Source organism: Durio zibethinus, chromosome 6, assembly GCF_047325235.1.
Source record: "Durio zibethinus cultivar Kanyao isolate XHJ-2024 chromosome 6, ASM4732523v1, whole genome shotgun sequence".
NCBI classification, from domain to species: Eukaryota; Viridiplantae; Streptophyta; class Magnoliopsida; order Malvales; family Malvaceae; genus Durio; species Durio zibethinus.
This window is the reverse complement of record NC_143167.1, coordinates 7651937-7723067: the sequence shown is the minus strand read 5'-3', so window position 1 is coordinate 7723067 and position 71131 is coordinate 7651937. Positions and strand designations below refer to the sequence as shown.

The 71131-nt window shown below is 29.0% G+C and overlaps 8 protein-coding genes and 1 long non-coding RNA gene across 20 annotated transcripts; 4 read left to right on the top strand and 5 right to left on the bottom strand.

Moving 5' to 3' along the window:
- Positions 1-2102: 2102 nt before the first annotated feature.
- LOC111284291 (uncharacterized) lies at positions 2103-4226 on the bottom strand. The gene has a single exon (XM_089763337.1). The coding sequence runs from the start codon at positions 4145-4147 to the stop codon at positions 3536-3538; it is 612 nt and encodes a 203-aa protein (XP_089619463.1). The 5' UTR covers positions 4148-4226; the 3' UTR covers positions 2103-3535.
- Positions 4227-11396: 7170 nt separating this feature from the next.
- Positions 11397-14970, bottom strand: LOC111286733 (Tetratricopeptide repeat (TPR)-like superfamily protein). Of its 2 annotated transcripts, XR_002689869.2 has the most exons (3): positions 14637-14970; positions 11793-14099; positions 11397-11663 (listed from the first exon to the last, which is right to left on the bottom strand). XR_002689869.2 is itself a non-coding variant. In XM_022876900.2 (2 exons), exon 2 carries the CDS (start codon positions 14043-14045, stop codon positions 11859-11861), a length of 2187 nt encoding a protein of 728 aa, XP_022732635.2. In that variant the 5' UTR covers positions 14046-14099; positions 14637-14969; the 3' UTR covers positions 11397-11858. The 2 variants fall into 2 exon arrangements, 1 of the variants encoding a protein (XP_022732635.2); XM_022876900.2 differs by having other exon boundaries at positions 11397-14099; positions 14637-14969.
- A 351-nt stretch (positions 14971-15321) lies between these two features.
- LOC111286734 (signal peptide peptidase-like) lies at positions 15322-22042 on the top strand. Of its 3 annotated transcripts, XM_089762047.1 has the most exons (13): positions 15357-15556; positions 15655-15748; positions 16353-16497; positions 16697-16812; positions 16912-17063; positions 17180-17265; positions 18126-18253; positions 18788-18838; positions 19286-19372; positions 19509-19578; positions 20332-20468; positions 20600-20677; positions 21736-22042. In XM_089762047.1, exons 3-13 carry the CDS (start codon positions 16488-16490, stop codon positions 21814-21816), a joined length of 996 nt encoding a protein of 331 aa, XP_089618173.1. In that variant the 5' UTR covers positions 15357-15556; positions 15655-15748; positions 16353-16487; the 3' UTR covers positions 21817-22042. The 3 variants fall into 3 exon arrangements, with proteins under 3 accessions (XP_022732636.1, XP_089618173.1, XP_089618174.1); XM_022876901.2 differs by lacking the exon at positions 16353-16497 and having other exon boundaries at positions 15322-15556; XM_089762048.1 differs by lacking the exon at positions 15357-15556 and having other exon boundaries at positions 16350-16497.
- A 1067-nt stretch (positions 22043-23109) lies between these two features.
- On the top strand, positions 23110-30769 carry LOC111286764 (homeobox-DDT domain protein RLT1-like). 8 transcript variants are annotated; one of them, XM_022876948.2, is made up of 9 exons: positions 23110-23202; positions 23935-24034; positions 25351-25458; positions 25535-26188; positions 28135-28214; positions 28940-29398; positions 29500-29580; positions 29675-29769; positions 30429-30769. In XM_022876948.2, the coding sequence occupies exons 2-9, from the start codon at positions 23989-23991 to the stop codon at positions 30496-30498; spliced, it is 1593 nt and encodes a 530-aa protein (XP_022732683.1). In that variant the 5' UTR covers positions 23110-23202; positions 23935-23988; the 3' UTR covers positions 30499-30769. The 8 variants fall into 8 exon arrangements, with proteins under 8 accessions (XP_022732683.1, XP_089618168.1, XP_089618169.1 ...); XM_089762042.1 differs by having other exon boundaries at positions 28132-28214; XM_089762043.1 differs by lacking the exon at positions 23935-24034.
- An 860-nt stretch (positions 30770-31629) lies between these two features.
- On the bottom strand, positions 31630-32481 carry LOC111284290 (E3 ubiquitin-protein ligase ATL9-like). The gene has a single exon (XM_022873004.2). It carries the CDS (start codon positions 32333-32335, stop codon positions 31838-31840), a length of 498 nt encoding a protein of 165 aa, XP_022728739.2. The 5' UTR covers positions 32336-32481; the 3' UTR covers positions 31630-31837.
- Positions 32482-39809: 7328 nt separating this feature from the next.
- LOC111286765 (uncharacterized) lies at positions 39810-41882 on the top strand. 2 transcript variants are annotated; one of them, XM_089762041.1, is made up of 3 exons: positions 39810-40483; positions 40578-40671; positions 41534-41882. In XM_089762041.1, the coding sequence occupies exons 1-3, from the start codon at positions 39869-39871 to the stop codon at positions 41617-41619; spliced, it is 795 nt and encodes a 264-aa protein (XP_089618167.1). In that variant the 5' UTR covers positions 39810-39868; the 3' UTR covers positions 41620-41882. The 2 variants fall into 2 exon arrangements, with proteins under 2 accessions (XP_089618167.1, XP_022732687.1); XM_022876952.2 differs by lacking the exon at positions 41534-41882 and having other exon boundaries at positions 40578-40874.
- Positions 41883-42761: 879 nt separating this feature from the next.
- LOC111284289 (E3 ubiquitin-protein ligase ATL9-like) lies at positions 42762-43464 on the bottom strand. The gene has a single exon (XM_022873003.2). It carries the CDS (start codon positions 43336-43338, stop codon positions 42841-42843), a length of 498 nt encoding a protein of 165 aa, XP_022728738.1. The 5' UTR covers positions 43339-43464; the 3' UTR covers positions 42762-42840.
- Positions 43465-63195: 19731 nt separating this feature from the next.
- Positions 63196-65173, top strand: LOC149518401 (uncharacterized). The gene is made up of 4 exons (XR_016343319.1): positions 63196-63497; positions 63599-63679; positions 63773-63867; positions 64735-65173. It is a non-coding gene; the product is annotated as an uncharacterized LOC149518401 (long non-coding RNA).
- Positions 65174-66060: 887 nt separating this feature from the next.
- On the bottom strand, positions 66061-66748 carry LOC111286302 (E3 ubiquitin-protein ligase ATL9-like). The gene has a single exon (XM_022876203.2). It carries the CDS (start codon positions 66621-66623, stop codon positions 66126-66128), a length of 498 nt encoding a protein of 165 aa, XP_022731938.2. The 5' UTR covers positions 66624-66748; the 3' UTR covers positions 66061-66125.
- Positions 66749-71131: the final 4383 nt, after the last annotated feature.

The following is a 71131-nucleotide window of genomic DNA, read 5'->3' as shown; positions in this document are numbered from 1 at the left end:
ATTACTTGGTAAAATTATAAAAATATTTCAAGGCTTGGGTAATTTAAAATCAAATCGATACCATCTTTTGAATAAGCACTGTGAGAGTGCAATAACTTTCCTTACATATAATTGTACTTTAAAATCTAAAATTTGGTTTTGTGAATTTTAGAATATACTATTTAAAGATACTTAAATCTATCTTGAGATTCTTTTTTAAATAGAACAAATTCAATTAAGTAGTCAATAATATTTTAACAAAAAAGATTGTTGACGACTTTTAAAATTTATGTTTAACGGTAAATCTACGGATCTATGCGTAATGACACTAAAATTTTTTTGATTGAAAAAAATATTATTATGCATACAAATTCTTTCGAACCTATAATATTTTACCACAAATTTTAATAACATGTTAACTAATAAAAATCAGTCTACAATTAAATCCTTCTTAATTAAGTACAAACGAGTTAACATTAATATTAATTCGAAACACAAACAACAATTTAATCCACCTAATGACACCACTCATTAATTTTACTACCAGAAGCATTTCATTTGCTTAATTTTGGGCAAATTCTTTGTCTTTGTCATATAGATAGTTTGATTTAGATTTTCCTAGCTATTACATGAATCAACATAGTAGGGCTTATTAAAAACCCTGGTAAAAATTGCTGCAAAAAGGTACACTATATATGTAACTATTTCAATTTGGCCAATATCCCTTATTTTCAGCACTCCAATTCCATCCCTGTATATATATGTATCTATATATACAAATTGATGTTTATATTAGATTAATGAAAAATTGAAGAATTAATTTAATGAAATAATTATAGGCAAAACGTTGACCTCAAGAACAATATCTCTAAATTCAATAATGTCTCTCTATGAACAGTTAATTAGAAGGGCACAAATCTTTCAACAAATGCTATATAATTATGTTTTGTACAAGTCCAAGTGGAATCCATTATACGTTAGGTCGTTTGATCTACTGAATTTAAGATTCTTTTAGGAATCCAGCATTTTATAGCATGATTTTTATGTTTAGTTTGAAAATTTTAAGATTGTCCCCTTGTGTTCGAAAATTAATATTTTTAACAGTATCAAAACAAAGAAAACAGTAAGGAATCAGACATTATCAACTTCCTGAGGTTTTTTTTAAATTTCTAATGGAATACAAAATTTATTGTATTTTTGTCCCAAATAATTGATATTTAGGATTCATCGTACTCTTGAATATTACCACAATTGCATAATAATTTAAGGTCCCATCTAGCACGCACAAATGCATTAAAAGGCCCAATATTTGACACCTAATATCGCACATTAAAAGTGTCATGAATGGGATCAAGATTATATTTAGTATTAATAATTTATATATTTATTTGGGTTCGATTGGATTTAAAATTTCATATATCAAAATTTTTACAAATCCAACTCAAATTAAAAAGTAAATCTCAAACCCACAAATTAAGCTTATTTTATATAATAAAAAATTTTAAAAAATGTGATAAAATTAAATTTAATGAAATTTATTCAATTCATATCTATAGATAAATTAAAAATAAAAATCATATATATAAAAATAACATTTAAATTTAATAAAACATATATAATTTTTTTATTTTGAATTGTTATATATATGTGAATTAATTTATATATAATTCACACACATATATATATATATATATATATTGAAATTCAGATTGGGCCGAGCTTAAATTTTAAATATTTTATCTAAGATTTTATTCAAAATTTAAATAGATTTAAAAATTATGCTCAAGCTTATTTAATAATTTTAATTTTTTATTCAAACTCTCTCAAAACTTGAACGAATCTTAAAGTTTAGACAAATAACTCGACTCTTAAACAAGTTTATCGCATATGGGAAAGTATATTTTTTATAAAATAAACATTAATTCAGTTATTTTAATTAAATTTTTTACAATTAATTAAATTTAATTTAATAAAGATATAATAATAAAAATTGTTAATACATGTATATTATATCAATAATAATTTAATTATTTGACATGAAACAAACATTTATAATAAAATATTTATTTTTAATTGAAAAAAAATTTGTCCAATAAACAATATTTCTTATAATAAATACTGTATTTAATTATAAAATAAATGATATATAAAAAAAGTAAATATCATCTTTTACAATAATTATTACAATAATAGATGATGTTTACATGATATAAACGTTATCTATAACCATAACAGGCGATGTTTACTATTTTTAAACACCATCTATTACCTTCAGTTAATTACAAAATAAATACGTAGGACTCACAGTAAATTATTCTCTCCTTCGTCCTCACAGCTGACCCGTCATCTCATAACGACCTTATCTGGTTCGATATCAATCAACTTCTCCACGCATTCCACGGCTTCTTTAGTCATCCCTCTCCTCACCTTCCCAAAAAAAACCACCTTCAGAGCCTCAACATTTCTATACTATTTCTCCAAAACCTTCTCATACCTCTCTTCGTCCTCACTTTTCCTTGTTTCCCTCTAAATTTACTCTAGAGCTGGTGAGCAGGAAGAGCCAAACATGGTATAGCATTGAAACACTCCAAAAAAATGAAAGACCCAACAAGGAAAACGACATTTTTTCCAATAAAGATTTGAAAAACTGTGTCTTGGAGAGATAGCCGAGGTTTTGGTTAAGAGAATTGAAGTGGGGTTGTGGGAAGTGTGAAGTTTGGTTGCTTGGAGAGGGAGGGAATTTGGTTTGTGGAAAAGGAATGGATTGGTGAATAGTGGGATGAGGGTTTTCGAGGGTTTATGTTTGGGAAATTGTATTTGAGAGAAGAAAAGCTTTGATTGAACACATTCTGGAGAGACAATTGGAATGGAAGAAGTGAAGTGATTATAACACTAGACAAGATTTGACAATTGTCTACCGAAAACCAGAGGCATTTTATATAATTTATCAGGCAAATAAACTTACCAAATACATATAGTTTAAGAAAGTAAATATTGTCTATTATGATAATAAATGACATTTATATAATATAGATCTCATTTATTATCTTCTTTAATTATTTAATTTTATTCTTTAATATTACTTTTGAAACTTTCAGTTGGCATTTTTTTTTATGTTAAATAAATAAAAATATAAAATCTTCATGTTAAATTATATATAAATAATTTTAAAATAAAAAAATAAATTACACGTTATATAAATATATTATTTAATTTAATTAAGTCATTACAAGTTCAATAAATAAATATATCATCAAAATATTAAAAATTAATTATTCATATGTTAAATAAATATATTATAAAAATGTTAAATAAATAATTTTATAAATGTCATGCATTAATAATGTGCGATGCAGTATAATAAAAGAATTTATTAGGTAATTTAACACTTCACCAACTAAATATAAAAATCTTATATTTTTTAAAATCAACAAAGTACAAGAATCATTACTTTCTTTTGAATATCTCTTTTCCTAAAATCACTTACTGTTATGAAATTTAAAATTCCGCTATGTATGTATATGTACGTATGTATAGGTAATGATTAGAAATCATACTATTGCTTCTCCTTTTGTTTCCACTGCAACCCTATGAACCTGCAAGGTGAAAACCTGATCTTATACTCTGAAATCGTCTCAAGTTTAGGTGACCAAACTTGTTCTTTAGACCCAACAAGCATCTCGTAATGTTTCTTCAACTCCGGTGTGCTGCAAAGAAAACTATTCCCAGGACTCCCAATTGATCCTTCTTCTTTGCTTCCATGACTAATCAACCTTGTTATAAACTCAGGCATCACCTTGATCAAAACCCTACCATTGGAACCTTTGATATACTCAAAAGGGCACTGGCCGAAGTTGATTGGAGCAGGTTTAGGGCTAGAGTTTAAGGCAGCAAGAGAAGAAGCTGAGAAGACATTGCATGCAAAGCGATCGAGAGGGAGAACAAAATAAGTTTGGCCTGGCATGAGGTAATCGTCTATGGCTAAAGCTGGGATGGGGTGACCAATGAAGAAAGAGTCCGCATGGCAAACCATCCTGTCTGGAAACTCAAACATGACCTCGCCGGCCATATGTTTTCCCGTTAGGATTCTTGTATTTCCTTCCCAGAAGATCAGCTTCACTAGAGACCTTGGATTTCGTTGGAAACATGGAGATATTGAATTGCCCATTATATATATAATATGATCTGATGATCTGAAAGAGAAATGATGAATCAAAGAGAGAAGATTGTGTACATACTTATAATTAGAGAAACCAAACAAGAGGAAGGGTTATGTTTATATAGAAGAGAAGGTGAAGGATTGACTTGGAGAAAGTCCATATTTGTTTTCTTGTAGAGTTTGATGGGGTCGGTCGTCGGTGGTCAGCAATGCCGGCTTTGAAAAACTCTCTCCCACACTCTTTTTATATCCCAAAATCAAGTGGGGGTTCGGGTCTCCTTAACATTTATTGTTCCAACTAATCCAAAAGCAACCTTTACCTTACCCCAAAATGAGCAAAACCTCAATATGAAAAATATTGTTTTAGATTGTCCGCGGCAATGAAACTCTTAATGCCAAATTGCATAGAACACATAATTAAGGAATTAGTTTATTCTCATTTAAAACACTGCATGTAAACTTAGATAATATCAAAACTATATATAATAATTAGATAAACATATAGTAAAAATATAATAACCGTCATTAATGTAATTAAAGTTTATATTTAGTTAAATATTTCCGATTGGCTTATAGAATAGGAAGCCCATAATTTCACATTTCAACACACTTTTATTTTGATAAAGTAAAGCAAAGTGTAATGATGCATCTATCTTTTTAAATTAGTGTAAGACAAGATCAAAATTCCAGTATGAAGTATATATAATATTTGATACTATAAAATCTAGACAAGAAAAAATGGAGATCAGTTCGATTATTAAGAGATCTGGCGTTATAGTTGATGTGTAATACTATGAAAGTAGGTCAAAGCGCAATTATATACTTCAAAATCAGTTGTGTTAGTAATATAGGTATAACTTGCACAATTATATGATGTATTCCCTAATCTAATCTATCAATTAACGATTTTTTTTACAAGTAAGATCATAGCATAATGATAGAGGGAAGAGATATGCAATGCTAGAAACCAGGGGTTTTAGGTAGGGGGACCAAGTTAAATATATGTATACATATGAATGTAAATACATACATGTACATGCACATATATATATTTATTTAATAACACCATAAGTAAATTATTTTATAGAAAAAAATCTTCACATTTTACAAATATATTCAATTATATTACTCTTTTTATTAAGAGAAGACAAAGTTTAAATTTTTAAATAAACTTGAAAAGTAAATAATGCTCTTAAAATAAAAAAAAAAAGGGTTAGAAATTTACAAATAAAATTTAGAAATAATTATATTTTTCAATAATTAATATTAGTAGGATTTGATTATTGTAATTAAGAGATCAATACTAATAGACCACATGACATTCGTTTATTTTGAGGGGTATATTTCTAAAATTAATTCATAATATCATATAAATTCAATTAACTTTTAAAATTCTTAGGGATGGCCCCTCATACACCTACGTGGCATTATCAATGGTTACACTGTGATTTAAATTTTAAATTTATTGAAATTCATATCATAAAGCAATTATAGAAATCAATAGGATTGAATTTTGAGTTCATTAATTAACATGTTAGTAATCCATGACGCAAACTTTGCGGACAAAAATGAAAAAAAAATCTTTTAAATGTATATAACCCGATTAATGTGTTTTAGAATAATTGACTTGATCCATTTTCGAAACAACCTTACATTTCTATAAATGAACGACGACCATGAACTAGGGATCATATAACTATCTATATGTATTCAAAACCCATGCGATTTATTGAATTGTTTAATGTTTTAAATTTGCTGGAAATTAAGTTCCATATATACAATTCCACGTAATGCATAGCCAGATTAATTATCCTAAAACTCAACAAAACTAATAAATTTGACCCAGCTGAGCTGCACCTCCAACGTACGAAATACGAATGATTGAAAATTTGAACTCAAATTAACCTAAAAAAGAAAATGGAAAATTCGAACTCAAGGGCTTGTCTAGCTCAGGATCGATCAACCATCGTCTTAATTTGCACTATTAATTTTTTTTTGACCATTCTAATTATCGTACTTTTTCTATCAATTAATTTGACTTTACCAATTAATGTTTTGACTTCAAAGTTCAAACTCTTTGATGGGAACTCCGTTTATTAACTTCACATGCATGTTGGATCATTGAATTGTAGCTACTACAGTTCGTTGGGAAATAACACAAACTTGTTAATCATTTTGCCAATATATGCAGGATTTGAGGATTTGAGACCCTTTTTGTCATTTGAATTAAGAGTTTATCATTCTATTAACAATTTATATAATTGTTGTTTTTATTAATTTTTTTTATAATTAAAAAAAATTATCTTAACACTATTAATGGAGTTTAAAAACTTTACCAGCATAATTAATAATGTCTGTAAGATATATTTAAAAATTAATATAACAAAAAAAAAATCTTTCGGTTTCTTAATTCCATTTCTAAAGTTTAAACACTCTACTAACGAGTTATAGAAGATAAACTCTTTGAAAAAAAATATAGCATATTGTGCTTATAAAGTGTTAAAACTTTTCTATCAAAAAAAAAAAAAAACTATTACAACTTTAATGTTAAAAACCTCCCTTTCTCGAATTAAGTTCTGATAATTACATATGGTTTAATAGTAAAAAAAGCTGTTTATTAGGGAATTAGGATGGAGAGATCTCCCATTTTAATTTGACTTGGTATGAATGAGTTACATGGAAATTTTATTCTCAATCTTTCAAATTAGGTACTATATATGTATAATTCTTAGACTGAGGATTACTTGCATTTGGAGTTAAAATATATAAATCAGTACTGATTTTCTTGAAGGATGACCTTTTTACCAACCCCCTTGGTCGGTAGTAAAATAATTTGAATTCAAACTCCATAATTTCAACTGTCAATTAGCTATAATTCTTGATTTCTTTGTAATTCCCTACTTGACCTTGGGCTTGCATGCCTTGCCGCATCCAAATATAAAAATTTTGAAATAAAAATAAAAATAACAAAATGCATGTACCGTTGGTCAACTGAACTAAATGTATGGAAACATAATTCTTTTGCTTCTAAAACGAATCATATTCAATTTTGGTCAAATCCTATGGCCAATAAAAAAAAAACATCAAATGCTTCTAATACTGCCTCCTAAGCATTTCAAAAAGATAAAATTTGAATATGATTTTTAGTGGTTAGCAAGAGTTTAAAATCATTAAGTCATAGATTCGAGTTCCATATTCAATGTTAATTAGCATTATTTTAACTTAAAGTTGAATACATGCATTTTCGACCCTTATACTTCTATATGTATTATAATTTTTTATATTTAAAACTGTCAATGATTGAATTTAATGGCAGAAACTAAAAGTTTAACATTCTAATAAAATAAAAAATATTATTTTAAAGGGGTTTCGAGGTAGGTGGAGAAAACATTGCAAACTAATAAAATTAAATATTATGAGAGATGACGAAAAGGAAGATTGAAGCAAACCCTATTGAGCAATGGTAGTAAGAAAGGAAGAAGGAGGTCGAGAAAGGTGAAAAATATGGTGACTTAACAATTTTAGAAAAAAGAAAAACAAAAAGAAAATTGTACCCAAAATTCATCAATTGTCCAAAAAAAAAAAGTATATTCATAAAAGCGACTTAAATTAAAATCGCATTATTAATTAGATTTATGTATCCTATACAATAACATATGTGCTATATTGATTTTTTTTAGTAATAATTTCAATTAGAATATATATTACTACCATAAACAATGGGCAATAATTAAATAGGAAGCAAGTGTCCCAAAAAGTAAAAAATTTGGAGGGTGATTATGATTTTAGTAGCTATACTAATTCTAATTAATGTTATTTAATTAATATGGGCTCATCTTAGTTGTACTTTTAGATATGTGACAAATTCAAACAGCTTATAATACAAGCCAAGGGCAGTTGCCAAATTGATAATTAATTATCTTAAGTAGTGGGTAGTTTTTTTTAATTGATAGCATTGATTATTAAATACAAATTTATATTTGAAAAATTGATATCTTTTTGACTTTATGAAAAATTGGGATGAAACAATGTATATTTGAAAAACCTTCCAAAAGTCAATATTATGCTATAAAAATGCCATTTGGCAACTCAAAGTTAAAGTATCACGAGTTTTAAATAAGTGGGAAAAAAAATTAATATATGCACGAGTAACATGTGATTATTATTTTTCAGTATTCGGGAAAATAATTACTAATATCGATTTTCACTGAAGGGAACATGGCTACACCAAATTTTTTTTTTTTTTTTACAATCTTTTCATTTTTCAAAATGTTTGCTTTTATTAGTGAGGTTTTAACTAAACGGTAAAGAAGATGTCTTCTAATTTAGAAGTTTTAGACTTAAGTTGAATTATATGAGTTTAATTGTTTAATTATGTTCTAATTTATTGATTGATTATTTAGATATTGTAACTTAATTCTGATATAATAATTGATTATTTAATTAATTATAATTTTAAAATTTTTTTATTTTTATTTTATATTTTTATATTTAAAGATTAAAAACTCTGATTATTGAAATTAAAAATCTATGATTGTATTAATAATATATGATATATTGATAAATTACTAAACTCTTAATTTTAATAATTAAAATTTGATGCTACAATTTCAAGTATTAAAAAAAAATTTTACAACTCTAACATAAAAATATTGTTCAAACTATTCCTTTTTAAAAAATAATTATTATTTTATTTTATTTCCAAAAAGAAAAGAAAAACTTGCTACAAAAGAAACCATAAAGAGTAAAAATCTTAAGAAAGTGATTAAAATGAGTACAACAAAATCAAGAAGAAAATATCAAAGGAAAGTTGTAAGATAAAATTAGGTGACTTTAACCATTCCGAAACTCAAAGTAAAAATATCTTTAGACATAATTTTATATATATATAAATTTTAAAAACGTAATATTACGTAGGCTAAAACATTAAAAAATTTTATGAATTATTTTATTTTTTAAAATAAATTTTTATATTTTTATGATATTTAAATAATTTTTTATTTTTTTAATTTGTATCTAAATTAACTCTTATTTTAAATAAAAAATTAATTTATATTAAGAATTTATTTAGATACAAATTAAAAACTAAAATTTATTTTGAGATAAATTAAAATTTACAAATTTATTTGAATGTAAATTAAAAGTCATTAATTTATTTAAGTATAATACAAATATAAATACTTATCTAAATAAAAAAATAAATTAGAGAGTTTTTTGGTTATTTTACCTTATTATGTACAATTAATCGTGAAATAATATTTTATCATTAATAATTCTTGATCATTGTTTCGCTTAACTGGAAATATAGAATCCGGTCAAAATTTTGCAAGCTTTTCTGCTTGATTATTGTTCTATGTTTTACGAAATATAAGCTGTAAAATGGCATTGAAATACAAAGAATTTTGAGTTCCCCCGCAAATCTCCATTACCATTACAAATCTTTGTTTATCCACTTTGCAATCATTTTTTTTTTTTTGAAAGTGATGTTCTTATATTTGTTAATTTTTTTTTTATTGATTGATTAGTTGATTTATTTGTGAGGCCATCTGCTCACGAATTTCACATGATATTTTTCAACAACTTTAAATAATCAAAGCAATTTGGAAACGCAAATGTAAGGGGAAGAGAGAAAAAGTCCAATAAAATCTAACCAAGAGGAGTTAAAGGTGTAAACGAGTCGAGTCGAGTCGAATAGTGAGAAGCTCGAGTTCGAACTCAACTCATAATTTGGGATTCGATATTCGATTCGAGCTTAATCGAATTTTATTTTTTAAGCTCGAGTTCAATTCGTGATCAAATTCGAGCTACTCGAGTTCGCTCGATTAAATTTGATTAATATGTAAAAATAAGCTCGATTCGTATACTCGATAAGAGTTCGATTATTTATGTTCGAATTCGAACTCGAATTTAGATTCGAAATATTTTATTAATTAAAATAATAAAAATATATTTAAATATAAAAGCTCGATTAAGCTCGCGAGCTACTCGAATCAAATATAAGAATATTCGAATTCGATTCGATCGATAAGTCGAGCTACTTGAGATCGAACTCGACTCGACAATAATCGAATCAAATTCGAATAACTTACGAGTATTAATGTATCATTTACACCCCTAAAAAAAATGTTTAACTTGATGTGTAATGTCATTTTTTTTTTTTGGGAGGGAATGTCTCATGTCATTTTTTAAAAGAAATGTGAGCTGCCAATATCAGACCAAAACTTATGCCCTCATTACAATGTTATTAATTTTTCAAACAAATCCACTCCAAGGCATTCACACACACACATATATATATTATCTAATCATTACTAATCACCAAGACTTGAAAGAAGTCGATCGGCTCATGTATCAAATTCTTTTGCTAGTGAGAGATGAAATTATTATTTTATAAAGAAAATTGTAATTTAAAAATAAAAAATTATAAATATTAAAATTTAAAATTATTAAATATCAATTTTTAATAATTATATGAAATAATAAAACTAAACTCAGATTCAGAATGATTGTTGTTAGTCCGCCAAAAGCGGCCGAAGAATGAAAATAAAATATTAAGTCTGACATTAATGATAGGATTTCGGAACCACCATATGTGATATATGTCATGTATGAAGTAGCAACAAATGATCTGTCATGCAAAATAATTAAAAAAAAAAAAAGGCTAACTCGTAATAGAAAGGGAAAAAAAAAAAAGCCAATATTAGCATTCACTTTTCTTGAAAACTATTTATTATTATTTTAATACAAGTATCTCCCGTTTGTTTTAAATAAATCTAATAATTTAAAATATGATATAATAATATGATACAAATATAATTTAAATTTTTAGTAATAATTATATATGAGTAATAAAATTAAAAAAATATATTTTATTTTTTCATGTTAATATAAATTAAACACATAATTTTAATATAAAATATAATATAAATATACAAATTACTAAATCTTTAATCCAATGATTTGTATGTTTGACAAATAATTTTCAGTTAAAATAAAAGTTATGCTTATTTCATAACTCTTTTTTGTCTTGACAGAAGTGGTCTCAGACTGGGATCCCAAATATTGTTGGACAAAGAGGGCAAGATTTTGCTGAAATGACAATAGAAATTACTCGTACTAGTTCATGTAACTGGATACATCAACAAGTAGAAACAGTCAAAACATTGTTCCTTCTTGTCCTCGTATTTGTTCACCTGACAGTGTAGGTTTCAATTTCTTTCAGCCAAAAAATTAAAGGGCAAAGCAGCATGAACTGATCTACGAAAACCTCAAATGTATTAAGACATTAGCTGTGAGACCATATATAAAATTTTTTTCTGGGCACTATTACTCCAAAAGATGTAAAAGTATTTATAGAGATATGTACAACAATGACACAACTCTTACTTTAACAATGAATGGTAATATATGGTTGAGCTTGAAAAGAATAAAAGGCTCAAACACACTGGCTCACTCCCTTGATCTGATGTCTCCTGCATGCTGAATAAATGCATTAACTTCACTATCTCAGTTCTCAAACTCTCACCTGAATAAAATAAACATCACCACTAGTGTGACAAATTCCAATATCTGCTTCACTATATTCTTGACCACTTCTGAGTAATGCTTAAACCATAGACTTTAAAATCAATTATGTGAAGACAAGGAAACTAACCTTTGGTACATATTTGGCACAGACAAATTTAACTCATTTCAGCAAGATATCTGCAACCAAGAATGATTAAAATTTATCATCAGGCACAAATCCCCTTTGCACCATTTCATCATGAAACCGAAAGGCCTCCTTTAAGTTGTCCTGGGTGACATGTCCATTTATGAGTGATGTGTATGTAGACCTATCAGGATCTATGCCCTTCTCAATCATCTTCCTTAATACCATTTCAGCTTCTTGCATTCTACCCTGTCTACAAAACCCGTTGAGGATTATGTTGTATGTAATAACATCAGCCAAAAGTCCTTGATTCTCCATCTTCTTAATCCAAACAAAAGCTTTGTCCATATTATCTTCTTTGACAAATCCATTGATAAGGGTGTTGTATGTGATGCTATTGGGAACAATTCCTTCTGAGGTCATCTTGCATAGAAACTCATCAGCTCTTGATGCATCACCTGAACGACAATAGCCCTTTATGATACTGTTACAAGTCACCACAGTTGGCTTAATACCATTCCCAACCATTTCATCCCATAACCTGAATGCCTCGGGAACATGACCTATGCTGCAAAATCCATTTATCAAAGTTCCATAAGAAATGTGATTAGGAAGAATCTTTCTAGGGATCATACCAGCCCAGAGCTGCTTGGCTTTCTCCATTTCACCTACCTTGCAAAACCCGTCAATTAAGGTGTTGTATGTCACAATGTCAGGCTTAATATTCCTTTGAGTCATTACATCAAACAAGCTTAGAGCTTTATTCATATTTCCATCCTTACAATGTCCATGAATAAGCGTTGTGAAAGTGTAAAAATCAGGTAAAACGCCCCTTTCTGCCATTTCATGCAATAGATTGTCTGCTTCAGTGAGCATCTTCTCCCTGCACAGCCCATTCAAAATGGTATTGTAAGTAACAACATCCATATTACATCCTTGCTCTAGCATTTCATCCCTGATCTTCAAGGCCTCCGACATGACACCATTTCTGCAATACCCATCTATAAGAATAGTATAAATCACATTATCTGGAACCAGGCCAGCTCTCTTCATATTAGTAAAATACACTAATGCCTGATTAAGAGGTCCATTTCTACAAAATACCCCAATAAGTGAACTAAAGCTGACCAAATCAGGAACAACACCTCGATGCAACATTTCATTGAAAATGTCGTCAGCTTCTGATATATTATTTTTTCTACAGTTCTCAACAAGCAATGTGTTATATGTAGCAGTATCAGGAGTCAACCCTATCTGCAGCATCTCGTCTAGAACTTCTTTTGCTCTTTCAAAATTTCCTCTCTTACACAATCCATACATGATTGCATTATAAGTAAAAAGACCTGGTTTCAACCCTTTACTTGACATCGAGTTCATCAATTCAAAAGCTTCTTCCAAATGCCCTTCACGACAATATGCATTAATTATCGTATTGTAGGTCACAATATCAGAATGAACCCCCTTCTCTTTCATTTCTGATAAAAACGACTCAACGCTACTGACCTTGCTATCTTTACATAAAGCATTAACCATAATATTTAATGTATACACATTTAATTTAACCCCAGCTCTAACAACTTCATTATACACTTCCCAAGCCAAATCAACCCATCCAATCTTCACTAACCCACCAAGAAGACTATTACAAGCATTAATAGAAACACAAAAACCTTTACTTCTCAAAATCCTAAACGCCTCAGATCCTTCTCTTAACTTCCTAGCTTGCACATAAGTCCTAATTAACAAATCAAAAACTGAAGCATTTGACCCAAAATTCCCACATGTCGAAACCAAAGACTCCACAATTTCAACACGTGAAACCCCACTTTTCCTAACCATCCTAAGAACCAGAGCTTGTGCATCAGATAACCTTCTACATTTCACAAGAACATGAATCATTGCACTTAAGGACATCGAAGAATGCTTAAAATTTGAGCAATTAAGCACAAGAAAATCAACAAATCTTTGACCCAATTGCAAATTGTCACGGCAATGCGAAAGAACCTGAACTACAATCAAGGGGTTTAATCGAAATCGATAATTACGCAAAGAATTCATATTACCTTGCTTTAAACTGAACAGAATCTTCTCCACCATGAAAGAATGTGGTGCCCCATTTGATGGGGTTTCTAGTGTTTGGAGAGTTCTAAAATCAAAATGAGGTTTGGGAATTTGATTAGGAAGGGAAGAGAGGGGAAGAAATTTATGGTGCGGTACAGTTTTGGGAGGGAGATTTTGAAAGAGTAGCCGTGACATGAGTAAGTTGGCATAGGTTCAAACCCTTTGTATCAATTTTGAAAGTTGTTCAATCTGCCATTGCAAAAATTAAAGTTACATTAGCAAAAGCAGCAAACATATTAAGAAATCTTATCAATTATATTACAGCACAACGCCAGCAGAGTAATTATTCAATCCATACCGAATGATTATGAATCTACATTGCAATTAAACTATGCAATGAATGTTTAAAACATTCATAAATGCCTAAACAAACAACTCCACAAAATCAAACCTATGCATGAAAACATTTAAGGAGCTACGCACTCTACCTGAGTCATTAAGTGCCCTTCTTTGGCTTACAAAACATAATTCACCCCTATAATCATGTTCAGCCCTAGCACACATGGTAATCAACATTGGTCCAAATAATATACTTTAATTTCCACTTAAGTATTAAAATCCAATCCAATCATAATAAGAAGTACAAGCTAACAAATTTCAGATCAAATCCAATCTTGCTACCCGTAACGCCAATATTTTGATGGCAAAATCATTCAAAAACACCATCTTTACAACAGTACAGCATACTTTCAAGAAAAAAAAAATCTAAGTTGTGCTGGATCTTACTTGCTGGGACTTGCCATTTTCTGCGCGGGGCTGCACCCGTGTGGACATCACTTGACATTGACAATGATATGGGATTTGCGTCAGATTGATGGGATACTGTTGGAGAAGTTCGCCGCTGATTAAGCCCAAGTCGATGCCCACTTTCTTCGATTAGCCAGTAATTTCTTCTTCGAATTTGTATAACTTTCCCCGTAACTAAACACACAAATTTCTCCGAAATGAAGAAATTTCCTGTTTTTCTAACAGACGGCGTTTTTTAAGTGAGAAATTGTAAATGGTACTTGGGCTTTGGGCTTTGGGTGGGAAATTCCAGGTTAAAAATTAAGAAAGTGTAGAATTTATCAAATTTTCTCTTGGATAAAAAAATACAACCTGTAAAGGACGCAGATAATTTTAGAATGACGTGGCAAAAACTGATTGGAGGTGGCACCTCATCGGACGTGTCTCAATTAAAAACAAAAATTCTTTATGACCTGATGCGGTGCATTTTCATCGTATTAATTATAAAAACCCTCGGGTAACAGCATCTTACCAATTACATTCAAACTCCCAATAATATCACGCCACGTGTCATACCAATAGTGCATTTTTTGCAAAATTTTCAACAGCTCCTCCGCATTTGCAAAATTTTCAACCACATCTCCTTCCCTATTGGCAGTCACAATATTAAAAATGACAGTACCCTCTATATAAACAACAAAATTAACTCCAGCTTTGACCTCCGCAAGTAAAAACCCTATCTCTGAAAAAAAAAAAAAAATCAAATTCTATAAAATTTCCTCTCAATCTGAGAAAAAGAATAAAATTATAAATCTTTAAGATTTTTTTTTTCTTTTTCTCTTTTCATTGCTCTCATTTCCGGCATCTCCGATCCGTAAAACTCCATCGACAGAAAGAAAGAGAGGAAGATAAGATCAAAGGTTCTAATCTTGGATGTTCATTTAAATCTTGATTTTGTTTTGTTTTTGTTTTTTTTCTCTACTAATTCATTTAATTGCTTCTATCTATTTTTTTTTAGCTAAAAAAGAGGCTCGAGTTTTTGTCGCTGTTATATTAGAAATAAACGACGACGATGAAGAACACTGAAAGACTCGCCAATTTGGCTTTAGCAGGTTTGCCTTTTTTGATACTTTCTTGATTAATTTTAGTTCATTATTTACATTTTGGTTTGTTTTGAACGAATTCTGTTTAATTTGATTTTTTGTTCTATTTCTTTATTCAGTTATTGAATTTAGTTGAGTAGGAGCGGAGAGAATTCAGTTAGTTAAAGTGATTTTGGCAGTTTTAAATGACAAAAACAAAAGAAGAGAACTGATATTCTAGAAGTGATTTGGGAAGTGAAATTTGACTTTTTTTAAAGATTTTGGAAATGTATAATTTGGGTAGAAATGGGGTATCTTTGTTTTCTTTTATGGTATGAATGATCTATGTTTTATTTATGAAGTTATGGATTATATGTGGAAAGTTTAAATGAATCACGTTTCATTGGTCTCTGAATCTTTGCGCTTTTGAAAGAACTTAAAAAGGTATGGAAATCTAGGTCCTGTTTGGTTGTTCCTTTGGACATAAAACCAATAGTTTTGAAGAATGAAGAAGTAACACAATGCATGAGTTTAGTTTTATATGAAACAATTATGTTAGAATTTGTGTTATATTTTAACCATTTGCTTATTTTAATAAAATATGATTTTGTTCTCTATTCTTTCTTTTTAGCAGCTTTTTATGAACCAAACTAACTACCAAAATCAACAAGCAAATGGATGCACTTTGCAGTTTGATCCACATATCCCCACCTTTCTCAGCCCAAATGCATTACTATTGTATCTTTGGAAGTATTAGATTTCATACCTCATGAATCTTGGTCAGTATACTGGTGATAAAAAATAGATATCATCCTTGTGGCTTATTCTTTTAGAGTATGTATGTAACCAAGAGCCTTTCATATTATAAGTCACTGTAGGATATGAGATCTTTAAGGAGGTACACACATATTCTCTTTACATGTGGTTGAGAAGCTTGACTCTTTTTAACATAGCGTACATGATTTGCTATAAATACAGGGTTGACATTGGCACCACTTGTTATGAAGGTAGACCCTAACTTGAATGTTATTTTGACTGCATGCCTCACTGTATATGTTGGATGCTATCGTTCTGTCAAGCCAACTCCACCATCGGTGAGTATGGTAGCATTTAAATTAATTTCTCCACTTTATTGTTTTGTCATTAAGGACTTTAGGTCAAAATTGGCTAACAATGTCATGTCTATCATACAGGAGACAATGTCTAACGAGCATGCTATGCGCTTTCCGTTCGTTGGGAGTGCAATGCTGTTATCACTTTTCTTACTGTTCAAATTCTTATCAAAAGACTTGGTTAATGCTGTATTGACATGCTATTTCTTTGTGCTTGGAATCATCGCTCTTTCGTATGTTCTTTCCATATGGATTTGCTATTGTTATTTTGCTTTTATACAACTAATTCACCTGAAGGTATATTCATTTGTATCATTATCTCATTTATTCTTTCTGCCATTGTTCTCAGGGCAACAATATTGCCTGCCATAAAACGCATCTTGCCAGAGCAATGGAATAAGGACCTTATCGTTTGGCGTTTTCCGTACTTCCGCTGTATGCCCCTTCTTTTATTGTTCTTTTGAAGTATATATTAAGTTTTATTTATTTTGTGATTTGTTTAGTTTTTGAATTGGATATAACTCTTTTTTTTTTTCTTATTTATACTATGTTATAACTGTTGCTTCTACCTTATTTCTTTATGAAATATTCTGCTTTATTTTGTCTTTATTGCATCTTTTATTGAGGCAAGCGTCATTGATATTTGATTGGAAGATTCGGAATGTACTTGTATTCTTGAGTGTTTCTTCCTGATTCAGTCCTATTATGGTATTTGCCAATTTTTTTTCTGGATATTACTTTGGATTAGTTTCTTATGTGGGGAAAAAAGTAATGGATGGAGATAGGAGGAACTTTCTTTTTCTTTTTTTTTTTCCTCATAAAAGGATAGTAGGTGCATTTAAGTTTTCTGTCTTTTTTTTTTTTTATATAATTTGGTAGTTTCTTCAAAGCTGCGCCTCAACTTTGTTTCCTGGATTTGCTCTTGGAATTTCCATGAATCCAAAATTGAGTTAATTCTTTGATTGTCATGATACCTTTTGGATTTGACATTACTTTGGCAGTTCACGAGCACTCTGGTTTTTGTTCTATATTAATTTGCGAAGTCTGCCCACTGGAATAGGCTGAATGCAATTTGTGTGGATGATTTCTTAGTCTTAGGTGTTAATTTTTTTGCTGGAGTGCTGTAACATTTTCCTGTTTAATGTTGAGTATATCTATATTCAGTTATGTCCGTCATTCACTCCATAGAATTCTTATTTGATCTAGTTGACATTACCTTGCTTGTATTATGCAGAATGATGTTTTTCCTTACACTTTTTGAGATGGAGTGCTGTAACATTTTCCTGTTTAAACAGCTTTTGAGATTGAGTTCACAAGATCTCAGATCATAGCTGCAGTCCCTGGAACCTTTTTCTGTGCATGGTATGCTTCGCAGAAGCATTGGCTGGCTAACAACATTCTGGGCCTTGCATTCTGCATTCAGGTTTGGCCAAAATATGTGTTTTGTTGATCTTGCTATTTGAACAGTGATATATGATTAATGAGTTATTTGCTGCTTGGGAAATTATCTACTCCTTTTTCTATGATTTTGCAATGAGACCTAGGCAAAAACAATATTTGTTAGGTGTACTTCTTGTCAGTGTTCAAACAAATAATTTGGAAGTTTGTATTTCGCGCCCGTGTTTCAAATTGTCTAAAAAAATTGAATTCATTATTTGTTAGAGTCTTTTAAATCACTTTAGTTTTGACTATGAAATAATTTATGTCAGCATATAGTTGGTCCTGTCAAATTTGTGTCTAGGGTTAAATCAAGCAAGTCAAAGATTATGAGAGCATTCTTTTTCCTTGTCTTTTAATAATTTCCTGAAGATATTTATGATTTATCTATATTTCATCACCTTGTTTGCTTTCTCCTTCTATCTATTGAAGTTTATGGCTTTTTTTTTTTTTTGTCAAGCAGAGTACATATGTTAACTAGGCTCTGTGGTTTGAAGGTTTCCATTGTTGGTTTTTTCAGGGAATTGAAATGCTTTCTCTTGGATCATTTAAGACTGGTGCCATTCTCCTGGTAAGAAGTGGATTAGTGGTTTTTGTTAGTGTTTATTCATGGGAAGTATTATTCCTTGTTACTGAGACAAGTTAACCTCCTAATTTGATTCTTTTCTAAATGTAGCAATGTTTTGCATGTTTTTTAGCTGATCATAATCTATGAATTATACAACTTTTTTATAGTTGCTTATTCTTAAGATTTTGATCCATAGTTGATTAGCGATCTGCTTTGACAGAGACTTGAATTGGTAATTGTAGCTTCTATCTTACATTGTATGCCAACATGCTTTCATGTTTTGAGTTTTTGAGGTTATTATTAGTTTGCTCTGGTTAGCCAAATTCAAGGCTATGTTTTTGTTGCTGATTAGCCAAATTGCAAAGCTATGTTTGACCACTACATTTACTTGCCTTTTCATGTTCAGCTATTTTTTAATTCCTATGATATTGCCTTCCTTATGCATTGCAGGCTGGGCTTTTTGTATACGATATTTTCTGGGTTTTTTTCACTCCTGTGATGGTTAGTGTTGCGAAGTCTTTCGATGCTCCTATAAAGGTCAGTTCTTTATTGTTTTCTTCATTTGAAATAGTTAGCCTGTTTAGCTTTTGTTTCTAATATATACTTTCTATTTTCAATATTTTATTAAATTTGCTACCTGTGGTGACCTAATTGCTTTAATATATTTCTGCAGCTTTTGTTCCCAACGGCAGACTCTGCACGACCATTCTCCATGCTTGGACTTGGTGACATTGTAATTCCTGGTATGTTTGAAATCCGTTTTTAATTGGTAGGTCTGTTGAATGCTGTTTTTATGACCTGAGCTGTTAGTTTTAGTTCCTTTTTTATTTATTATGTAGTCATTCTAAGATTTTGAATGTTGAAACAGGAGATATCTAAATGACCGTTTCCTTTCTTAATTGTATTTGGTTTTGTAACTAGAGGTCTTTTTTTTTGTCTTGACAACTGTCTTGCTTCTATTTATATGCATTGAAATTCAAGGCTTACACAATAATTCAATCTCACACAGCGCATGTTAAATGGCTTCAAAAAATTCATAGGTTATATGCTTGACTGCTTCTATTTAACACTAAGGCGTTCTGTTTCTAGAGTATGATCTAATTTACTTTTGTAGCCCATTTGACTTGTGTTGTTTGATTAGGGAAGTGGTTATATAATTTTTCCTTTTCTTTTTTAACCAATGGCTTTATCATAATTGTTCTTAGGATAGATGGCAAAGATTCCTGGGTAGTGATATCATCAGCTGCTGGTGTTTTCCTAATGCCATTTATTATGTGATGAACATTTTTCTTTAGGGCTCTTTATTTAGTTATTAGTATACTCAATTATGGTGATAAATTTACCTTGGTTATACAAAATTGTTTCTCCTTTTAATTTCCATTTTGATTGACCATTATTCCTTTTAATGTTAAAAACTTTCTTCTCAAAGAGTTATGTATAGAATAAGGTATGATCAATATTTTCTGTTTTCATATTGGTTTTTTTCTCCATTGCAGGTATTTTTGTAGCACTAGCATTAAGATTTGATGTATCTAGGGGGAAAGAGAGCCAGTATTTTAAGAGTGCATTTATGGGATACACAGTGGGGTTGGTCCTTACTATTGTTGTCATGAACTGGTTTCAAGCTGCTCAGGTTAACTATTCATGACCCTCTGTTTATCTTCTCTTGCTGTTAATGCATGTGCAGCTAGTTGTATCCAGTGAAAATTTTATTTTGTGGATTATACACTCACCTGATATCTGCTATGCTCATTGTGGTTTCAGCCTGCACTTCTGTATATTGTACCGGCTGTTATTGGATTCTTGGCTGCTCACTGTATGTGGAATGGAGAAGTCAAACCGGTTTGTTCTCATCCCTTGTTTATTCTCTCTGGCATCGTGTTCTGGGCATGGACTTTTTATTTTAATATCTCTTCAAATTGGCTTTTTGACCATAAAAAAGAACAAAGAAAAAGAAAAAAAAAAACCCATGTAGGAGTTGGATTCTTATTGTAAAAATTTGTGTAATTACCTCTGTTTTTCAAGGACTACCAACAAGTATTATTGTCATCTCTTGCTTGCAAAATAACTTGGAGGACATTTGCATTAGAGAATCAGGTGTACTGTTAACAAAAAACAATAATATCATGTTTAATGCATAAGATTATTGATAGGATAGGATGATAATCATCTTATATCATGTTTGATTTGTATTTAAAGAGAGGGATAGGGATTGCAAGGAGGATTAATATCCTCTTGGTATAGGATTATTCAAATCCTCCCCAAGTGGAGAAGATTATTTTTAATTCATAAGATTGAACTTTCATATTCAATTATACCCTTAAAAATTATATCTATAATTTAAATTGTATAGACTTTGAGGAAGGACAATTTTGACAAATAAATAAATTATCTTATCTATCCTAATTCTTGCATACATCAAACACAAAATAAAATAATATTATTTAATATAATCCTATTCATAATATGATCTTATCTTATCCTATTATAATCATGTGTACCAAATATGACCTAAAAGAGTATGATTGAGAGTGTGGGATAGAGTCAAGGATTCAGTTATGTCCAAGTCTAGGAAAAAGTAAAGAAAGTGAAATTCATGCTCCATTATGAAATAGAGTTAAAGCATTAAATTTTGCTTTACAAGGGTTTTTGACTGTATTAGATGCAAACGAGAACATGCAGAATGCTGTATAAATTGGTATGCTAAAATAAAATTCTAGATTATAGACTACTTGGAGAGTTAGAGGCAATGGTCAAGGAATATCCTAAGTATCTCAAGTGGGGAATATTTGTTAGTTATAGTATAATTATTTCTGCTATTCAGTTTTGAATTTGATCGATGAAACCATCTTCTATATTTGGATTGTGATTTGGTTAATATGATCTAACATCATTTGCAGTTATTGGAGTTTGATGAATCAAAGACTGCGGTTACATCTCAAGAAAGTAGCGATGACAAATCTAGCAAGAAGGTGGAATGACTTAGAAGCGCGCACAGGCACTGAAACAATGTTAGCTTGAGAAGGGAATTGGTGTTCACTTGAAGTGGCTAACTTGTTCTACTGCAAAACCACTGTAACAGATTTTGGAATTATGCAAGAAATAATATTTAGCCTCTTAATCCAGATAACTTCCATTTTACACAATTCCAATTTTCGTAGATGTTTACAATGTATTTTTTTTTTAAAGGAAAATTAGTTATTTGCTCTTTTTTTTTTTTTCCAATTTTTCACAATTATACAAAAACCAGGTGAATGTCTGCGTTACTCGTGTACGTCAATGCATTCTGCTGTTTTCCGAAGGCTGCTGAGTTTTTTCATTTTTCTTTTCTTTTTTTTTTTTTTTTTAAGGCTTATGCGATGCAAATTTTGCTGTTTAACTTGGATGAAAAGGTTGGAATATTTTCAGTCTCGTATTCAAACGAATATGCCTAAAGCAACTTTCATGGAAAACGTGCACAGCCAATTGAATGTGTCCGATGTCATCTCTTTGCTGGTTTTTTGCCCAAGGAATCTGTGCTACAGAACTTCATTGCAATGATAATTTCTTTTAAAGAAGAAAAAGCACTGAAGTCATTGTTTTTTATAAAAAAAAATGTTAAAATATACTTATACGATTATTTATGAAATAGAATTTAATTCGATTTATTCGTAATTATTTTATAGTTCATAATCATCATTTTAAGAAAAATAACATTTAACTAGATTTTAAATTTAAATTTAAGCACTGTAATTTTTTTTATTTGTGTTAAAATTTTTTCTTTTTAAAAAAAATACAAGAGTTTATTTACATTTGTATCGTTTACAAATTTTATGTGGCATGTTTCAATGAAATATGTTCATTTAACTGTTGGGAGAAATTGATGTGGTGGATAAGTATATACTGTGTTTGATATTTCTGGGGAAGTAAATGACTGGAGACTAAAAATAACTTGAAAAAGAAAAAGGATAGACAACGAAAGAAAAGAACCAAAACTGGGTTTTAATTAAAACAAAACAAAACCCCAACCGTTAAATTGTGAAATCGAATATGCAAAATTGGAAAGGAACAGGAAAAATAAAAGGAAAAAGCCAAAATACAGTTCCCCCTCCCTCTCTTGTCTTTTCATTCTTCCACCAGAATTTCTCTCTCTCTCTCTCTCTCTCTCTCTCTTAAATTTATCAAATTAATTGAGACGTAAATGTAATGTAAACAATAAAAAAGGAAAAAAAGAAAACCCATAGAATTGTAAAAGCTTCTGCAATTGAAAACCTAGGTTTTTATTTTGCAAAAATGGTGGTTCCCTTTTTGAGGTCAAATCAAAGGACAAAATTTTGAAGAAAAACAAAGGGTACCCAGATAAAACAATATTTCAGAAACTATGGAAGGTAAATACTTTCGCTTCTCAATCTCAGATCAAATTTTTGAGACTTGGGTTTTTAATTTTCTATTGATTATTGCTGTAAATTTCAAGTTTTTAGCATTGAAATGTGAAGTTGAGATTTTGGGTTTTTCAAAGGCTTGGATTCTGAATTGTGGGTTTATTGGAATTTGGATTGTAAGTTGCATGCATAGAGGAATTTTGGACAATAAGCGTAGAAGCATTTGCAATTTTTTTTTTTTTTTTTGGGTGTTTGGTTGTTGGGAAAATGGAGGAATAATTATAAAATTCTAGCCATGATATATATATTTTTTCCAACAAAAGAAAAAGTTGATTTTTTTTTTCTTATTTTTGTCTTCTTTGCTTGGATTTTTTTTTTCAATGATTTAATGTTGTTTTTGGTACATAAGAGAGAAATCCAAACTGGGGGAAGGGATATCTTAACCTTTGACCTTAATCATTGTGACTAGCGGTAACAACCGCTAAGCGAAGAACAAGTTGTGACGATTTAAGGTTGATTTTTCACTTGCAAATATACAAAATTTGTTCATGGCTTTGCTGATGTAATAAGTTATTTGCATCACGAGTATACGTGTGTTTGTTTCTAATGTTTGCATGTTTCCTTTAGAATGTTGCTATAACTGCAGATTGGAAGTTCGGTTCTATCATGGACCTAGGATATTTTTGTATTGGTAGTTGAAGTATCAATGAATAGCACCTTCTGTGAATCATGTTGTAGGTGTTGTGGATAATCTACATAAGCTGCAAACCTCAGTTCGTCACGCATAATTGAATGTCAAGTGTGAAATCATGCAAATACTTTCAGCAAACCTATTTGAGTAATTCTTTATACTTCTATAAACCTACAAGTAATCCATGAATTTGTTCATTTGGTTCACTTGAAGATGGAACTAGAGGATTTTTGAAAGTCAATTTCTCATGGAATATCATATGAGATGTGCAAGAGGTTTAATGGTAAAGCAAAAGTTACCTAATGAAAGGAAATGCTAGCTAACAACAATTTTGAGAAACTTCACTTAGTTAATGGCTTAGGAAGGCAAATTATTCTTAAGACCATGTTGGAGATCGAATCTTATTAGTTTCCCTATGTTAGATTGAAGCTTTTCCTATGCTACGTTAAGAGGATGAATTTCAGATAAACTTCATTCTATGTATGTTCTTTGGTTCTTTTAATATGTTTCATTGACAATAAAATCCATTATCCTGTTAAGTTCTTTCCTCTATAAGTCTAGTTTTTGTTTTTGGATATAAGAATTATTGCTTCTGTGTGAATCTTATGTGCCCTAACTTGAAAATAACTAATTTAGGAGCTACAATAATGATTCAGAAAACCCTGAGAATGGAGATATAGATTTTTCATTGTTTGGACCCAAATAGAAAAGCAGAAAGAAAAAAAAGATAACATACATTTCTTTGGAAGGAAGGACAGTAAGATCCCAGAGGTCTGGAATAGTTGCCTGTGCTTAGGTGCTATGTGTTCTGTTGGTTGTTTCTCTTGAATATGGGAGATTAGGTGGAGAGGAGGATAAGATATGATGGATGGCAGTGAGAAAAATGACCTATTCTATCATACCAGCCCTAAAGTGCTTGCTTTTTTTGGTGTATGATTTCTAGCCATCTTTAATGATATCTACACACAGTTTTTAGAGCTAGCTGATGTAGGAAGCTGTGTTTGGTTAACTTTTGGTTTAGGGGGAACCGGGGGAATTTTTGGTCATGTAAAGTGTCATAACTGGAGGTACTCCTAAAAACAAGAGAGATATCAAGAAGAATTTGCTGGGAAATGTGAAATCACAGTGAGTATAGTCCAACAAATGTGAAGGTGTATAAAGTGGCTGAAGGAATATAGTGAAATTGTTCGTCTGACTCCTAGTAATTTAGATGAGGTTTTTGTTTTTCTTCTAGTTTTTATTAAGCTGAGTTTCCATCTTCCTTGTCTTACTTTATTTCATGTAGTTGGCTAGTGCCTATTGTACTTCTCATTTGATAGAAAGTAATCCAGCATACTTATCTATGATGCTCTGATTTCTATTATGAAGCATAGCAGCAAAGTTATAACAAAATTTCTAACTATTCTTTATCCCTATCATGTATATCTAACACATTTGTTTCTACTTCTATATGATCATTTTAGATTCAGGTGAAATGCAGACTGAAGAGAATAAAGTTTCTCTAGACGTGAATAAAAAAAGGATGCTCAAGACACCAGCCCAGATTATGGCTCTGGAGAACTTCTACAAAGGTATTAATCCTTTCCTTCTCATCTTGTTTAAATGTTTTCTCTCTTATGTATTAAAAGGAGTTTGGTGCTTTTCCAGAGAATAGATTTCCTTTGGATGAAATGAAAGCACAATTGGCAGTTCAGATAGGGTTGACAGAAAAGCAGATATCTAGTTGGTTTTGTCACAGAAGGTTAAAAGACAAAAGGAGAGATGAATCTTATGCTAATGGGCGACAGGATCATTCTAGTGGTGTTATTCAGGATCATGGTAGTGGGCTCAGGCAAGATTCTTGTGGCAGTATTAAGCAAGGGGATTATAGGCATATTGATCTGAGGGAGGTTGAAAGTCGAAGGATTTATGGCCAAGAGCCTCTGGCTGCTGACCTTACATATGAGCATAGGAGTCATCAAAATCCATATGATGCTCATATGGAGGATACATCTTCTGAAAGTAGTTCATCTTTGCATGATCAGCTTTTTTCTGAAAGTAGGGATCCTTATGACATGCAAGTTTCTGATAAACTTACAGAAAATGGAGCACTTATGCAGATAAACCCAGGGAGTTCTAAAAGTGTGGGTTATAAGCCATCAGGATATTTGAAGGTTAAGGGTCAAATTGAAAATCCTGCTATTACTGCTGTTAAGAAGCAGCTGGGGAGGCATTATCAAGAAGATGGTCCAGTACTTGGTATTGAATTTGATGCACTTCCTCCTGGTGCATTTGAGTTCCTGAGGAGCAATCCGGTCAATGGTAAGTCCAGTCCCCAGATATATTTGTTATATTGACAATTTCCATAGAATGATGAAACCTGTTCTGGCAGAAGGGGTTCTTAAATTTGTTGTTATTGTCATATTATTTATTGTTTGTTACTTTTTTTGTCCACTAAACTTTTATTTGTTTTTGAATTTAGAAAATAATAGTTACATTGAACAGATTTCTTCTGCGTTTAGGCATTTACTTTACTGATTTATAGTGTTTCAAAAGCAATGCGGTTTTAGTCTTGGAGAAAGAGGCTTAAGCCCTAAGGCATTTGAGCATAATCCTTTTGAGTACTAATTTTTATTTATAAAATTTAGATAATAATTATACAAATTAATAACCGTTGATAAATAACAACTAAAATTGTTGTACAAAAAAAATTAATAAAATTGATATGCGACTTATCACTTCTCATTAAAGGAGCCTAGACCTTAACTCAAAGTAAGATCAATGATAAATTAAACCTGAATGAGTAGCCCATTAAATCAGTTTAGTCCTAATGCACAGAACCCTTTCTTCATTCTCTAATATAAATCATAGCCTTTATGCCTTTCCATAACCTTGAATGTTTACTTTCTTATTCCATTCCCATTTCTACTTTCCTATTTGTTTTTCATCCCCCATTCCCCTCGGTTTCATTATCTATTTTTCTATTCTGATCTCTTTATGTCCTACTAATTTTGTCTGCTTTCTTCTCTATTCTCCCCCTTTAAATTGACCTCCCTCTCTTCTGCTGCCACAGGTCTCTCTTTTGATTGCATGACACATCTTATTTCTCGTTTTATTGTCTGTATTTTTGCTTAATATAAGATTTGGAAGGACAAGTTAGTTGATCATGAGAGTTAAAATGCAGCGACAAGGTTTCAAAAGCATACGCATTACCTGTCTTCTTAAAAAGGTGTAAGCCCTGCGGTGAAGTTTATGCTTCAGTTGGAAAGGCATATGCCTATGAGGTGTATATTTGACATCTTGCTGCAATTTACAATGGCTTCACCTGTGGCATGCCTCATTGTGCTTCTTGAAAATGCATTTAAAAACACTGTTGACGAACATACCTAGTACTAGCAAAGTATCAGAAAGCATGAAAGTAAATGAAATTTGCTTTTGGGATTACAGCATGCATGGTTCCTGAGAAAGTAATCAGTTGCAACAGTTTAACTTCAATTTTCTTATATTTTGGGTATGTGTGATTTGCAATTGAGTGGTGTATAGAACTTATTTTGAGCAAGGTGTATTAGTAGAAAATAAATCTTCCATGAAGAGTTTGGTGCAATTCCTTTGCTGGATTAGCATGGTTATGGAAAGTAAGAAATACTTTTACTCCTTAGCTTAGACTCTAGAATTTAAGCTGCATAGAAGGGTTTTGTAGTTGTCATTTGAAATAATGGTAGCTTGCGTTGAAGTTTCTTTTATTACAAAGGCATAACTGCCCAAAGCAAAGAAACAATGTTAAAAACCAATCTGGTGATAAGGGGAAGGTTTAAGAGTTAAGAGGTTCAACTGGAGGTTAATGTCAGCATCACTTAATGGATAATTTAAAATAGTATGGAAATAGAATAATGATAAAAGTCCTAAGTGGCTGGGAAATGACTATGAATAGGATGGATAAATTTGAATCAGAAGCAGAGGTGTTTGTGTCAATGGAACATGCTTGTCTGAAGCATGACATATTCATAAAGAGTGCACTAGTGAGAGAATAGCTGCTTTGGACAGCTGTACCCTACTTTTTCTCCTTTCCTCTGTCTACCTTCCTTTGTCTGCATGTGTTTGTATCTCCTGGCCTCCTCACCTGTACACCTCTTGTCTCAGTTCTATCAGCAGAGGGCACTCTTACTGCTATGCTTCCCTTGTAGTCTTTATGCTTAACGTTGATCATGTATCTTCAATTTTGAAATATTGGAACTCTCATGTCTATCTTCTATTTGTTGCTCCAGCAGCGTCAATCTATGTTGGAGATCCCCAACAGCCCCATTCTCCTGATATCTATGGAGTTATAAAGCAGCCGAATCTTAACATTGTAAGTGGACTCTCTGATGCATTATTTCCACATTTTAACATACATAGTGGACAACCAAACTATATTTCTATTATACTCTATAATTATATGACTCTGATACACTGTTGAAAATTAGTGAGAGTTCAATCAGTATATGAACTAACTATAATGTTAAACATTTTTGTCCGAAGGTGCCATATTCCAATTCTGTTGAGAGATAATTGAATTCAGGGTATTGTCTTTGATATCAGAGGTTTGCTGTGAGTATTATATGTGTCATATACTGCTAGTATTTACAGGGGTTAAGGCCGAGGAAAAGTGCTATACTTTTTTTATCTTTTAGCAACTTTCTCTGGCCCCACTATTTATTGTCGGGAAATAAAGGAGAAATTCTCCAAAAAATTCTTTGGAAGGTAGAGGAATCTTCTATCCTTGCAGAGAAATCTATCCGAGATCCACCTGTACATGGATCTTTTAGTTGAATAGTGATACAACCAATTCCAGCTGGAGCTTTTGATCTTGCAGCCTGAAAGCTTTGGTTGGTTCTTTTACCTTCTGTGATCCTCAAGTGTCCTTGATTCTTGGGTGCATGGAAGTCACCGTAATTCTTCCAATTAGGAGCTATATTGACATCAGTTATAACAAAAAAATCATATTTAACGAGATGGATATCATCTTTCTTTTAGAATAAGATATTCAAAGTGATTTTTTTATGATTCATCTTTTTCTGTTTAATGCCCCTGTAGATAAATGAAGTACATAATTCCAAGATGAGTTCTCAGGATTCTTGTATGGAGGGTACAAAATTTAATACTGTGCATGGGTCTGAAAGACAGGAAAGGAAATCTCACCATCAATTAAAATACAAGTCTTCTGTTCTTTGTTCCAACCCTTTTCCTGGCCAGAACTCTTTGTTCGATAGCAATAAAGGTTCTTCTGAAAAAACTGCTGTCAGTGATTGCAAAAGAAGTGGGATGAGCTCTAAGCTTTCTGTTGAAAGGATGGGATCAGATTCTCTTTCTAACCATCCTGGCTCCTATGGTGGGAAAATTGCTAATGAACAAGAAAAGTCTTGGTTGCATGACAATGATAATCATACCTATAAGGCTCCAAAGAATGAAAACCTGTCTAGAACTTCAAATTTGATACATCGGTGCAGTGAGTTCATAGGTCCTGAGAGAGGGCCCTCTGCAAGGATGGCAAAGGTGTCACTATTGGCTTATATTTCTGCTCTCCTGCTTTTTCATTCAGAAGTGGCAGTTGCAAATGTTTTGGTTTGAAAATCATGTGTTTCACATAAATGCAGGTGGAGAAACCTGGTGGGGAGTGGAAGCTAAAAAAGGGGTTCCCGGTCAGAGTTAAAACTGATCCAACAAATGAACTGAGAGTAAGTAGAAGCTTTAGTTTCTTCCGGTCAAATATGCATACCATGTATAATGTATTAATGTTTTGCTTTTGACATCCCTCTTTCATATTTTAAGGTTGCCAAACGAGTCAATGTTGAATTTCCTCTGCAAGATTTTGTGGCAAATGCATCACATGCCAGATTGCCTCTGTTGACAAATCCAACTAAAGGGTCAGTATTTTATTTATTTTTGCCTCCCTGCCTGTCTTATCTATTGGCATGTGCACATGCTAATGAGCTTCTGCTTGTGTATTTATTGCGATCTTGCATGTTTGTACACATAGGCATTTATATATGTGCACACATGTATGTTCGTAATTATTGTGTTTGGTTGTCTTGCATGTTCATTCTTGTTTGTGCTCTTCTTTAGTAAATATTTTGGTGGTGCTTTGCTTCTTCACAATCCATTAAATAGTGTTGCTTTGATCGGTACTGCTGGCCATATGATTGGCTATTGGAGCAACATTAATGTGTGTATTCAAGTGATGAGGAAAACACAATCCAATTGTCATGGTTAAGCATCCTACTGACCTAAAACCAATTTTTAGTGGGTCGAGACCCAACATAAATAGAGGGCCACAACGAACCTTGTAATCTACAAAATCTTGGTAACTGGAGGAAAAGAAAGTGAGGTTCATAGCTTAATGAGTAAATGACGATAGAGTAACTATCATTTCCATAAAACTGATGTCTGTGCATTTCCATGGTTTACCGGGCAACCATTGTATAAAAACTGTAGGTATAGCAAGGGACAATTATGTATCTTGGTTTCAATCTCTATTGCATTTTATATAGTTGTCAACCTTTGAACTGTTTTATATGTCATCTAGATCTTCCATGGATGTACCATCTAGCTTCAGCGAGGATGAAACTGCAGAAACTAGTTCTTCCTCGGGTTAACAACACTTATGGTTGATGGATTGTACTTTGTAGAGAGGCTGTCTGGAGTCCTTGAGACCCGTATAACGTTGTATAATTGCTTTTGTACATCTGGGAAAAAGATTGTCTTCCATCTTACTAACTGGAAAGCACTGCTAGGAACATTGGGCTTGGACAGCATTTTTGTTCATTGTGTTCTGTCCTTGAATAGTGTTCGGCTGTTAATATACGTACAAAATCTTTTTTGATTATTTAGTTAATGAAATGCTTTGTGAAGGAAAGTTGTGATGAATTTTGGTGAATCACACCTTATGCCAACTCTGAAGAACCAACATCTTACATAATAGCTTGCATATATCATTTTCTTGTTATTTTCTCGTTGTTAGGAGATGTGTGTACACTTGGGTATTATATTTGTTTCATATCAAATACGTATCATATTTATTTTATATTAAATATGTATAAAATATAAAAATTATTGTATTTAAAGCTCAAATTTTATCCGGCTTGGTTTGGTAGTTATTTAAGTATATTTATATTTATAATTATATTACATAAAAATTAATAAATAAGTAATATATATATATACACACACATTAATATTTTATGTTTGCATATATTCAGTCTCAATTAAACATCAAATTAAATTAATAAACTCATTTTTTAAGTTTTATTTTATTGATTATTTATTTTGTTATAGTTAATATTCATTATAAAATTTGTTTTATATTTTATTTGAAAAATTTAAATTTGTTCAAACTTACGCATACATAGACAGCTCCTTTTAAAAATAGGTCAAGTTGCACAATAAATGAGACTTTTCTTTTGGATTAGATTTAGACAAATTTGAAGTTTATTAATATTATGTTTAGATTCAATTCGAATATAATCTAACTGAATTCATAAATGGATTTAATTTAAACTTAAAGATCTAAATTTTCAAAGTCTCGCTCATGTCATAACAATAATCAGATTATTTTCAAAAGAAGTATTGCTAAAAGAAAAGATTATCTAAGATATATCATATTAACATATATGTTTTTTATTCAAATTATATCATATAATCACATTATTAAAAAAAATATTTATTATTAAATAATTAATTAATTAATTAAAATTAATATTCACCATTTAATTATTAGAAGTAACGTATGAAAAATAATTGATTTTTTTAATAATATAATTATATGACATAATTTGAATAAAATAATTATATACTGCTATTGCAGAATTGTTTCATACATCTTTTCTCTACTACTAAAACTTGTTAAAAAGCAACAATATTAATAAATTCCTTCATTCAACAAAAGCATAAAAATTTTCAAAGAATCCAATATAACCTCTTTTAAAACTAAAAATTCTAAAACTCAAAGTTTTTCCTAGTCAGCATCTCACATCTACATAAAGGACAATTTGTTTTCCTCTTAACCCACTCGAAAATACAAAAACCATGGAACTTATGGCTGCAGCAAATCATGGCTCTAGCTTCCTCTCCTTTCTCCATATCTTCTTGACAAATCCCACAAACTTGTCCATCTTCTTCAATTTTCACAGCATTAGTTCCAGAAAAAGCAGGATCAATAGTTTCAGCCAAGATTTTAGCCAGCTCAATCCCAACCTCTAACTGAACTTCCATTAACGTTGATTCATAATCTCGGTTGGTCTGGCGAGCCCTTGACATGGCAAGCCTTGTTGTCATGGTTTCACACTTGATGAACTCAAGTTGTTCATCGTCCAACCTCTCTGAGAAAGTAGTTCTTGGATCGTAAGAACCATCAAAAGTTGAGTAAAGTCCCCAGTTGCTTAACCTGTTCAGGGTTTTTGCTTGCCGGGTTGCTATTTGTTTCACAATATCCATGGCGATCTTAAATATATAATACTCAATTGATATGTAAACGACTGGTTTTTCTTTTACTTCTTGAAAAAAAAAAAAAACGTTTTGGAAAGCTTAAAGAAGTCAAAGAGATGGTAGACGAAGACACAAACTAAGAGTAATGATTCAGAAGAGGCGGTGAGAAAGCTTTAGAAACAACTACTTGAATAAGAATTGTACTTGCTTACTAAGTAGTAAAACCGCGTGGGCTTAGACCGACATTGGCACGTTTTGGCAAGTTTTACTAAAAATTTTAGTTCTCGACTTTGATTGGGTAAAAGTTTTGTTTGCTGGAAAAAGTAAAAATAAAGTTTTTAACCTAATTGGTTGATTTATATGGATTTTTACTATAAGAGATTTGGTTGATTTATATAGATTTTTACTATAAGAGATGACACATAATTAATACTAAAAGTTGTGTCCCTTTGTATTTACTAATAGTTATATTTCTTTGAAAGACATATTTCTTTGAAAGAATAGTGTTTATATAAATAGACATTTATATGGAAAAGGTAAAAATAAAGTTTTTAACTTAATTGGTTGATTTATATAGATTTTTACTATAAAAGATGATACACATAATTATTACTAAAAGTTGTGTTCCTTCATATTTACTAATAGTTATATTTATTTAAAAGACATATTTCTTTAAAAGATGGTGTTTATACAAATAGACATTTATATGAATAGTTATATATGTACAAAGAGACTTTTATTTAATTATAAATAGAATTCCTCTTCCTTTTTTAAGATACAAGATAGAAAATATCTCATACAAATATTCTGCATATCAAATAAAAGCCAAAAAAAGCCCCATAAGTTTTCCATAACCAAGTCTTATAATTCTATTTTTATGCCAATTAAGGTTCAATGGATTAATTTTGTTAATGCAAAATGTAGACTTTATTGTATCTTTAAAGTTTATCGTCAATAACTCTTTAGCATATCAATTAATCAAGTGGTGGGGATGAATAAAACCTTAAGGAAAGGCTAGTAATTACTTGTCTTTAAGACTTTTTTCAATTTCTTATGTTTTTCTAAACTTCAAGTTCTAACAAGTATTTCACAAATTTAAAATTTAAATCTTAATAATTATAATTTTTTATTTTTAAATTGTTGTGTAAAAACATATATATGAACATTAAGGTTTAATATAAATGATTAGGGTAGAGATATAATGTTTGAACAAGATATATGATTTGATTATGTTTTATTATTGTTAAAGTGATGTTGTTTCACATTTAATAAATATATAATTTCTTGTAATTTTATATTCAAGTTGGATTCCTCCACTTTTTGCCAATTTGTTTTAAAATTGATGTTTAACATGATATTAGAGTTAGGATTTTCTTCTATTACTCTTTTCAAATCGTTTACGTATTAGGCTATCAATTTTCGCTTACACGTAATATAGGCCTATTTCACTTACAGTCAATTGGTTTTAAGTTGAATACTTAATATATTATCAGAAGCAAGAATTTTTTCTGTTGTCCTTTTCAAATTTATCACGTGATAGATTTTTTTTCATATCTGTTTACGTGTGATGGAGTCTATTAAAGTAGTATTATCTTACATTTAATAAATATATAATTTTTTGTATGTTCAAATTGAATCCCTTTATTTTCTACCAATTAATTTTAAATTGTAGAGCTGCTAAGCGCTTAATTGGAATATGGTTAACCCAATTTCAAGGCACAAAACTCAACTCACGTTTCTCTTGTTTGTCATTGATTTTTTAGGTTCTGATTTTTGAACAAATTTTCAATCTCGAGTTTTTTATTCGTAACTACTTTAGTCATAAAGAGGAAAAAATGAAGCCAAAAAAAAAAAAAAAAAAAAACAGAGTGGAACCAAAAAGGGGAAAAAAGCCAAAAAAATAAAGAGAAAATAAAAAAGGGAGAGTTGGTTGAACGAAAGTCGATTCGTTGTCCAATTGAGTTAAAACTTTATCAATAGGTTTATGATTCAGAGTTTTACATTTTTAACGGTGAATATTGGGTTTGAAGCTCTCTAAGAACAAATTTAAGGTGAATTTTTTAAGTTACTTATTTAGTGAGATTTCTTCAATTATCTCTCTAGTTGTTGATTAGCTTTAGTTTTAACTACAAAAAAATTTTGTATGTCCATTATTTGATAGTGGAGATTTTTTTGATGGCCCGTGAGTTTTTTTTTTCTCTACATTGGAGGGGTTTCACGTAAATTTTAGTGTGCTTTATTTTTTTTACATTGTTAATTGTTGGTTGTTGTCTATTGCTGTGGGTTTAACCTTATATGCATTATATAGTAGCATAAATTCTAGGAAGAACCAAAGTTCTAGATTCAATATTTGATAATTATTAAAATTATTAACCACAATCTTAATATTTTTGTTACTCTCGGTACTAGTTTTGTTACTTTTGGTACTGGTATCGATCTAGGACTTAATATCGATTTTATTTCTAAGACAAAAGTGAAGAATTTTCCAATTAAAAAATTTTCTATGTGAAAATTTACCCTTAACATCTAGAATATCCGATATGTTGTTTTTGCATTATTGTGTTTGTTTCTTTAGGCTCAAAAAGTGGTATTAGAGTGAGTTATTTTTAAGACATCGATATAAAAGCAACCCATGACAAAAATAAATTCTGTTTGAGATCATGAAAGGTGATATAAGTTTTATGATGAAATTAATAGCATCAAATTATTCAAGTTGAAAGCCTATGATAGAGAATCATTTATATTGTAAAGATTTGTATGAGTCGATATGAGGTGATTCGACTAAATTAGCAGATATGAAAGATAAAAATTGAAATAAGTTAGGCAAAAAGACATTGGTTACAATAAAAAAAATAGGCTAATATCATCGTATTTCATCATGTAGCACAAGAGATAGATGCTTATACTATTTGAGAGCATTATATGAGAGAAAAATAGGTATGAATAAAATTATGCTTGTTAAAAGCTTGCAACTTTACAGTACAGGGATGTACGATCTATTATAGAGCACTTGTGTGATTTTTAAGATATATTTAATCAAATGACTACTATAGAGCTTAAGATGGATGATGAAATAAATGTATTGTTTCTTTTGGGTTCATTCCCAGATAATTAAAATACTTTAGTTGTGAATATTATTAATTCAGCTCCTGATTACAAGGTAACATTGAAAATGGTAAAAGACAATATGCTTAATGAAAAAGTAAGATGAAAAGATTTAGACCTTGAGAATTAAGCTCTTGTCACAGAGAACAGAGATAGAAACATCGAAAGAGGTAAAAACTCAAAAGGTTATAGTAAGTCTAAACATAAATCATAGTCCAGAGATAAAATGAAGTGTTTTCATTATGATAAAACATGTCATATAAAGCGATACTGTAAAATCTTGAAGCAAGAGTGAAAAGATGAGCAAGGTAAGAGTTCAGATAATGATAATATTGTAGTAGAATTTAGACAGTGATTTAGTTATGTTAATTTGTACACATGTTGATTGTAATCATGTTGGTAATTTCGACATTGAATGGATAGTTGACACAAGAGTGGCATATCATTGTGTTTCTAAAAGAGAGTTATTTATAACTTACAAAATAGGAGACTTTGGTTACACCAAGACAGGAAACAAGAGTGTGTCGTAAATTATTAGGATTAGTGATATTGTTGTATAAACTAGTACGAACTACATGTTAACTATGAAGGATGTTAGATACATTCCAAATATGAAAATAAACTTACTTGTTATTAATGTTTTTAATAAGAAAAGATATAAGAGTTGATAAAAGAATGGGCAGTGAAAGCCTTTCAAAAGATCTATGATAGTTGCATTTGACACAAGTTTTGATTACATTTTCCTATAAAGCACAAAGATATGTAAACTTTAAAGTAATGAGATATAGAATCTCTTCCTTCAAAACTTTTTAGTATTATTTTATCTAGCATATATGTGATAAAAGATATACATTAAAATATAAATTATATCAAACATCGAATTTAAAATTAATTAATAATAAATAAATAAATTTAACTTAAATATAAAATCACAAGTAATTTAGGATTTAACATATATAAAATATTATTATTTTAACAAATCTCATTGCGTCGGATACAATAATAGGTAAAATGCATAACAAATTCAGGTATAAGAAGAAGCTAGGCTCTGATATCATGTTAGATATTTTTATTTATTATCAATTAATTTTACGTTAGATGTTTAATATAATATTAAAATATAGATTTTATTTTATTTTTTATCGCTTAATACTCTTTATAAGTTTGTTACTTGATAGTTTTACTTACATATAATGTCACATAATAGTTCCAACTACATCAAATATTAAAGTACTTTTTATTTGACATCTATTAAATTCTAAATTTCTTGCAGTCTTAATATTATAGTTAAACTTTTTCACCGAATTTCAATTGTTTTTTAGCTTGGATGCTTAACAAAATCTTGATTTAATTTTTCAATTTGTGAACACCTCTTTATGCTAACAGAATTATTGGAGTTGATAAAGATCAAATATTTCGCTTATAAAATCTAAATTCAATTCTTACAGCTAATATATTTTTTTTATGAGCAATCTATAAGTCTAATGTGAATATTCCCTAAAGTTTGCGGTATATTTTAACCCGAGAGCCAACATCACTTAAACTTTGCTAACAAAAAAATATCTTTATTCTTCTAAATTTCGACCTCTTGTTCCCAAAAGAAAAAGAAAAACGAAAAAACATCTGTTTGTTTGTACTCGAAGTCACAGAAAGAGTCATTGAAATTGTTTTCTCATCAAACTTTTTTAAAAAAGTTTAATGCTTTAGGAAATTAAAGGGTCATTTGGAGATGTTTATTTTGTGTTTTATGTTTCTGTTTTCATCTTTTTTGGAAATTGGAAACAAAATTATGTTTTGTGGGTTGTTTTTGTTTTAAAAATAAAAAATTGAAAATAAATTTTAGGAATTGTTGGAAGTGAAAAAAAAATTGATGTTTTCGATATTTTGAAAACATTTCGATTATTGTTACTATATGGGTGAATAGCACGCGTGAGTGAACAATATCAGTTTTAATAACAAAATATTAAAAGATGATCATCAAAGCTATCAAAACTTGGATTTGATTCTCAGACAATTGATAAACCAGCCACTCAATCACTTTGTATTGTGATCCTTTATCTTGGTGTTTCTGCAACAAAAATAAAATTTTCAAACATGTTTCCAATTTTAATAAATAAAAATAAAATAAAACAAAATAAAATAAAAAAATATATAACTCACAACAATGCCAAACATTCCGTGTGTTAACTTCTTTACATTTTTCATTGTTTGATGTATAATGAAAAAAAAAATGTTGGTGAAAGAAAAAAGTTATTTAAGAAAGAACCTCTAAAGTAATTAAAGAACATGACGAAATGTTTTAAACAGATTCATTTGCTTTCTTAATGGGTGTGTATGAGCATATTTTATTTTTCAAAATATTAGTATCCCAAACGCAAGTCAGAATGTCATTCTTGGGAAATCAATGCTTCTTTCTACACACAAAAAAAAAAAAAAAAAAAAAAATCACTCAATAAAATTTTTTTTTCCAAAACTAAAAACCCTAAAATAAATTGATGTTTTACCAACTGAATTTTTGCTTCCTTTCTTTTTTCATAAAAGAGGTTTTCATCTTGAATTGCCAATGTTAGATTATGCAATGGACCACATTTGATTTTGACCTAACTAGCACATTCAATAATTTTTATAAATGGAAATATTATTGTACATAAAAATGAAAATTCTCAAAGGGCCAAGCTAGCTTATCTAATGAGCAGACGACAGCCAAACCAGAAACATATTATTATTTACATTGACACATGATCTTTTTAGCATTTGCAAAAAATAAGTCAAGCAATGGACCAACTAGAAAGAAAATCGTAGTTTTATAACTTCATTTTTAGGATACAATGGATTAGAAGAAAAGGCAAAGGGCGATGGTAGCATTCTCCTATAAGGCTCAAATTTAGCTCACCACCATTGGAGGACCCAACGTGATAACATTCTCCAGTTCTTCCAAACCCAAACACTTTGTAATGGTCGCTTCTATGCTTTCCATGATTGCATTAGCTGCAGATATGGCTACGTAGATATATAGACTCTACATCTGCCTCTGCCAAGTGGTAAAACTATTAGCATTATACAATTCAAATTTTATTAAAAAGGCATAAGTGTCCAAAGCAAAGAAACAATGTTAAAAACCAATCTGGTAATAAGGGGAAGGTTTAAGAGTCAAGAGGTTCAATTGGAGGTTGATGTCAGCATCACATAATGGATAATTTAAAATAGTATGCAAATAGAATAATGATAAAAGTCCTAAGTTAGTGGCCGGGAAATGACAATGAATAGGATGGATAAATTTGAATCAGAAGCAGAGGTGTTTGTGACAATGGAACATGTTTGTCTGAAGCGTGACATATTCATAAAGAGTGCACTAGTGAGAGAATAGCTGCTTCGGACAGCTGTACCCTACTTTTTCTCCTTTCCTCTGTCTACCTTCCTTTGTCTGCATGTGTTTGTATCTCCTGGCCTCCTCCCCTGTACACCTCTTGTCTCAGTTCTATCAGCAGAGGGCACTCTTACTGCTTTGCTTCCCTTGTAGTCTTTATGCTTAACGTTGATCATGTATCTTCAATTTTGAAATATTGGAAATCTCATGTGTATCTTCTATTTATTGCTCCAGCAGAGCCAATCTATGTTGGAGATCCCCAACAGCCCCATTCTCCAGATATCTATGGAGTTATAAAGCAGCCGAATCTTAACATTGTTAGTGGACTCTCTGATGCATTATTTCCACATTTTAGCATACATAGTGGACAACCAAACTATTTTTCTATTATATTCTATAATTATATGACCCTGATCCACTGTTGAAAATTAGTGAGTTCAATCAGTGTATGAACTAACTATAATGTTAAACTTTTTTGTCAGAAGGTGCCATATTCCAATCCTGTTGAGAGATAACTGAATTCAGGGTATTGTCTTTGATATCAGAGGTTTGCTGTGAGTGTTATACCATGGGTGATATGTGTCAGACACTGCTAGTATTTACAGGAGTTAAGGCCGAGGAAAAGTGCTATACTTCTTTTAATTTTAGCAACTTTCTCTGGCCCCACTATTCATTGTCGAGAAATAAAGGAGAAATTCTCCAAAAATTTCTTTGGAAGGTAGAGGAATCCTCTATCCTTGCGGAGAAATCTTTCAGAGATCCGCCTGTAAATGGATCTTTAGTTGAATAGCGATACAACCATTTCCAGCTGGAGCTTTTGGCATTGTAGCCTGAAGGCTTTGGTTGGATCTTTTATCTTCTGTGATCCTCAAGTGTCCGTTATTCTTGGGTACATGGAAGTCACTGTAATTCTTCCAATTAGAAGCTATATTGACATCAGTTATAATGGAAATCATATTTAAAAAGATGATCATCTTTCTTTTTAAGAATAAGTTATTCAAAGTGATTTTCTTATGATTGTCTTTTTCTGTTTAATGCCCCTGTAGATAAATAAAGGATATAATTCCAAGATGAGTTCTCGGGATTCTTGTATGGAGGGTGCAAAATTTAATATGGTGAATGGGTCTGAAAGACAGGAAAGGAAATCTCACCATCAATTAAAATACAAGTCTTCTGTTCTTTGTTCCAACCCTTTCCCTCGCCAGAACTCTTCGTTAAATAGCTGTAAAGGTTCCTCTGAAAAAACTGCAGTCTGTGACTGCAAAAGAGGTAGGATGAGCTCTAAGCTTTCCGTTGAAAGGATAGGATCAGATTCTCTTTCTAACCATCCTGGCTCCTATGGTGAGAAAATTGCTAATGAACAAGAAAAGCCTTGGTTGCATGACGATGATAATCATACCTATAAGGCACCAAAGAATGAAAACCACTCTAGAACTTCAAATTTGATACATCGGTGCAGTGAGTTCGTGGGACCTGAGAGAGGGCCCTCTGCAAGGATGTCAAAGGTGTCATTATTGGGTTATATTTCTGCTCGCATGCTTTTTCATTCAGAAGTGGCAGTTGCAAATGTTTTGGCTAGAAAATCATGTGTTTCACATTCATGCAGGTGGAGAAACTTGGTGGCGAATGAGCTAAAAACCGGGTACCCAGTCAGAGTTAAAACTGATCCAACAAATGAACTGAGAGTAAGTTGAAGCTTTAGTTGCTTCCAGTCAAGCATGCATACCATGTCCAATGAATTAATGTTTTGCTTTTGAAACCCCTCTTTCATATTTTAAGGTTGCTAAACGAGTCAATGTTGAATTTCCTCTGCAAGATTTTGTGGCAAATGCATCACATGCCAGATTGCCTCTGTTGCAAATCCGACTAAAGGGTCAGTATTTTATTTATTTTTGCCCCCCTTCCTGTTTTATCTATTGGCATGTGCACATGCCAATGAGATTCTGCTTGTGTATTTATTGCGATCTTGCATGTTTGTACACATAGGCATCTATCACACATGTATGTTCGTAATTATTGTGTATGGCTGTAATGCATGTTCACTCTTGTTTGTGCTCTTCCTTAGGAAATATTTTGGTGGTGCTTTGCTTTGGTTATTAGTTTATGAGATTAACTTTACAAATCATTAAATAGTGTTGCTTTGATTGGTACCTCTGGCCATATGATTGGCTATTGGAGCAACATTTATGTGTCTGCGTGAGCGCCTTTCAAGTGATGAGGAAAACACAATACAATTGTCTGGGTTAAGCATCCTACTGGCCTAAAACCAAGTTTTAGTAGGTTGAGACCCAACATAAATAGAGGGCCACAACAAACCTTGTAATCTACAAAATCTTGGTGTCTGAGGAAAATAAAGCAAGGTTCATAGCTTAAATAAAATTCTGGATTTGGAAGTACAGCTTTAGCTGAAAACTAAACTAATATGGGATAATAAAACACTCACGAACAACAGCCTATTACGTGAAGTATTAATTTGGTAATTCATATTAATTAAGTCTTCCATTTTGCTTCTCTTTAATCAGTGTAAGTCTTGTATTGTCTATTTGCTTAATGAGCAAATGACAATAGAGTAACTGTCACTTCCATAAAAGTTATGTCTGTGCATTTCCATGGTTTACCGGGCAACCATTGTATAAAAACTGTAGGTATAGCAAGGGATAATTATGTATCTTGGTTTCAATCTTTATTGCATTTATATAGTTGTCAACCTTTGAACTGTTTTATATGTCATCTAGATCTTCCATGGATGTACCATCTAGCTTCAGCGAGGATGAAACTGCAGAAACTAGTTCTTCCTCGGGTTAACGACACTTATGGTTGATGGATTGTTCTTTGTAGAGAGGCTGTCTGGAGTCCTTGAGACACGTATAACGTTGTATAGTTGCTTTTGTACATCTGGGAAAAAGATTGTCTTCCATCTTACTAACTGGAAAGCACTGCTAAGAACATTGGGCACGGACAGCATTTTTGTTTATTGTATTCTGTCCTTGAATAATGTTCTACTGTTGATATGCGTACAAAATCTTTTTGGATTATTTAGTTAATTAAATGCTTTGTGAAGGAAAGTCGTCATGAATTTTGGTGAATCAAATCTTATGCCAACTCTGAATAACCAACATCTTACATAGCAGCTTGCATATCATATTTATTTATGTCAAATACTTATAAAATATAAAAATTATTGTATTTGAAGCTTAAATTTGATCTGGTTATTTAAGAATATTTAATATCTGTAATTATACTATATGAAAATGAATAAATAATTAAATAATATATATACATTAATATTTTATATTTGCATGTTTTCAGTCTCACCTAAACATCACTTTAAATTAACAAGCTCATTTTTTAAGTTTTATTTTATTAATTATTTATTTTAATATAGTTAATATTTATTATAAATTTTTTTTTATATTTTTATTTGAAAAATTAAACAATTTTCAACTTTAGCAGACATAGACAGCTCCTTTTAAAAATAAGTCAAGCCTACACAATAAAGGAGACTTATATTTTGTATCGGATTTAGACAAATTTGAGGTTTATTAATATTCTTAGATCCAATTCAAATACAATCTAATGGGATTCATAAATTGATTTAATTTAAAGATCTAAATTTTCAAAGCCTCGTTCATGTCATAATAATAATAAAATTATTATCAAAAGAATTATTTCTAAAAGAAAAGATTGTCTAATACAGATACATGATATTAACATATATACTTTTCATTTAAATCATATCATATAATTATATTATTTAAAAAATTTATTTGTTATTAAATAATTAAATGATTTATTAAAATTAATATTCACCGTTTAATTATTAGAAGTAACGTATGAAAAATAACCGATTTTTTTAATAATACAACTATATGGCATAATTCGAATAAAATAATTATATACTGCTATTGCAGAATTGTTTCATACATCTTTTCTCTATTATTAAAACTTGTTAAAAAGCAACAATATTAATAAATTCCTTCATTCAACAAAAGCATAAAAATTTTCAAAGAATCCAATATAACCTCTTTTAAAACTAAAAATTCTAAAACTCAAAGTATTTCCTAGTCAGCATCTCACATCTACATAAAGGACAATTGGTTTTCCTCTTAACCCACTCGAAAATACAAAAACCATGGAACTTATGGCTGCAGCAAATCATGGTTCTAGCTTCCTCTCCTTTCTCCATATCTTCTTGACAAATCCCACAAACTTGTCCATCTTCTTCAATTTTCACAGCATTAGTTCCAGAAAAAGCAGGATCAATAGTTTCAGCCAAGATTTTAGCCAGCTCAATCCCAACCTCTAACTGAACTTCCATTAACGTTGATTCATAATCTCGGTTGGTCTGGCGAGCCCTTGACATGGCAAGCCTTGTTGTCATGGTTTCACACTTGATGAACTCAAGTTGTTCATCGTCCAACTTCTCTGAGAAAGTAGTTCTTGGATCGTAAGAACCATCGAAAGTTGAGTAAAGTCCCCAGTTGCTTAACCTGTTCAGGGTTTTTGCTTGCCGGGTAGCTATTTGTTTCACAATATCCATGGCGATCTTAAATATATAATACTCAATTGATATGTAAACGACTGGTTTTTCTTTTAATTCTTGAAAAAAAAACGTTTTGGAAAGCTTAAAGAAGTCAAAGAGATGGTAGACGAAGAAACTAATTAAGAGTAATGATTCAGAAGAGGCGGTGAGAAAGCTTTAGAAACAAATACTTGAATAAGAATTGTACTTGCTTACTAAGTAGTAAAACCACGTGGGCTTAGACCGACATCGGCACGCTTTGGCAAGTTTTACTAAAAATTTTAGTTGTCGACTTTGATTGGGTAAAAGTTTTGTTGGCTGGAAAAGGTTAAAATAAAGTTTTTAACTTAATTGGTTGATTTATATAGATTTTTACTATGAGAGATGATACACATAATTATTACTAAAAGTTATGTCCCTTCATATTTACTAATAATTACATTTCTTTTTCTTTAAAAGACATATTTCTTTAAAAGAATGGTGTTTATATAAATAAACAGTTATATGGATAATTATATATGTACAAAGAGACTTCTATTTAATTATAAATAGAATTTTTTTCTTTTTTGAAGATACAAAATAAAAAATATCTTGTAGAAATATTCTACATATCAAATAAAAGCTAGAAAAAGCCCCATTATAAGTTTTTTATAGTCAAGTCATACAATTATATTTTTATGTCAGTTAAGGTTCAATGGATTGATTTTGTTAATGTAAAATACAATCAATCATTAAGTTTTATTATATCTTTAAAGTTTATTATCAATAACTCTTTAGCATATCAATTAACCAAGTGGTAGAGAGAAAACCTTAAGGAAAAGCACCATTACATGCCTTGAAGACTTTTTCTATTTCCCATGTTTTTCTAAACTTCAAGTTCTAACAAATATTTCACAAATTGAAAATTTAAATCTTAATAATTATAATTTTTTATTTTTAAATTGTTGTGTAAACACATATATATGAATATTAAGTTTTAATGTAAATGACTGGGGTAGAGATATAATGTTTGAACAAGATATATGATTTGATTATGGTTTATTATTGTTAAAGTGACGTTATTTCAAATTTAATAAATATCTAGTTTTTTGTAGTTTTATATTTAAGTTGGACTCTTTCAATTTCTGTCAATTTGTTTTAAGATTGATGCTTAATATGATATTAGAGTTAGAATTTTCTTCTATTACTCTTTTCAAATCTTTTACGTGTTAGGCTATCTATTTCTGCTTACATGTGATATGGGCTTGTTTCACTTACAGTCAATTGATTTTAAGTTAAATACTTAATATATTATCAGAACCAATATTTTCTTTGGTTGTTCTTTTCAAATTTATCACGTGATAAACTTTTTTCATATCTGTTTATGTGTGAGAGGATTTATTAAAATGATATCATCTTATATTTAATAAATATATAATTTTTTATAATCTTATTTTCAAATTGAATCCCTTTATTTTCTACCAATTAATTTCAAATTATATTGCTAAGCGCTCAATTGGAATATGGTTAACCCAATTTCAAGCCACAAAACTCAACTCATGTTTCTCTTATTTGTCATTGATTTTTTCGGTTTTGATTTCTGAACAAATTTTCAATCCCAAGTTGTTTATTCATAACTACTCTAGTCATAAAAGTTTAAAAGGAAATGATAGGCTTTAATTTGAATAACATGAAATTTTTGTGTTCAAAGTTTGCTACACACACAACCATTATTTATGTCTCTCACTTCCAATTCAAACCATTTGACACAACCGAATCCGAAATATTATTTGATTACATATTCCTATTTATGTATTAGTGTTGATTATGTTTTAGGCCAAATTGCTTTAAATTCAGTTATATGGTTGGTCCGAAGAAAGAACTTGTTTAAAACATGCCCTTGTCTGAACTTCAAATGGATAGGACAAATTTGCTATTTATGATCACCCTCATCTTTGAGCATATATAATTTTATATTCTCAATTGTAATTTTTTAATTTTTTTAAAGATGTAGATTATTCTTTTTATTAGAAACTCGAAAGAATATTAAAATTTATATTAAAAATTCAAGCTTTGATATTAATTGTTAGAGAAAGTTTTGTTTTCTTCCACTGATAATATCATGATTGTGATAAAACTGATCTTTCAAGATTTTAACATGACAAACATAAATGTAATTGGATTTTTTTTTATATTATATGTGATATTAAATTATATAATAAAAAGTAATAATTTACTATCTTCTAAAATTTTACTTTTTTATGATAAAATTTGTTATCTCGAAATGAAAATCAGAGCTATAACTTTCTATTGAAAACAACTCGTTTTACACTATTGAAGTAAGATTTTTGTCAGCTTTACCTTTTTTTTGTTATCTTCATTAGAATGTGAAAAAAAAAAAAAAAAACAACTTTTCTCTTTCACTAACCCTTTTAATATCTCCAATCTTAGATAAAAGTGGAATTGGATCCCATAGTTGCTAGCCATAGCTGCTAGAAAAGATGCATGAAAAAGCTTTGTTATAATATCTGGATATCTTGATTTGATTGACTTAGTTTGAAATAGTATTAAAATAATTGAGTAAATTAGACTTTAGATTGACCTAGCTATAGTTATGTTATTTTTGTTTATGGATTTAATAATTTGGTGATATGATCTGAGGTGAGAGGTCATGTAGGCTGGCTAGTTGTAGCCTTCTACTCAAAAATTAAATGACTCTTACTCACATGCGTCACCCTGCTTTTCAGAGTCAATCAGTATCTCAACCTCCACGTCAGGGCAGCTTCTTGTTGAAACTTGAGGGGCCTTGGCCCCCTCAAAATTTTTAAATACCTAACATATATGTTGTGAAGGATTGTGTTATTAGAACTTAAAGATGTATTGATTTCCCCTAAAGTTCTAAAATTTTTAGCATGCGTATATATTTTTTCTTCAAATTAAAATTATTATTTTTATGGTTTTATAATTTAATTTTATGTACTATTATCATTAAAGAGGGATTAAAATGATATTACTATTTGTCTATTTGTTATACCAATCAATTAATAATTACTTTAAAATCTTTAAAATTAAGAAATTTGTCATAAGTTTTAAATTACAATTATGTGAATTTAACAAAAATCAAATTATTTTTTTAGTTTTCTCAATAAGACTCTAATTTTCAACAAAGTCATAATTATATGATTTTTATTTCTTTCTAACTTCAATTCTCGTTTTCATGTGATTTTAATTGTTTCATTTAATTTTATTTTGGATCTCTATTTAATACTATCCTAAAATCTTTTTTTTTTTTTTAAATCAGAGTCTAACCTTTTTTAAAAAAATAGGAAAAAAATCACAGCTTCTAATCTTAAAATTTCAACTTCATTCTTTTAAAATTATATTTATTTTTCTTTTTTTATAAAAAAATTATTAAAAATTGATTTATTTATACTATTTTATTTCAATTTTAAACTACAAAAAAAATTTTCTATGTCATTGAAAAACTATACTATCATAGTAATATTTTTATTGTACAATTTATATGCTTGATTTTATTAATATATTTTGTGCTTATTTTTTATTAATATATATATATATGTGATTGAATTTAAAAAAAAAAAAAAAAGAGATAAAGTATTAGTATAATTGGCCCTCCAAAAATATACGTCAAGATCCACCGCTACTCAACGCGCCTATAAAATCCACTGCTAGCTAACTGGCTAGTATTTTACATTTTGAGGATATCCTTTTTTTTTAAGTTATATTATTTGGTTTAATTTTTTTTTCTTAAAGAGAGAATTTATTATGCACAAAAACACATACATATACCATAAGTTTTACTAGTTCAATAAAAAAAATAGTAAAAAATTATTCCATTTGCAAGAAGCATAAATTAAGGGTCCATCAGAGACAGATCGTAAAATATGTTTGAGGGGTTTTGATTTCCCAAAATTTTGAAATTTTTTATTATGTATGTGTGTTTGGTTAAATAAATTCTAAATGATTCTCTTCAACTAAAAATATCAATATTTTTTATAATTTCGTAATTTAATTTTGTGCCTTACAATTTTCTTTTTGTTACATTGTGTCTTGCAATTTAAAAATGTTAAAATTATATTATTATTCGTCTTTTATTATATCCACTAATTGTTATTTAGAAATTTTTAAAATTAAGAATTTTGTTATTTATTTTAAATTATAATCACTGATTTTAACTTTTTAGATTTCTTAATAATACTAAGTCTTTAATCAAGTATTAAATGTATTTGCTTGTGAAAAAAAATTGAATCTTATTTATTGGAATATATAATCCAATACTTTATTAATAGATTACGCGAAATTTTTTTTTTTTAGCTAATTACAAATTTTTCGGTTCATATCATATTTGACTTTTAATTACTTCAAATCTCTATCTTATGTTATTTTGCAATATTTTCAACATAAAATTCAGATCAAAATCACTTTAAATGTCAGAAAAAAAAATTCCATTGATTTTCAATTTCAAAATTTTCAACTTCATTTTTAAAAGTATATTTATTTTTCTTGTTTGTATAATTTTTTTAATGATTGAATTATGCTTATTTGTGCATTTTTTTTATTTTCGATTTAAACTATAAAAAAATAAAGAAAATTTTTATATTTCATTGAAAGATTATGTAATTAGTAATTCTACTATTAATTTAAAAGTAACATTATTTTTAAACGGGTGTCATATTCTAAACTTACTTTTATTAATGTACTTTTTTATACATATATATTTTAATTAATAAATATGGTTAAATACATTTTATAAAATTAGGTTAAAACATAATATTAATTGATTCTTCAAAATCGAATATTAAAATTTATCATTGTGTCCAACGATAGTATAATCTATCAATCAGTGTTAAATTTTTAATTTTAATAATTAAAATTTAATCATTATAACTTCAAATTAAAAAAAATACTTTTAGATGAACAATACTATATATCTAAATCAAAATTTCATATATGGTCTAGTAAAGTTTCACAACTATGAACCATACAAATAAATTCATAAATTAATATTGTATTTGCAATTTGAGTAGTAAAAAAATGTTGAATTAAAAAAGGTTCAAACGATTTGACTTTTCTTTTATAAATATATATATATATATATATATATATAAATGCATTTGGCACAAGTTTTGATTACATTTTCCTATAACCGCACAAGGATATGTAAACTTTAAAGTAATGAGATATAGAATCTTTTTCTGCAAAACTTTTTACTATTATTTTGTCTAGCACACACGTAATAAAATATATACATTAAAATGTAAATTATGTCAAATATCTAATTTAAAATTGTTAATAATAAATAAAAAAATTCAAGTTAAATATAAAATCACAAGTAATTCAAGATTTAAAAAATCTGAAATATTATCATTTTAACAAATCTCATCACGCCAAATGCAATAATAGGTAAAAAAGTATAACAAATTCAAGCATAAGAAAAAGTTTAAGCTCCGATACCATATTAAATATTTTCATTTATTATCAATTGATTTTATATTAAATGTTTAATATAGTATTAAAATCTAGATTTTGTTTTTTTTATTGCCTAATACTTTTTATAAGTTTGTCATGTAATAGTTTTACTTACACATAATGTCACATGATAGTCCCAACTATATCAAATATTAAAGTGATTATTATTCGACATCTATTAAATCCTAGATTTTTTGTAGTCTTATATTAAAATCAAACTTTTACATCTAATATCAATTGTTTTTTAGATTGGATGCTTAACAAAATCTTGATTTAATTTTTCAATTTGTGAACACCTTTCTATGTCAACAGAATTAGTTGAGTTGATAAAGATAAAATATTTTGCTTATAAGATCTAAATTCAATTCTTGCAACTAATAATATTTTTTATGAGTGATTTATAAGTCTAATGTGAATATTCACTAAAGTTTGCTGTATGTTTTAACTCAAAAATGAGATAGCGTACTTAACTTAAACTTTCCTAACAAAAAAATCTCTTTATTCTTCTAACTTTCAACCTCTTGTTATCAAAAGAAAAAGAAAAACAGAGAAACATCTATTTGTTTGTACTCCAAAGTCATAGAAAGAGTCATTAAAATTGTTTTCTCATCAAACTTTTTTAAAATGTTTAATGCTTTGAGAAATTAAGTGGTTATTTTGAGATATTTTTATTTTGTGTTTTATGTTTCTGATTTCATCTTTTTTGGAAATTGGAAACAAAATTATGTTTTGTAGGTTGTTTTTGTTTTAAAAATAAAAAATTGAAAATAAAATTTTAGAAATTGTTGGAAGTGAAAAAAAAAATTATGTTTTCAATATTTTGAAAACATTTCGATTACTTTTACAACACGGGTTAACAGTACACGTGAGTGAATAATATCAGTTTTAATAACAAAATATTGAAAAATAATCATCAAAACAACCAAAACTTGGATTTGAACCTATGACAATTCATAAACCATGTACTCAATCACTTTTTATTGTGATCCTTTTTTAGTGTTTTTGCAATAAAAATAAAATTTTCAAATGTTTTTCCAATTTTAATAAAATGAAAATAAAATAAAACAAGATTTTTAAAAATATAAAACTCACAACAATACCAAACATCCCCTAAGCTAACTTCTTTTACATTTTTCATTGTTTGATGTATAATGACCAAAAAAAATTTGGAGAAAGAAAAAAGTTATTTAAGAAAGAACCTCTAAACTAATTAAAGAACATGAAACAATGTATATGAGCAAATTTTATTTTTCAAAATATTAGTATCCAAAACATAAGCCAGAAAATGTCATTTTTGGGAAATCAATACTTTTTTCTACACAAAAAAAAAAAAATTCACTCAAGCAATATTGATTATGTTATAGGTCAAATCGCTTTAAAGTTAGTTGTATAGTTAGTTCGGAGAAAGAACTTGTTTAGAAAATGCCCTTTGTCTAAATTTCAAATGGAATGCACAAATTTGTTGTCTATGTTCACTCTTATTTTTTAGCATAATAATTTTAGATTCTCAATTGTAAATTTTTCATTTTTTATTAGAAACTCGAAAGAATATTAAAATTTATATTAAAAGTTGAAGCTTTGATACCAATTGTTAGAGAAATAATTTTGTTTTCTCCCATTGATAATATCATGATTGTCATATAACTGATCTTTCAAGATTTTAACACGACAAACATAAATATAATTGGATTTTTTCATATATTATATATGATATTAAATTATATAATAAAAAGTAATAATTTATTATCTTCTAAATTTTTTACTTTTTTATATTAAAAATTGTTATCTCCAAATGAAAATCATAGTCGTAACTTTATATTGAAAACAACTTGTCTTATACTATTGAAGCAAGATTTTTATCGACTTTACATTTTTTTGTTATCTTTATCGGAATGTGAAAAAAAAAAAAACTTTTCTCTTTTGCAAACCCTTTTAATATCTCCAATCTTAGATAAAAATGGAATTGGATCCCATAGTTGCTAGCTATAGTAGCTAAAAAATATGCATGAAAAAGCCTTGTTATAATACATGGATATCTTGGTTTGATTGATTTAGTTTGAAATAGTTTTAAAATAATTGAGTAAATTAGACTCTAGATTGACCTAGCTATTATTAGAAATATAGGATCTAACCCCATTAGTTTTGGCAATTAAAAGGCCTAAAGCCTTCTTACCTTTGACTATGAAATAAAGCCTTCTATATAAAATGGGGCAATTTTTGGCGTTAAAAGAAATAGAGAAATAGAGTGGCATTGAAAAGGGTAAAAAAAGGAAGCCAAAAAATAGAGAGAAAATAGAGAAGAAAAAATTGGTTAAACGAAAGTCGATTCATGGTCTGATTGAGCTGAAACTTTATCAATAAGTTTATGATTTAGAGTTTTACATTCTGAATGGTGCAAATTGGATTTGAAGCTCTCTAAGAACAAATTCATGGTGTATTTGTTGAGTTTCCTATTTAGTGATATTTCTTCAATTGTCTAGCTAGTTGTTGATTAGCTTTAATTTTAGCTAAAGAAAAACTTTGTATATCTATTATTTGATAGTAGAGATTTTTTTTACGGTCTGTGATTTTTTTCCTTTACACTGGAGGGTTGACCACATAAATCTTAGTGTGCTTTATTTGTTTTGTGTTGTTGGTTGTTAATTATTGATTGTTGTCTATTGTTATGGGTTTATTACAATATATTGCTTATGTATTGTTGTATTTATTGCTTCAAGCCTAACAAGTGATATTAGAACGAGGGTTATTTTTGATACATCATACAAAAATAATTCATGACAGAAGTAAATTCTGTTTAAGATTATGAAGGGTAATACAAGTTTTATAATAAAATTGACAGCATCAAATTATTCAATTTAGATGCTTATTATGGATGATCATTTATACTGTAAAGATTTGTATAAATCAGTATTGGGTGATTAAGTTAAACCAATAGATATGAAAAATGAAAGATGAAAGTTGAAAGAAGTTAAGAAGGAAAAGATTGGCTACAATAAAAAAATGAATTGATATTTGCGTGTTCCATCATATAGCCTAAGAGATAGATGCCCACATTATTTGAAAGCATTGTATGAGAGAAAAACATGTATGAATAAAGTTATGCTTGTTAAAAAGTTTATAACTTTACAGTGCAGGGATGAACAATTGATTATAAAGTACTTGAGTAATTTTCAAGATATATTTAATTAGATTACTATTATGGAGCTTAAGATGGATAATGAAATAAATGTATTACTTCTTTTGGGTTCATTTTCAGATAGTTAAAATACTCTAATTGTGACTATTCTTAATTCAGTTTCTGATTACAAGATAACATTGGAGATAATAAAAGACAGTATGCTTAATGAAAAAGTAAGATGAAAAGATTTAGACCCTGAGAATCAAGCTTCTGTCATAGAGAATAGGGGTAAAAACATTAACAGAGGTCAAAACTCAAAAGGACATAATAAGTCTAAACATAGATCGAAATCTAGAGATAAAGTAAATTGTTTCTATTATGGTAAAGCATGTCATATAAAGCGATACTGTAAAATCTTAAAGAAAAAATAAAAAGATGAGAAAGGTAAGAGTTAAAATGATGAAATATTATAACAGTAAATTCAGATAGTGATTTAGTTACTTTGATTTGTATACATAGTGATTATAATCACGTTAGTGATCCCAGCATTGAGTAGATAGTTGACAAAAGAGCAACATATCATTATGTTCCTAAGAAAAAATTGTTTACAACTTATAAAACAGAAGACTTTGGTTACATCAAGATGAAAAACAATAGTGTATTACAGATTATTAGGATTTGTGATATTATTATACAAACTAATATGAGCTATATATTGACTTTGAGAGATGTCAAATACATTATGGATATGAGAATAAACTTACTTACTATTAATATCCTTGATTAGGAAGGATATAAAAGTTGATAAAAGAATGGATAGTGGAAGCTTCTCAAAGAATATATAATAGTTGCAAGAGAAAAACTACGCTATATAATGTATAGGACATAGATGCAATTGAATGACAATCAGATAAATGTCGTTGAGGATGATGTTTAAGCAAATTTATGGCACAGAAGGCTAGCACATATAAGTGAGAAAAGGTTACAGGTTTTAGTAAAGCAGTATCTCATTCCTTTGACCAAAGGTAGGTTTTTCGGTTTATGTGATCGTTATTTGTTTGGCAAGCATCGTAAAGTTTCTTTTCGTAAGTGTTCTAAAAAAAAAGAAAACATATTGAAATTAATTCATTTTGATATATATGGTCCCATTGAGGTTGAGTTATTAGGTAGTAACAAGTATTTTGTTACTTTTGTTAATGATGCTTTACGTAAGACTTGAGTGTATATATTAAAAAATAAAAGTCAGGTATTATAATTTTTTCAAAAATTCCATGCTATGGTAGAAATGATGATAGTGTTACCTTTAAAGTATATTCGAACTGATAATTGTGGGGAATACACATCTAAAGACTTTTGAAGAGTACTAGTTAAAGCATGGAATCAAGCATGAGATGATAGAACTTGAAACACTGTAGCATAATGGTGTAGCTAAAAGGATGAATTACACTATTATGAAAAATGTTACATATATGTTGAAGATAACAAAATTACCAAAACCATTTTGAGATGAGCAGTCAACATAACTTGTTATTTGCTTAATAGATTACCATTAGTTTCTTTAGGCTTTGTCATTCTAGAAAGAGTGTGAACAAGAAGATATGCTTCAAATTCTCATTTGAAAGTTTTCGAGTGTAAAGCATTTATACATGTGGTGACTAAAGAAGTCCACTTACTAACCATTTTTATTTGAGTAAGAAATCTTATTTGGTGACTAAAAAAGGCAATTAGCTATGTCTAGTATTCTTTATTCTTCTGTAACTGATTCTTTGATGTATTTTATGGTTTGCACATGGCCTGACATTGTCATACAATTGGTGTAGTGAGCAAATTTCTTTCTAATTCGAAAAAGATTAACTGAAAAGCAGTGAAATAAATTTTTAGATATTTGAGAGGCACTTCAAAAATATGCTTGAGTTATGGAGTTTCACAACCAATTCTGGAAAGGTTTATTGATCCTGACATGATAGATGTAGACACCCATCTATGTTTGGGTCAACTATGTTTATTATTATTATTTTTTTCTTTCATTTTCTTAATCTATGTTGATAACAAAAAAAATCAAATCTGCATAATCAAAGGGATTTTCAATTCAGAATCAAATCAAATTAGACAAATTGGCAAAAACCTAGGTAAAAAATCACATTGGATAAAATTCAATCCCAAGATTTAAGCCTGTATTGATTTTGTTTAGGCCTTAAATTTTCTACCAATAACTGGTTATAAATTGAGTGTAAAATCGCAAATGAGAGGGGAGTTTTGATCTTTGGGGGGAACCTCTTTAGGTTTGAAGTTTATAGGGATTAAGGGTTTTTAGACATTGAGAGGGAGCCTACAATCAAGTAATTAGAAAAAAAGTAAAAAAACAATTGTGGAATCAATTTGGCAGAACATGGGATAATTTAAGAAAAAAAAAAGGATTATACAAAAACTCTTGAGAAAAAATAAAGAAATTTGTTTAGCAACTAATAGGTCTAGATTTTAGGTTTGATTTGTTTAGATTTTCTAAAATTGGGATTTTGTGTTTTTTGGTTTGATTTTCTGTAGGGTTTTGCATTCTAGGGATTTTTTGGTTTAATTTTCTAAACAATTTGTTGGGTTTCTGAAAATTCTCTATCGACTTTTGGGATTTATTCGTCTATTTTTGGAAATTAGTTAAAAAGAAGACAGAAGAATAATCATTTTAGAAAAAGATGCATACTTAAACACTTCTGAAGAAAAGCCTGAAATTTGAGGTATCTAGATCTGTGTGTTTTACTATACACAATCCAACCTGATTGCAGGTTTTCTTTTTTTATTTTTTTTATTTATTTTATCATTTTATATTTTAAGTTTTTTATTTCATTTTTGTTTTTTATTTTATTTTATTGATTTTTTAAAGCAATTGATTATTTATTAAATATTTTATAAATTTTTTTTATTATTTTATTTCTAAAAAACAATAAAAAAATATTTTCAAATAAATTCATGAATCCCACCAAACTATTGGAGGATTTTCATGAATTTAAATTTTATGGAATCTACCAAACTATTGAAAAATTTCATAAATCAATTTCAAAAGAAAAAACAATTTTTGTATCTTACCCTACTAAACTATTGGAGGATTGCATCTTAAATTAAATATGACCAAACTATTGGAGGATTTAATGAATTTTCTAAAAAAAAATTTTGTAAATATCTTTCAAATAAATTCTCACCAAACTATTAGGAAATTTGTCTCAAAGTAAATTCTACCAAACTATTGGAGGACTTACTACTTTTTTTAAATAAAATATATTAATGTATTCGATGATGGAGTATCCTCAAGGTGGGACACTAGTCTCCATAATTTCTCCTAAGGTGAAAAAATTATCTTAAATTATTACCAAACTATTGGGATAATTTTAGGGTTAATTTTTAATATTAAATATGTTGGTAAATTACAAATATATTTAAGGCATAGATAATTTGAAATCAAATCGATACCATCTTTTGATAGGTTCTACGGGGTGCTATAACATTCCTCACGTGTAATCGTATTCCTAAACCTAAAATCTAGTTTCATGGATCAGAATATACTATTTAAAGATACCTAAGTTAATATTGAGACTTCTTTTTAAATAAGATAAATTTGATCAGGTGGCCAATCATACCTAAACAAAAAATATTGGTGGCGATTCCCTTAATCCATGTCTAGCGGTAGGTCTATAAATCTATATGATATAATAATAGGTGATTTTGATGGTAAAAAATCTACTTCAAAGTATTTGTTTACTTTTACAATAGGAGCTATGTCTTAGCAGTCTAAGTTATAGAAGTGTGTTGCCTTGTCAACTACAAAGGTGGAGTATATTATAGCAACCAAAGCAGGTAAAGAAATGCTTTGATGAAACTTTTTTTTCTTGAGTTAGAGTTGAATCAAAAAGAGTATGTGATGTTTTGTGATAACCAGAGTGCTTTAGATTTGAGTAAGAATGTCATGTACCATGCTAAAATGAAGCACATTGATGTTAGATATCACTGATTACATTTAGTAATTGAAGAACAATAGATGCTGTTGAAGAAATTTCATATTGATAAGAATGTAGTGCATATGTTGACTAAGACACTTTTCAGGAAAAAGGTAGAGTTTTATAGTAACTTGGCCGAAATGGGTTCCTTGGCTAAGGTAAGTTCCAAATGAAATTGCTATAGTAATGAATCTCTTCCTAATGAAGCTAGAGAGGGAGATTTTTAAGAATGTGGGGTCTAACCCCATTAGTTTTGGTCAATTAAAAGACCTAAAGCCTTAATACCTTTGACTATGAAACAAAGCCCTACATATAAAAGAGGGTAATTTTTGGCATGAAAAGAAACAGAGAAATAGAGTGGCATCAAAAAGGGAAAAAAATGAAGCCACAAAAATAGAAAGAGTTGGTTGAATGAAAGTTGATCCGTAGTCTAATTGAGTTGAAATTTTATCGACATATTTATGATTTAAAATTTTACATTCTGAACAGTGCAGATCAAGTTTAAAGCTCTCTAAGAACAAAACTAGAGTGTATTTGTTGCATCACTTATTTGATGAGATTCTTTTAATTATCTCTCTAGTTGTTGACTAGCTTTAGTTTTAGCTAAAAAAAAACTTTGTATATCCATTATTTGATGGTAAAAGATTTTTTATGGTCCGTGATTTTTTCTCTTTACACTAAAGGGTTTTTCACATAAATTTTGGTGTGCTTTATTTTTCTTACGTTGTTGATTGTTATTTATTGCTATAGGTTTGTTATGATATATTATTTTTGCATTGTTGTGTTTGTTGCTTTAGGCCCAATAACTATAGCTATGTTATTTTTGTTTATGGATTTAATATTTGGTAATATGATCTGAGGTGAGGTCATGCAAGCTGGTTGGCTGCAACCTTCTACTCAAAAATCAAATGACTTTTACTCGCATGCTTCACCTTGCTTTTCAAAGTTAATCAGTATCTCAACCTCCACGTCAGGGGTGGTTTCTTGTTGAAACCTGAGGGGCTTTGGCCTTTCAAAGTTTTTAAACACCTTTAACATATATATTGTGAATGGTTTTGTTATTAGAACTTGAGGAATTAATCCTCCCTAAAGTTTTAAAATTTTTAGCATGTATATATATTGGTCTTTCAAATTAAAATTATTATTTTTATGGTTTTATAATTTAATTTTTTGTATTATTATCATTAAAGAGGGATTATAATCATATTATTATTTATCTATTTTTGTACCAATCAATTAATAATTACTTTAAACTATTTAAAATTAAAAAATTTGTCATAAGTTTTAAATTACAATTATGCTAACTTAACAAAAATCAAATTAGTTTTTTAGTTTTATCAATAAGACTCTAATTTTCAACAAAGTCATAATTATATATTTTTTATTTCTTTCTAACTTACTTGAATTCTTGTTTTCATATGATTTTAATTTTTTCAATTAATTTTATTTTAGATTTCTATCTAATACTATCCTAAAATCCTTTTTTTTATTTTAAATTAGAGTCTAATATTTTTTAAAAAAATAGGGAAAAATCACAACTTTTTATCTTAAAATTTCAACTTCATTCTTTTAAAATTATATTTATTTTTCTTTTTTTTATTAAAAATATTATTTAACAATTAATTTTTTTATATTTTTTTATTTCAATTTTAAATTATAAACAAAGAAAATTTCTATGTTTTGAAAGACTATATACTTAGCAATTCTACCATTAATTTGAAAGTGTTATTCTTAAAATTTTTAATACTATCATAGAAATATTTTTGTTTTACAATTTATATGCTTGATTGTATTAACATATATTGTGCTTGATTATTTTTTATTAATATATATATGTGATAGATTTTTTTTTTTAAATGAGATAAAGTATAATATAATTGATCCCTCAAAAATATGTTTAGATCCATCACCGCTCAACGTGCCCATATAATCTCACCACTGGCTAGCTAGCTAGTATTTTACCTTTTAAGGATATCTTTTTTTTTTCTTTTTTAAGTTACATCATTTGTTTTAATTTATTTTTCTTATTTTTTTAAAAAAGAGAGAATTTAATATGCACAACAACAAAAACACACACAAATATATATATATATATATATTTATATTTATATTTATACACACACATATACCATAAGTTTTACTAGTTCAATAAAAAATAGTAAAAATTAGTAACATTTGCAAGAAGCATAAATTGAGGGTTTTGATCTCTCAAAATTTTGAAACTTTTTATTATGTATGTGTGTTTGGTTAAATAAATTCTAATTGATTCTCTTCAACTAAAAATATCAATATTTTTTTATAGTTTCATAATTTAATTTTGTGTCTTACAATTTTTGTTGTTACATTGTGTCTTGCAATTCAAAAATGTTAAAATTATATTATTATTTTCTTTTATTATATCCACTAATTGTTATTTAGAAATTTTTAAAATTAAGAATTTTGGTATCTATTTTAAATTATAATCACTTATTTTAACTTTTAGATTTCTTAATAATATTAAGTTTTCAATCAAATATTAAATGTAATTTTTTGTCAAAAAAGTAAATCTTTTTTATTGAAATAATAAATCCAATACTTTACCAATAGACCACGTGATTGCTGATTTTTTTTTTATTTTTTAGCTAATTACAAATTTTTCGTTTTATATCATACTTCACTTTTAATTACTTCAAATCTCTATCTTATGTTATTTTGCAATATTTTCAACCCAAAATTCATATCATAATCATTTTAAAATGTTAGAAAAAAAATCCTTTGTTTTCCAATCTCAAAATTTTCAACTTCATTTTTAAAAATATATTTATTTTTCTTGTTTGAATAATTTTTTTAATGATTGAATTATACTTATTTGTGCATTTTTTTATTTCAGATTTAAACTATAAAAAAATAAAAAAAAAGTTTTATATTTCATTGAAAGATTATGTATTTAGTAATTCTACCATTAATTTAAAAAAAACATTATTTTTAAATGTGTGTCATAGTAATACTTTTCTTTGATAATATTTTAAACTTACTTTTATTAATGTACTTTTTTATACATATATATTTTTTATTAATAAATATGATTAAATAAATATTATAAAATTAGATTAAAATATATTATTAATTGATTTCTCAAAATCGAATATTAAAATCTGTCATTGTGTCCAACGGTAGTATAATCTATCCATCAATGTTAAATTTTTAATTTTAATAATTAAAATTTAATCATTATAACTTCAAATTAAATAAATAAAAAACTTTTAGATGAACAATACTATATATCTAAATCAAAATTTCATATATGGTCAAATAAAGTTTCACAACTATGAACCATACAAATAAATTCATAAATTAATATTGTTTTTCCAATTTCAGTAGTAAAAAAAATGTTGAATGAAAAAAGGTTCAAACTGCTAGACCTTTCTCTTTTAATATATATATATATATATATATGCATTTAGCACAAGTTTTGATTACATTTTTCTATAACAGCATAAAGATATGTAAACTTTAAAGTAATGATATATAGAATCTCCTCCTTCAAAACTTTTTAGTATTATTTTGTCTAGCACACGTAATTAAAGATATACATTAAAATATAAATTATGTCAAACATCTAATTTAAAATTAATTAATAATAAATAAAAAATTCAACTTAATGATAAAATCACAAGTAATTTAAGATTTAATAGATATGAAATATTATCATTTTAACAAATCTCATTGTGCCAGACGTAATAATAGGTATAAAAGCATAACAAATTCAAGCATAAGAAAAGCTTAGGCTTTGATACCATGTTAAATATTTTTATTTATTATCAACTAATTTTACGTTATGCTTAATATAATATTAAAATCTATATTTTGTTTTGTCTTTTATTGCCTTATACTCCTTATAAGTTTGTCATGTGATAGTCTACTTACACATAATGTCACGTGATAGTCCCAACTACATCAAATATTAAAGTGATTTTTATTTGACATATATTACATCTTTGATTTTTTGTAGTTTTATATTAAAGTTAAACTTTTTCATCTAATATCAATTGTTTTTTAAATTAGATGCTTAACAAAATCTTGATTTAATTTTTCGATTTGTGAACACCTCTCTATGCCAACGGAATTAGTTGAGTTGATAAAATTAAAATATTTCGTTTATAATATCTAAATTCAATCCTTGCAGCTAATAAAATATTTTTTATGAGCAATCTATAAGTCCAATGTGAATATTCACTAAAGTTTTGTGGTATGTTTTAACCCTAAAATGAGAGAGCTTACATCACATAAACTTTCCTAACAAAAAAATATCTTTATTCTTCTAAATTTTGACCTCTTGTTACCAAAAGAAAAAGAAAAACAGAGAAACATCTGTTTGTTTGTACTCCAAAGTCACAGAAAGAGTCATTGAAATTGTTTTCTCATCAAACTTTTTAAAAAAGTTTAATGCTTTGGGAAATTAGGGGTCGTTTGGAGATGTTTTTATTTTGTGTTTTATGTTTCTGATTTCATCTTTTTTGGGAATCAGAAACAAAATTATGTTTTGTGGGTTGTTTTTATTTTAAAAATAAAAAATTAAAAATAAAATTTTAGAAATTGTTGGAAGTGAAAAAAAAATTATGTTTTCAATATTTTGAAAACATTTCGATTATTATTACTACACGAATGAATAGTACGCTTGAGTGAACAATATCAGTTTTAATAACAAAATATTAAAAGATGATAATCAAAACTATCAAAACTTAGATTTAAACATCAAACAATTGATAAACCATGTACTCAATCATTTTTTATTGTAATCCTTTATCTTAGTGTTTCTACAACAAAAAAAAAATTTTCAAACATGTTTCCAATTTTAATAAAATAAAAATAAAATAAAACAACATTTTTAAAAATGTAAACTCGCAACAATACCAAACATTCCCTATATTAACTTCTTCTACATTTTTCATTGTTTGATGTATAATGAAAAAAAAAAATTTGGTGAAAGAAAAAAGTTAAGAAAGAATCTCTAAAGTAACTAAAGAACATGAGAAAATGTTTTAAACAGATTCATTTGCTTTCTTAAAGGGTGTGTATGAGCATATTTTATTTTTCAAAATATTAGTATCCAAAACGTAAGTGAGAATGTCATTCTTGGGAAATCAATACTTTCTACACAAAAAAAAAAAAAAAAAATTTACAGTCAAGAAGTTTTTTTTTTTTTTCCAAAAAAGAAAACCATAAAATAAATTGATGTTTTACCAACTAAATTTTTGCTTCCTTCCTTTTTCATAAAAGAGGGTTTTCATCTTGAATTGCCAATGTTAGATTATGCAATGGACCACATTTGATTTTGACCTAACTAACACATTCAATAATTTTTATATATGGAAATATTATTGTGCATAAAAATGAAAATTCTAAAAGGGCCACACTAGCTTATCTAATTAGTAGACAACAGCCAAACCAGAAACATATTATTATTTACGTTGACACAAGATCCTTTTAAAATTTGCAAAAAATAAGTCAAGCAATGGACCAACCAGAAGGAAAATCATAGTTTTATAACTTCATTTTTAGGATACAATGGATTAGAAGAAAAGGCAAAGGGCGATGGTAACATTCTCCTACAAGGCTCAAATTTAGCTCACCACCATTGGAGGACCCAACGTGATAACATTCTCCAGTTCTTCCAAACCCAAACACTCTGTAATTGTCGCTTCTATGCCTTCCAAGATTGCATTGGCTGCAGATATGGCTTTGTAGATATATAGACTCCACATCTGCCTCTGCCAAGTGGTAAAACTATTAGCATTATACAATTCAAAGTTTATTAAAAAGGCATAAGTGTCCAAAGCAAAGAAACAATGTTAAAAACCAATCTGGTAATAAGGGGAAGGTTTGAGAGTCAAGAGGTTCAATTGGAGGTTGATGTCAGCATCACTTAATGGATAATTTAAAATAGTATGCAAATAGAATAAAGATAAAAGTCCTAAGTTAGTGGCTGGGAAATGACAATGAATAGGATGGATAAATTTGTATCAGAAGCAGAGGTGTTTGTGACAATGGAACATGCTTGTCTGAAGCATGACATATTCATAAAGAGTGCACTAGTGAGAGAATAGCTGCTTTGGACAGCTGTACCCTACTTTTTCTCCTTTCCTCTGTCTACCTTCCTTTGTCTGCATGTGTTTGCATCTCCTGGCCTCCTCCCCTGTACACCTCCTGTCTCAGTTCTATCAGCAGAGGGCACTCTTACTGCTGTGCTTCCCTTGCAGTCTTTATGCTTAACGTTGATCACGTATCTTCAATTTTGAAATATTGGAACTCTCATGTGTATCTTCTATTTATTGCTCCAGCAGAGCCAATCTATGTTGGAGATCCCCGACAGCCCCATTCTCCAGATATCTATGGAGTTATAAAGCAGCCGAATCTTAACATTGTAAGTGGACTCTCTGATGCATTATTTCCACATTTTAGCATTCATAATGGACAACCAAACTATATTTCTATTATATTCTATAATTATATGACCCTGATACACTGTTGAAAATTAGTGAGAGTTCAATCAGGATATGAACTAACTATAATGTTAAACTTTTTTGTCCGAAGGTGCCATATTCCAATCCTGTTGAGAGATAATTGAATTTAGGGTATTGTCTTTGATATCAGGGGTTTGCTGTGAGTATTATACCATGGGTGATATGTGTCAGATGCAGCTAGTATTTACAGGGGTTACGGTCGAGGAAAAGTGCTATAATTCTTTTAATTTTAGCAACTTTCTCTGGCTCCAGTATTCATTGTCGAGAAATAAAGGAGAAATTCTCCAAAAAATTCTTTGGAAGGTAGAGGAATCCGCTATCCTTGCGGAGAAATCTAGAAGAGATCCGCCTGTACATGGATCTTTTAGTTGAATAGCGACACAACCATTTCCAGCTGGAGCTTTTGACATTGTAGCCTGAAAGCTTTGGTTGGATCTTTTACCTTCTGTGATCCTCAAGTGTCCTTTATTCTTGGGTACATGGAAGTCACTGTAATTCTTCCAATTCGAAGCTATATTGAAATCTGTTATAATGGAAAATCATATTTAAAATGATGGATATCATCTTTCTTTTTAAGAATAAGTTATTCAAAGTGATTTTTTTATGATTTGTCTTTTTCTGTTTAATGCCCTTGCAGATAAATGAAGTATATAATTCCAAGATGAGTTCTCGGGATTCTTGTATGGAGGGTGCAAAATTTAATACTGTGCATGGACCTGAAAGACAGGAAAGGAAATCTCACCATCAATTAAAATACAAGTCTTCTGTTCTCTGTTCCAAGTCCAACCCTTTCCCTGGCCAGAACTCTTCGTTAGATAGGTATAAAGGTTCCTCTGAAAAAATTGCAGTCAGTGATTACAAAAGAGGTAGTTGAGCTCTAAGCTTTCCGTTGAAAGGATAGGATCAGATTCTCTTTCTAACCGTCCTGGCTCCTATGGTGGGAAAATTGATAATGAACAAGAAAAGCCTTGGTTGCATGACGATGATAATCATGCCTATAAGGCACCAAAGAATGAAAACCTGTCTAGAACTTCAAATTTGATACATCGGTGCAGTGAGTTCATGGGTCCTGAGAGAGGGCCCTCTGCAAGGATGGAAAAGGTGTCATTATTGGCTTATATTTCTGCTTGCATGCTTTTTCATTTAGAAGTGGCAGTTGCAAATGTTTTGGCTTGAAAATCATGTGTTTCACATACATGCAGGTGGAGAACCTTGATGGGGAATGGAAGCTAAAAAAGGGGTACCCGGTCAGAGTTAAAACTGATCCAACAAATGAACTGAGAGTAAGTTGAGGCTTAGTTGCTTCCAGTCAAGTATGCATACCATGTATAATGAATTAATGTTTTGATTTTGAAACCCCTCTTTCATATTCTAAGGTTGCCAAACGAGTCAACGTTGAATTTCCTCTGCAAGATTTTGGGGCTAATGCATCACATGCCAGATGGCCTCTGTTGACAAATCCGGCTAAAGGGTCAGTATTTTATTTATTTTTGCCCCCCTTCCTGTTTTATCTATTGGCATGTGCACATGCCAATGAGATTCTGCTTGTGTATTTATTGCGATCTTGCATGTTTGTACACATAGGCATTTATTTGTGTGCACACATGTATGTTCGTAATTATTGTGTTTGGTTGTAATGCATGTTCACTCTTGTTTGTGCTCTTCTTTAGTAAATATTTTGGTGGTGCCTTGCTTTGGTTATTAGTTTATGAGATTAACTTTACAAATCATTAAATAGTGTTGCTTTGATTGGTACCGCTGGCCATATGATTGGCTATTGGAGTAACATTAATGTGTGTGCGTGAACGCCTTTCAAGTGATGAGGAAAACACATTCCAATTGTCATGGTTAAGCATCCTACTGACCTTAAACCAATTTTTAGTAGGTTGAGACCGCACATAAATGAGAGAGCCACAACAAACCTTGTAATCTACAAAATCTTGGTAATCAGAGGAAAATAAAGCAAGGTTCATAGCTTAAATAAAATTCTGGATTTGGAAGTATAGCTTTAGCTGAAAACTAAACTAATCTGGGATAATAAAACACTCATGAACAACAGCCTATTACGTATGAATTTGGTAATGTCATGTTAATTAAGTCTTCCATTTTGCTTCTCTTTAATCAGTGTAACTCTTGTATTATCTATTTGCTTAATGAGCAAATGACAATAGGGTAACTGTCACTTCCATAAAAGTTATGTCTGTGCATTTCCATGGTTTACCGGGCAACCATTGTATAAAAACTGTAGGTATAGCAAGGGATAATTATGTATCTTGGTTTCAATCTTTATTGCATTTATATAGTTGTCAACCTTTGAACTGTTTTATATGTCATCTAGATCTTCCATGGATGTACCATCTAGCTTCAGCGAGGATGAAACTGCAGAAACTAGTTCTTCCTCGGGTTAACGACACTTATGATTGATGGATTGTACTTTGTAGAGAGGCTGTCTGGAGTCCTTGAGACCCGTATAACGTTGTATAATTGCTTTTGTACATCTGGGAAAAAGATTGTCTTCCATCTTACTAACTGGAAAGCACTGCTAAGAACATTGGGCACGGACAGCATTTTTGTTCATTATATTCTGTCCTTGAATAGTGTTCGGCTGTTGATATGCGTACAAAATCTTTTTTGATTATTTAGTTAATTAAATGCTTTGTGAAGGAAAGTCGTGATGAATTTTGGTGAATCAGATCTTATGCCAACAAAGAATAACCAACATCTTACATAGCAGCTTGCATGTATCCTTTCTCTTTTTATTTTCTCGGATGTGTATACTCGGGTGTTATATTTGTTTCATGTCAAATAAGTTTCATATTTATTTATGTCAAATATTTATAAAATATAAAAATTATTGTATTTGAAGCTTAAATTTGATCTGGTTATTTAAGTATATTTAATATTTGTAATTATATTACATGAAAATGAATAAATAATTAAATATTATATATATATATATACATTAATATTTTATGTTTGCATGTTTTCAGTCTCACTTAAACATCAATTTAAATTAACAAGCTCATTTTTTAAGTTTTATTTTATTGATTATTTATTTTAATATAGTTAATTTTTATTATAAAATTTGTTTTATATTTTTTTTTTTGAAATTTTGAAATTTTTTTCAAACTTTAGCATACATAGACAGCTCCTTTTAAAAATAGGTCAAGCCTACACAATAAATGAGACTTATATTTTGAATCGGATTTAGACAAATTTAAAGTTTATTAATATTTTATTTAGATTCAATTCCAATACAATCTAATGGGATTCATAAATGGATTTAATTTAAAATTTTAAATTTTCAAAACCTCATTCATGTCATAATAATAATAAAATTATTATCAAAATAATTATTTTTAAAAGAAAAAATTGTCTAATACAGATTCATCATATTAACATATATGCTTTTCATTCAAATCATAATATATAATTATATTATTAAAAGAATTTATTTATTATTAAATTATTATATGATTTATTAAAATTAATATTCATCATTTAAATATTAAAAATAACGTATGAAAAATAACTGGTTTTTTTAACAATGCAACTATATGACATAATTTGAACAAAATAATTATATACTGCTATTGCAGAATTGTTTCATACATCTTTTCTCTATTATTAAAACTTGTTAAAAAGCAACAATATTATAAATTCCTTCATTCAACAAAAGCATAAAAATTTTCAAAGAATCCAATATAACCTCTTTTAAAACTAAAAATTCTAAAACTCAAAGTATTTCCTAGTCAGCATCTCACATCTACATAAAGGACAATTGGTTTTCCTCTTAACCCACTCGAAAATACAAAAACCATGGAACTTATGGCTGCAGCAAATCATGGCTCTAGCTTCCTCTCCTTTCTCCATATCTTCTTGACAAATCCCACAAACTTGTCCATCTTCTTCAATTTTCACAGCATTAGTTCCAGAAAAAGCAGGATCAATAGTTTCAGCCAAGATTTTAGCCAGCTCAATCCCAACCTCTAACTGAACTTCCATTAACGTTGATTCATAATCTCGGTTGGTCTGGCGAGCCCTTGACATGGCAAGCCTTGTTGTCATGGTTTCACACTTGATGAACTCAAGTTGTTCATCGTCCAACCTCTCTGAGAAAGTAGTTCTTGGATCGTAAGAACCATCGAAAGTTGAGTAAAGTCCCCAGTTGCTTAACCTGTTCAGGGTTTTTGCTTGCCGGGTTGCTATTTGTTTCACAATATCCATGGCGATCTTAAATATATAATACTCAATTGATATGCAAACGACTGGTTTTTCTTTTAATTCTTGAAAAAAAAAAACGTTTTGGAAAGCTTAAAGAAGTCAAAGAGATGGTAGACGAAGAAACTAATTAAGAGTAATGATTCAGAAGAGGCGGTGAGCAAGCTTTAGAAACAAATACTTAAATAAGAATTGTACTTGCTTACTAAGTAGTAAAACCACGTGGGCTTAGACCGACATCGGCACGTTTTAGCAAGTTTTACTAAAAATTTTAGTTCTCGACTTTGATTGGGTAAAAGTTTTGTTGGCTGGAAAAGGTGAAAATAAAGTTTTTAACTTAATTGGTTGATTTATATAGAATTTTATCATAAGAGATGATATTATTGGTATTTTTTTTTAAAATTCATATGAATTACAAGTGAATAGTTATATCTCTTTATAAAACATAATTATTTATTAAAAATTATGTCTTATAAAAAATAGTATTTATACAAATAGATATTTATATGGATAATTATGTCTGTGCAAAGCAATTTCTATTTAATTATAAATAAAACTCTTCTTCTTTTTTTAAGATATAAGATAGAAAATATCTCATAAAAATATTCTACATATCAAATAAAAGCCAGAATTACCCAACAAGTTTTGTATTGCCAAGTCATATAATTTTATTCTTATGTTGATAATGGCTCAGTGGATTGATTTAGTTAATGCAAAACATAATTAGTCACTGGGTTTCATTATATTTTCAAGGTTTATCGCCAATAATTCTTTTGCATACCAATTAATCAAGTGATAGGGGTAAACAAAACTTTAAAGAAAGTGACATCATTACACACCTTGAAGCATTTCTTCAATTTTTCATGTTTTTGAAATTCTAACGTATATTTCACAAATTTAAAATTTAAATCTTAATAATTATAATTTTTTATTTTTAAATTACTATGTAAAAAAAATGATTTGATTATAGTTACCTATCTCTGCTAACACGTGATGTGTGCCTATCTATTTATAGCTAATTAATTTTAAGTTGGATATTTAATACATTATCAGAGCCAAGATTTGTTTTCTATTGTCTTTTTCAAATATGTTACATAATAAGTTTCTTCCATCTTCTTTTACACATGATAAGGGTTTATTAAAGTTATATTATCTCACATCTAATAAATATTTAATTTTTTGTATAGACACCTAATTTTATCTAAATCGATTCAATTTTGTTGATTTTTATGTTTGCTTCAAATAATTTGATTTGGATTAATTTGAGCATTCTAATTGGATTGACTCATTTAAGGTTTATCTCAAATTAATTGCTTTTGATCATTTTGCACAAGATAAAATTCGGATCTAATTCAGTGTAATTATGGATAAAATTTTAGTTATTTAGATTTGAAAGCCCAATAGAAGTCCAGATTTATTTAAGCCCAAACTAAGTTTTAAAACCCATTTTCATTTTTTTTACTTTTATTATTTTAGAATTGATTAAATTAATTAAAAAGTGAAAAAATCACAAAATAAAAAAAAAGTGAAAAAAGACAAAACAACAAAAATGGATAATAAGATAAATCGTCAGCAACCACTGCACAACTTCATGCCACAACCATCCAAGCCATTTTGCTTTTCAAACTACAAAACATTGAATTCCTATGTCTATTGTGGTTCAATTCACAAATAAAAATGGGAGAAGAATAAAAACTTGAAAAAAAAAAAAAAGGAAAGAAAACGACCCAACACCCCATTCCATTCATGAGACCATCCCCAAACACCTAGTCATCAGCACCATCCATTGCCGTACCAATCCCAGTCGAGAACTCACCCACACCATCCATAGGCATCAACCTTGGCTTGCACCAGTCCCAAACACCTAGCCATCAATAGCACACATTGCCACACCATTTTCCAAGAGCCCTTGACTAGGACACCGTACACCCAACAAAAGAAAAAGATCAACCCTTACCTGAGTGCATGTTCTAACCCTCCATTGTGAAATCCACCGTCACTAGAACATCCTAAACTCCAAGCACCAAGCACCAAACTATATAGCCTAGAACTTGCCAGCATAACCTTCTAGCACCTAGCCATTCGCGCCACACTCAACACTATCCTAAGACATATCCCCCATTCAACCACCATTGAAACCAACCCTCACCTCACCAAATCACCCACAACACCAACCCTAAAAACACCATAACCCAATGCCTTCACAAACTTTAACAACTAAGAGACCTATCCCACAGCTAGAAAAATCCAACAAAAAAAAGCATCATACCAAACAACCAAAACCCACAAAAATTCAAAAAAAAAAAATTACAATCCTCCCTAAGGGGAGAAACCTTAATGCCAAACAACCTTATTCAAAAAAAAGTAGTCAAATTGTGCAAAAAATATATATAAAAAAAGATGCATTGTTAGTTAAGAAAGAGAAACTGGCAATGGTAGCATAAAGAGGCACGAACAATGAAGAGGAAGAAAGAAAAAGTTATAATGGTAGAGGAAAGGCAAAAAAAAAAATAAATAAATAAAGAACGAAAAAAAAAAAAGCATCGATGCCAGCAATCGTTGGTTGGCAAAGATAATGGCCATGACGATGGCTTTAAATGGGAGTTAGTTTTTTTTTTTTTCTAAAAGAGAAAAGCAGAATATTTTTTTTTATGAAAGAGGATAAATGAATTTAAAAAAAAAAAGATAAAATTTTATAATTTAAAAAAAAAAGGTTAGAGCTAGCCCGACCCACTAATCATACTAACTCAAGCTATTTACTAGCACCGAACGACTTCCACCCAATCCAATTTCAACTTGGTCCAGCATTTACCCTTTGGATCCACATCTATCTCAGCCCAATATAAATTGGACCTAAACCTTGCTTTGGGCTTTTTCATTGAATTGGGTTTAAACCCAACTTTTGATAAATTCAATGTAAACCCACTCTTTACTTGTATATTTTGCATGTATTTTTACATAAATATATATTTATTATTATTGTTATTATTTTGTTGGTAATGAAAAACTACATATATTATTTTTATTTAAAAAAAATTATTATATATATTAAATGATTAAGATTATAATTTTAATTTAACCTTATAAAATTATATTTATAAATGTAACAAGATTAAAATTAAATGAAAATCTTCCGATAATATGACTTCGAAAAGTTCGAGTAGTGATTCCTAAAAATTTTCTAGATGAGAAAATATTTTTAAAAATTACCAAAGTATTGGAATATTTAGAAACTCTTTTCAATACAAAAGTTTTTTATTTTTTTTAATTTGAATAATTTTCTTTAAAAAGATAAAAAATATAAAATATTTGTAAAGTATACATTTTTTAGGAAATAAATTTATTTATAGATAATTATATTTTGCATAACTTTTAAATATTAATAATTATTAAAAAAATAAAATTTCTTCAGATGAGATTTTAAAAAAGTACAAGTAGTGATTATTTAGAAATCTTTAGATGAGAAAATTTTTCTAAAAACGTTGCTAAAGTAATGGAGCATTTAGAATAATTTTCAATAAATATTTTCATTACCTTTTAATAAAGAAATAAGAAATAAATTTTTATGAAAAGAAAATATTACTTGGTTTAAATTATAAGTATTTTGTTATTATATACATTTTAAAATATTGGTTTTGAGGGTAAATACAAACCACCGAGAATGGAATATTTGAGAAGTCTAAGTAGTGATTCTAAAAAATTCTTTAAGTGAGAAAAATTCCTTCAATATTACTAGCATACTAGGACATTTTAAGATTTCTTTCAATAACAAGGTTTTATTATTTTTCTTGAATAAAATAGAATAATTAAAAAAACTAAAATTATTACAATAAAGAAAATTAATTTTAATTACCAAAATTATGATTTTTTGTTAAAATTTAAAAATAATACATAATTAATTGGTATCATTTTTAAATGGACGTTATGGGGTGCTAATTCTCGTCACGCATAATTGACTTTCAAACCAAACTATTTTTGCATACCCAAAAAAAATTATTTTTTTAATAAGTTTTAATTAATTTTAAATTTTTATTAAAATGATAAGTTTTAATAGGTAGTTAATCATATTTAGCCGAAAAGAGATTGGTGGAGACTCTTTTTTATTTTTTTCAAATTTTTATAGCAGTCCTAAAAACTATTATGACAGCTTGATGACTCCACTAAGAATGTAATTTTTTTAGAGTTAGGTAGAAAGATTAATTATGTGTTATTTTTAATTTTGATTTAATGGTCTTAATTGCTATTTAACTTTAATTTTCTTGGTTTTGATTTTATTTTTTAAAATAACAATAGTAATAAAAATTTTTACATGCATTGCATTTTAATTATGTCATTTATTCATTTATTATTTCATGTTTTTATATATAATTCTTGATAGATTGTAAGGCATTTAAGATTAGGTTTTCAATGTTATATTCCCTCATTCACACACTGCACATTTATATCATGTATGGGCTTTATATCCGGACTTCGTCCTTTTTAGAAGGGAGTTACTTATACTTTCTTGAGGTGAT

What these genes read in the sequence shown, in the direction of transcription:
- LOC111284291 (XM_089763337.1), bottom strand. Translation starts at nt 4,147, where the DNA reads ATGGGCAATTCAATATCTCCATGTTTCCAACGAAATCCAAGGTCTCTA.
- LOC111286733 (XM_022876900.2), bottom strand. Translation starts at nt 14,045, where the DNA reads ATGTCACGGCTACTCTTTCAAAATCTCCCTCCCAAAACTGTACCGCAC.
- LOC111286764 (XM_089762042.1), top strand. Translation starts at nt 23,989, where the DNA reads ATGTCAAGTGTGAAATCATGCAAATACTTTCAGCAAACCTATTTGA. An exon ending in CTTTCAGCAAACCTATTTGA is followed by an intron (nt 24,035 to 25,350) that starts GTAATTCTTTAT and finishes TGATCATTTTAG; the next exon opens with ATTCAGGTGAAATGCAGACT. An exon ending in CCTCTGCAAGGATGGCAAAG is followed by an intron (nt 29,399 to 29,499) that starts GTGTCACTATTG and finishes ACATAAATGCAG; the next exon opens with GTGGAGAAACCTGGTGGGGA.
- LOC111286734 (XM_022876901.2), top strand. Translation starts at nt 15,709, where the DNA reads ATGAAGAACACTGAAAGACTCGCCAATTTGGCTTTAGCAG. An exon ending in CGCCAATTTGGCTTTAGCAG is followed by an intron (nt 15,749 to 16,696) that starts GTTTGCCTTTTT and finishes CTATAAATACAG; the next exon opens with GGTTGACATTGGCACCACTT. An exon ending in CTTTCGATGCTCCTATAAAG is followed by an intron (nt 19,373 to 19,508) that starts GTCAGTTCTTTA and finishes ATATTTCTGCAG; the next exon opens with CTTTTGTTCCCAACGGCAGA.
- LOC111286302 (XM_022876203.2), bottom strand. Translation starts at nt 66,623, where the DNA reads ATGGATATTGTGAAACAAATAGCAACCCGGCAAGCAAAAACCCTGAAC.
- LOC111284290 (XM_022873004.2), bottom strand. Translation starts at nt 32,335, where the DNA reads ATGGATATTGTGAAACAAATAGCAACCCGGCAAGCAAAAACCCTGAAC.
- LOC111286765 (XM_022876952.2), top strand. Translation starts at nt 39,869, where the DNA reads ATGAGTTCTCGGGATTCTTGTATGGAGGGTGCAAAATTTAATATGGTG. An exon ending in ATCCAACAAATGAACTGAGA is followed by an intron (nt 40,484 to 40,577) that starts GTAAGTTGAAGC and finishes TCATATTTTAAG; the next exon opens with GTTGCTAAACGAGTCAATGT.
- LOC111284289 (XM_022873003.2), bottom strand. Translation starts at nt 43,338, where the DNA reads ATGGATATTGTGAAACAAATAGCTACCCGGCAAGCAAAAACCCTGAAC.